At 38.8% G+C, this 72,089-nt stretch overlaps 1 protein-coding gene and 1 pseudogene across 1 annotated transcript; one reads left to right on the top strand and one right to left on the bottom strand.

The window, feature by feature from the left end:
• LOC139730363 (neuropeptide S receptor-like) overlaps positions 1–993 on the top strand; it is a 13,410-nt pseudogene extending 12,417 nt beyond the window's left edge.
• A 13,425-nt stretch (positions 994–14,418) lies between these two features.
• Positions 14,419–54,756, bottom strand: LOC139730356 (oxytocin receptor-like). The gene is made up of 5 exons (XM_071641221.1): positions 54,681–54,756; positions 47,869–47,942; positions 16,816–17,812; positions 15,742–15,931; positions 14,419–14,747 (listed from the first exon to the last, which is right to left on the bottom strand). The coding sequence occupies exons 3-5, from the start codon at positions 17,674–17,676 to the stop codon at positions 14,419–14,421; spliced, it is 1,380 nt and encodes a 459-aa protein (XP_071497322.1). The 5' UTR covers positions 17,677–17,812; positions 47,869–47,942; positions 54,681–54,756.
• Between the last annotated feature and the right edge of the window lie 17,333 nt (positions 54,757–72,089).

Raw genomic sequence — 72,089 nt, 5'->3', positions numbered from 1 at the left:
GCTGAAAAGTCACTTTAGATTACGCTGGGACGCAACGTATGAAAATAAATGAATAAATAAAATGGCGCCCCCATATTATGGGTGCATGTATGAAGTAGCTCTTTAAGTCCATGAATTGAGCTGACGTAAAAATAGCCCAGAACGCGTAGTGAAAAACTCAGACGACGCAAGCTATAAATAGATCAACTTGACGCGCATTTTTGCTCATGCTCAGAACATGGTGGGGTTTTTTTTCCTCTGAACGTCCCCGTCGCAAAAATCTAAAGCTCCCTAGTATACTAATGCATCAACAAAAGATGTGCGTTATTTGTTTCATGAAATGATGTAGCAGATGAAGCAGATGGTAAATTACCATCAACTCTAAATCCAGTCGAAAGAATTTCAATATAGTAGGTATTTCAATTTTGCGTCAACCATCAACGTGCGTAGATAAAACGATGAAATCTCGTCCGGTCACCATTGCGACTTGAAAGTGCTATTGACCGGTCAGTATATTTCGCTAATGACCGGTCATATCATCTGATAAGAATCTGCTGCATCACTTTATGATATATAAAAAAGATTATGTCCTATCACTTCGCTATTCTGATCACTGAACCTCCTCTACTTACCTGCCCACCTTTGGGGGAAAAAAACTTGTAACTTGTTTCCGAACAAACAAACAAAAGTAAACAAACAAAAAAGCAATAGCCAATCGCAGAGACCTTTCTCAATTTCTTCTTGACAGGCGAATACGCGTTGTAAACTGGCTGGCCGGTAAGCTTCCGTGCTGCACGCGGCGGGAGGACCCGAAGATCAAGCGCGCGTACATGTACGCCACAGCCACGACGCACACCACCGAATACAACTCGGACGGATTGACGGGTTCGACGCGCGGACGGAACGCCATGAGTATGAGCGTGAAAGTTGTTGACGTTTCGTCCCGGGATGACAGCAAGAACTCAACGGGACCCATGTGAAGTCAGGCAAAAAGGAGAAAAAGAGAAAGTTGGAGCGGAGTGAATTTTAATCTCCTAAAAATCCGCATTATTTTTGAGAGACATTTACAGACGTTCGTGACGAACAAAAGAAAAAGGTGGAGACAAAGGAAGGGAAGAACAAAAATATTTGCATCGTCTACAAGAATTGCGCACAGTGTAGCAGTGTCGTAGGAATATTTTCGACGTATTAAGAGGTTAAATGCGCATGAGAGGGTTACTCAGCGCAATCAAAGACGAACGTAGAAACTGGGATAACTATTTATGTCACTATACTCGACTGATTGTCCAATATCCATAATGTCCATACTGAACGGTACTCGCTATTTCTTTTTTTTTTCTGAATGGGTTGATTGGTTTATTCGCTGAAACAAGCTTCACAACGCCTGACAAGGATTTGCCCTGGACATTGATCAGTATTGCTCGAGAGAGGGCGGTGTTTATGACGTTAGAGCAGAACCGCCTATCGCCGGGTGGGCGGAATTTTCGATGTCGTGCTGGTATTTTTTTTTTCCAGGATTGTTCTGTGCTTACAATTGTGAAAATATCAGTATTCACTGAGTATCCACACTTTTGAAACATTTATGTGAAGCTACTGAGATGTAAATACTATGAATATAATAGGGATGTACGATATAAGAACAAAATGCTTAGATGCAGCGGTTGATGTGTAAAAGTGGAAGTTTTTTTTTTTATTCAGTTATGATAAAAGAAAATGTTTTGACGTTCTCTGTGAAGGCTTTACGTTGTTGTTGTTTTTTTTTTATTCATTCATATCGTGGTCATTACTCTTTAGGTGTTGTACATAATTATTCATTCTTGGTCAGTATGTGGCAAAATTCATTTCCGGTGGCGATCTTTGCCATTTAGTTTTGATTAGCGCCAGCATGACTTAAATTTGACAGAAATAGCCAGAAATAGATGGAAAAAAATCAAAGAAGATTTAAAGTAATCATTAATTTCTCGCTGCTAGGCACAAGGAACATAGGCACAAGGAGCATATGAGCTACATATTAAACCTTGCTACCCATATTTCAAACAAGGAATAATTGTGGTGTCAGTCGGAATGACTTGAGGTCCGTGAAAAAAACAACAACAACAGCACAAAATTCACAACACATCAAGATTGATATCGGGAGGAGCTGAAAACGTCGAATGGATTTTTTTATTATTTCATGATATGGAAAGTCAACAGGCCGCTGGTGAAGAGATTTAATAGGTGGGACTCATAAATCTACTAATGCCCGCTCTCATATAGTACTGGATTTTGGTCTTTATTCTATGTGTGTCGTCATCATTACTTCTATGACCTTTTACCGATGAAGGACTCGCCACGACGAAAGGATCCAAAAGTCGCTGACGGCTGAGCCGAGAAAATCGAGTTCGAAGTCAGATTATTAAAATCGGTCAAAACCTTCGACTTTCTGTTTTTAACATGAGTTTGTAGTCTAATGTTTCGTTTATCATCTGCCGAAATTTCGAAGCTAAATGATCAAGGAAAAGGCAAGAAATGTAGCATTTTTCTGGGCCTTGATTTTCTGATTTTCAACGGAACAGAAATGTGTCTTAAGTTTGGGATTTAGCGCCGCAATTAGACTCCGCCCCTAGCAATGAGGGAGTGATCTTATTGGTCAGTGCATGGCATCCTGATTACTGATTGGTCGTGCGCAGACCACTGACGCTAAGCTTGAATGAACATCACAAGGTTTCTAGGAACAAACCTTCAATTGTCAATAGATGAAAACTGTCTTACCTTAAAAATTCGAGTCGGTTTTCATGAAACGCTGATTTCTTAGACCACTCGACATGCCCTCATAAAATCATTGATATCTCCGCAACCGAGTACTTTTATGAGTCATGTTTTGTGATTATGAAATTAAAGTGGAAGAGTAAGGAAATAATGTCATGTCATTTTCAGAAAATCGACCTCCTGCGACTTTCGGATCCTTTTGTTTTATCGGGTCACATATAAAATGTCAGTGCTTGATAAAAATGGTTATCCAACGTTAGAGGGCTACCATTTCATAATTGTCATCTATGGTTGTTGGCTGTGAGTAAAGGAGAACTCTTCTTCTTTCCATCGGTACTTAATTGTGTTGACGAGTGTCATGCAGGTCTGAGCACATTACTTTAAAGACAACAATGACAAAGTCGACGTTTTCCAAGTTGGAGTATGATCATGAAGAAACATTGAATGTCCTTCTGACATGGATGAGATCTTCCAATGAGAGTGGTCAAATTAACAGGGCAGTCTGCATGACTGCAGGTTTGAGTTCAGGGTTTCCTCTTTACCTTTAGTTCATGCTTTCGTTATGTACCACCTTGATTTTTGTAATGGATTGCTTTGTGGATTGCCCGTCAAACAGATACAGACATTACAATCAATCCAAAACTCTGCTACAGGAGTAGTATCGAAAATCAAGAAACGTGAACAAATTTCACCAGTTTTAAAAAGCTTACACTGGCTTCCAGTCAAAAGTCGGATTCAGTCGGATATTGCTACTAGCATTTGAATGTTTCTATATGTTTGCTCCACATTATTTAGAGAGCTACTTCAAATCTACACATTAGAGAGGAACCTTCGTTCAAAAAGTAAATATCTATTTGTTATTCCGAACAGAAGAACCAAATTTTACGAAGAACGAATATTTGCTTTTAATCCCCTACCTTTTGGAATAATCTCCCCCAGAATATAATACAAATCACTAATATAAATACATTTAAGTCTGCTTTGAACGCATTTTTTTACAGTGTAAACAAACATGAAACTCGGTACCATCACTGTAATTGGAATTGTATGTTTTTTGTATCATCTTTCAATTTTTTGAGCGTATAGGGACATTATGCACTATGTGTTATGCGCTATATAAGCACTGTCAATTATTATTATTATCATTATTATTATTATTATTATTATTATTATTATTATTATTATTATTATTATTATTGTTATTATTATTATTACTATTACTACTACTACTACTACTACCACTATTACCTTTTAATGGTTCATAGCCTTCAACACGGCATCCAGCCTGTCCGATAACCTGGTCACTCCAACAGAAACCAACCCACACAGTCCATGTTTTTGTTTTTTGTCTTTTGTCCATTCATATACAAGATATGATCTGTCGCTGTGAGCTGTTGCTTTAATTTCTGATTTTTAAGACCCTGTTTGGTCTCATTTCAGGATTTTGTCCGTATTTTTGGAATGAAGAGATGACAATTTGCAATATTTGGTTTTCCTTTGATTTTCCAATGGTTAAATATCTCCTTCTCCGAATCTCATGTTGAGTCATTTAAAGGCATTATTTACCATCTGCGGATGAAACAAAACCCAGCTTTAGTGCTTCAAAATAGTTCTAAAATGTGAGTCAGGGATAGCAACAACCAATGTAAAAATTTAAGTATTGTTGAATACACAACATGTGAACAGTAGCTATAATAAAAATGTTTCTAGACTAAACCATCTACGATAACCTTATGGTTTATTTAGAAAAAAAATACTGATATCTCCTTATATTCAAGGCTTTATTGCGAGTTTTTTTTTTTTTATAATGATAGGATTTTTGTGATACTACTGACCTACACTTATGTATCAAATATGGTATGTAGAACATTTTTTAAATCATTGCTCCCAATGGTAAACAGTACCTTTGATGTAAATTATGATGATTATAAAAGGAAAGCGCTTCTAAGCTGATTTTTATGAAATTGTTTTGAAGTATGCTGAGTTTTCATACATTTTCGACACATGTTTTTGACCGAAAGAAGGAATAAATTTGGTTGGAAAGATGAAATGATAAATTGGAAATATTTCTGTTTCATAATCCTTTTCGTTATCAATGTTTAATGTGATATATATTTACTTCTTAGGTGTACTAGAAAAGGTGCAGGTATGTAATCTAAATTCATTTATAAAAGGGTATCGTTGTGCCAGGGTGTTTACACAGAATGCAGTGCCAGTGATAATGGGTCTGTACTGGCATCCATCCTGCATAAGGACATAACAGTGTCGTATTTGAAGTGTAATTGTGAACATTGTGCGTCTTGTTGCCTTTGGTATGATTTTCTCCTTAGATATCATCGTGCTTATTTTGTTAATTTAGAGAGGGTTACAAAACGTCAGAGGTTCAAAAATAGCCACGTCATTAATGTTATCCACGAAGAGTGGACAGATGTCCGTTTTTTTAACGAAGTTTACCCTAAGAGGTTTGACAGAGTTACGTCAAGGTTTGTCCAATATTTGCTCAAATTTTGCCAGAGTTTTACGAAGATTTGTCAGAGGTTGACCTACCAACAAGAGACTCGTTGTCGACAGCGAATAGTACTCAAAGCAAATTCCAAGCTTAGAAAACTTAGTTGTTCCCAACGGGGTAATCCCATTAGACCAACACCCATGAGTCATACAGCCCACCATTTCGACATTAAAAGAAGGTCCAGGATTCACACAGCCCACGAGTCATGCAGCCCATGAGTTCGACACTTACAGGTAAAAACAGCCCACGAGTTCGACATTAAAGCAAGGAGCTTGATAATTTTGTCAGTCTCATGGGCCTTGTTTGTATAGTGTCGAACTCATGGGCTGGAGAACCTCGTGGGCTGTATGACTCATGGGTTGTATGACTCGTGGGAGGTATGATTCGTGGGTGTCGTTCTCGTGACGTGCACCCGTTACCAACATGACTATTAAGGTGGGGATGAAAGGTTACTGCAATTATATGTGTTTGAAAATCAGGTCGCCCATCTTATGACGAGCAACAATACCCATAGTGTGTAATACAAAACTGGTGCGGTGGGTGATATTATTCAATGTCAGGATCAAAGGCTGTAATCACATTTTCTTTACATATTCATTTCTTTTTTATACGACTGAATGTTTGCAATTATACATGCATAACGTAGGATGCATATGAATGAGTTGCCGATATCAAAGTGACACTGTGGAACACAGAAATTATGCATGTTGCAATCAGATATCTTTGAAGAAAATCGTAAAGGACACCGTGTGTTTCACTTCGTTCAAGCTAAGGCCGTCCATTTTAATGTTCGTGTCTGTCGTTACAATAGTCAGGAGTGTAATGCGTGTTGTCGGCTGTCATGTAAATTTGCTTTCCTGTCTTTTGGTGACTTACATGCTTATCGGTTGAATTTGGAATTAGCAATGAAAAAAATATAACTCTGGTAGCTGAAACATTACTGCAAAATTGGTCTCCTCATTCGCTGTTGGATCGCTCCTCTCAAATACATCAAATGCAACTGTCACACTCTCAAGCCAACACAATTTATTTCCAAACTCATATAAAAACGAAGAAGATCTTTTTCTTTGTTGAGTGCATGTTTGAATTTATTCGCTTGATCACGTGCGTGATGTATCTGACCCACGGCGGCCCGTTGTCATGAAATAATGATACATGAGTCAGAGTGCAAGATACGCTGAACGAATAAAAAGTTATAACATATAGCAACTCACCGTAATCATTATGTACAACTGAGGGTCCTCCACAAACTACATCAAGAAGGACGTCGTTATAAGTAGTGGGGGTTATTACTCTGAGCATGATTGAACAACTCGTGTAAAATATCTAGGCCATGTACTGCATAAAAGCGAAAGCACGGCATTAACATTTTAAGTATAGAAAAGTGATTGATTCCTTTCTTGTTCAGTTGAGCGTCGTTTTAAAGCCGGAACTGGTATGATTCACTTTCTTGCATACCTGCAGCTGGATTGATAACACAATTAGAAAAACGAACAGTATCTATAGTCTTGACGTCTTTTCCTATAATATTGGAATGGATGATACCAAGTTTGCTGCACGAAATACAAGCAGAATAGTTTTCTGATGCAAATTGTTGTGCTAGTTATATATGTGACCGTGCATCTCAAAACGAACATAAAGTCGCACACACTGATATTGCGTGAGGACTGAAAATAAGTGAAATGGGTCAACCTAGCTGAACTTGACGTTTTCATATTTTCTGAAAGAGCGGGTCTTCTTTTACATTATGCTAAAATTTGGTATCATAAAACGGGCGGGAAAGTGTGTTTTCTAGCAGTTTATCTCGAACATTTTTGGTAGAATAGTGTGATTAGGTGTGTCTTTAGAATCCCTTTTTCATTTCTGAAAAACCTTGTCCACACTCTTCACTTTCAACTCTAATAACTTTTGAAAGGATAGTGCTACTGCTTTGAAAGTTGGCATTGATTATGGGCAGAATGTGTTAATGAGGCATGTTTAATTTCAGTTTAATCTGATAATCTCTTCATTGTTGTCACTCTGGTGGTTTACTTCCTGTTTTTTGTCCCATTCATCGCACAACCAGCAGGGTTTGGTAAAGATTAAGCGCTTGAATAGACACTGTACTTCAGAGCCTCTTTTCTCAGTTCACACTTTTCCTGACTGTGTGCTTTCTTTCCAATATTTAGATAGGTTAGGAGAGTCCATTTGATTTGAGTTATACATCATTTTAAAGCTTAAAGTCTGCTCTTTCAGAATATGGTGTTAACTAAAAATTCATATCTGGCGACTTTTTGTTTGTTTTGAGGTGCAGTGTCACATATTTCCGCCACAAAGATACTCGCTAAGCACCCAAGAGGCTATCTGAGCTTCATAGCCTAATGATCACTGCCACAGAACAATGATTGCAGAAAAGTTTGATTTAAAAGTAAACTTGACAAAAAAGAAGGATGAAAACGTATATTACTTATGCAGGAAGTATGGCTATTAATAGCTATTGATTTGAAATCACAAGCAAACCGGACACGATTAGCAATCCAACTACATTTGTTATACATTCAGTTCTTTTTGCCAAAATCGCCAATGTCGCCCTTGTCATACAGTGAAACACTTAACATAAACATTGCAAAGCAACGCTGTTTTGTTCTTTATATTGTTTTATTTGCTTTGCTTTGCTTTGCTTTTGACTTCGTTTCCCATGGTGAACGTCACAAATATACCACATTTATTGTCGGCAACCTTAGCAAGAAAAATATCAATGTGTTTGCAATCACTTGAGATGGTTCTTATGAAATTGATTAGCTATTTCATTATAATCTTACTTTGTTCTTTCCCTTAATGAAATAGTGTTCAAGTGAATTCCACAATTTCGGTGTATCCTGACATTCATTGAGAGGTTCCACAACTTCTTGCGAGTATAAACAGTGCAAAAGGTAATAGCTATCATTCATGGTGTGGAGTATAATCAGATGTGCGTTATTCTACAGTTGTTGCACTAAATAACAGTTCGTGACAATGATATTCATTGAATAAAATGAATCCATACGTGTCCTGGATCCATTTCTCTGTCAGATATCAATAGCAGTAGTATAATGACTTGGTATAATTATAGGCTCGAACAAAGCAGTCACAGTGACTACAATTAGTATCTCACGCGGTTCATTTGTGCGACGACAGTGTATAATATGAACGGATCCTATTTAGGGTGAATGTTCTGCGCAAACGAGTATCCGAAATGAAATCTGGAATGAAACTGAAAACACGTTGAATACAGACGACGTCACTCACAAATTCAAATCTTGAAAGGAGCATTTTTATGTATCGCAAATGTTACTTTATAATTTTGCCGACAATTACAGGTATCGTATTGAAATTTGTTGCTATTAATCTAATTTATTTAAAACAAAAACAAAGAGGAAAATGGACCCATCACAACCATAATCCCTTTACCGTGTTGCCTAAGTGGCAGGCGAATAGATTATACTTAGGGTTTGATAATAACATCATGTGTAGGAATAAATTGGAATTTGATAAAGACACTTACTCGAATTTCAGTAGAGAAAACGTCTGACAATAAAGTGAACAAAACTTTGCTCCTCGTTGGGTTTGTCATACTGGCAGATCGTTACATAATTGTTCCCGATTTTGAAGATTTTGACGAATTTATAGTGTAGTCTTCTTCTCAACTCCTGCCTTTTAACGCTAAATTATGGTGGATCCACCCACCCCACCCCCTTACGTTTTATAATGACGGTTCCTCATAATTATGATGTATTGGGATAAAAGTAAAATGTGTTACGCCACAAGAAAGTCACATTCACTGCAACACTATAGAAACATATCGTTGAAGCTTTGAGCTAGATTACATAAGCGCTGATTTTAAAAGAATGCTATTTCTCTTGTCTTGGTCACGTGATTTTGACGTCAAGGCATGATGATTTTCTGGCACTGTGCGCGACATGGAACATGGATTCTAGAAATCATGAAGAACTTAATTCGGTACTAGTAATATCTTCGGTTTTTTTAATGTCTCCCTCGACAGCACACACACACACACACACACACACACACACACACACACACACACACACACACACAAATCGAAATCGAAACATCACAGATCCGGGAAACTCATTATTACAATTGGTTCGATTGCGCAAAAGATGACGAATCTAGGAAGGCAAAGTAAAGGTTTTGAGACCACGACAAAACAAAACAAAACAAAAAATCAAAATCTACACTTAGATGACTAAGAGTGATATTCAAGCTTTCAAAGCACCCGTCGTCCTGTTTTTACGGTTACAGTATGTTTCAGCAAAGTATTTGGGACAAAATATCCTCTAGATCTAATTCTCAGAGTGGAGCGCCCCTTCATGATTACATCGTGTCGTGCCGTCCAGTGCATGGTTGATAGAGTATTATGATATTGTGCTTGGATTTCTCGTGGTGAAATTGTTGACCAGGTCAGTGATATCAATAGAGAAAGATACTGTAGGGATATATGTATATACATTGACGATACTTGCAAATGGCAAAAAGAAAAAAAAAGAGAGATTCTACCTTACCGGCAGACCCACCCAATTGTAAGATAATGCAGAGATCTGTTGAACCACCAATCAACAAGCAAACAAAGAAAAAAATAAGGAGTGGCTTGGCAGTGTAGAATGTGTAGATGCTAGTTTGTGAAGTGGCCTGTCCAGGTCATAAGTATAGCATCGTTACCCGTGTTTACATGCTTTTATTTACAGACAAAGAATGAAACAAGCATTACATTACGAGAATGGCCAGTCATCTGTCTGGCACAGGTTTGCAGGGAAACAAAACACCCGTTATGCCTTGAACGTACATTGGAATATCGATACCCGGACGCAGACAAACTATTCCGGATGGACGACACGCAGTATGCCACATGTAGCGCTTTGCAAGGTGTTTTAACGACTCTCGACAGATACACACGCGCATACTCACACATACACACACACACACACACACGTCTGCATATCAACTGCCTATAAAACAGTTTGCATTGTCATCAGTGATTGATGTTACAAGCCTCTTCAATAGGAAAATACATTTGCTACAGCTTGTATGACTAGCGTAGCTAACATGAGTTATCCGGTAATAACCGTATTTACATTTTGTACAGGTTATAAACAAGGTACAGTCAAATGCATTCAAGAGTTTCTACCTGAAAAAGCGCAACAATGCGGCTTATAATTCATATGCAAAATATATAGCATACTCTTTTTTCAAATTTATGTAGGCTACTAACAAGATGATCGTGGCAAATTATAAAAACAAATATCAAGAGCACCCGCCCTGTTGGAAAGAACACAGTGTCCCACAGTGTGAGAAACCACAATGTTAACACAGTGTGAACACAGCGTAAACACAGTGTGAAATCTCTTCAACCTGTTAGATTCGAGCGTTTTAACAGTGTGCAACACAATGTGAGTCATCAATTCACAGTGTGAAACGAAACATTAGTATGTGAACACTCAGTGTAAACCACACCGGGTGTGAAATTATCTTCACACTGTTAGATTCGAGCATTTTCACATAGTCGACTATGTGAACACACTGTGGACACATGCACTGTGGAAAACTGTGTTCTTTCCAGTAGGGATATGATTCTCTCTCCCCCCCCCCCCCTCACAAATGGTCATCCTCCGCACCGCGTGCGCGTCCCCGATTTTTCGGGAAAAGGGGTATATGTGTAGGGACTCATATCTGAGGGAAATATCCTGAAATTAAATCATTGAAAATGGGGGGTCTTTTTGTATTTTTCCCGAAATATTCTTAATCAGGGGTAGTCTTCGAACATTTCCTGAATAATCCTGAAAAAGTACGCGAATACGATTAGTTTCAAAGGGTCTAGGGCAATTACCCTCTGGGCAATTACCCCGGACCCTTTCCCTGGCCCTAATCCTAATCCTGAACCTAATCCTAAACCTAACCCAAACTCCTAGCCCTAAACCTAAACCTAACCCTAATCTTTACTTTAACCTTACCACTAACCAGTATTTAGCCGGTGTCAATTGCCCTGGGAGGGAGGGGGGGGGGAAGGTAATTGCCCTGATAAGATATCAAAACCTCCAGAAAACAAAAATCGCAGGACATTTTGCCACATGCGCTGCGCGTGCGTCAATCTGCTTGCGCGTACAATAGCAGGCTTCCCCTGTAAAAGCCCGTGATAATAAAATCTAAAGCCATTTCCATCCCTAAAGGGGAAATCTCTAAGAATTGTATTTATGGAATAAGCAGTTGTGTATGGCTGACCGTCTGACCGGGGGGGGGGGGGCGGGTCAGGAGCATCTCAACAATACGGCATATCTTTCTTTTAAAACCCGTTGAGGACGGTTTGATTTTGCTACAGCACGCATTTCCCATAGACATCTGCCCGAGTATACTCGGGACTCGTCCTCAACAGGTGAAAAATAGTCGCTTATGAATCTGTCAATTGCTTCGCTTTTGTTGTGCGTTCATTCGGGAGCCTTAGATCTGCGACGCGAAGGTTAATCTCGTGTCGTCTCAATTTTCACGACGACGGGTCTGGGCCATTTTAGGACCCGCTCATTTTCACGGCGCACAGAATTACTTTGTGCCATGATGACGAACGACATAACCGGGGGCGCTATTTTCCGTTGTATATGCTGCGTCTTCGCAAAACCAAAGCAACTTTACAACACGACGCAGGGAGAGAGGAGGACGATTAACGCAAAATGCTATAAAGCTCCCTATATTCGTCTCATCGACGCTTCATCATTACTGCATTCTCGCAGCTAGTGTCAAGTCGAGCGAGAGGACAGGTTATCGCTGAGTATTCTTATTAAAATGATGGTATAATTGTATTCGTTCAGATGAGGATTCACCTTTTAACTTTTTGCGAGATGTTTAGGAATGGAATGTTAAAACGCATACAATTCTAAGAGGAATTCGAAGGTTATTTGATGAGAATCGGGTTGGAAATGGCAGAGATATCCGGAAAAAAAAAGGTAAAATAAAGCGATTCTAATAAAAGTGGGTCTCACCTTTTATTGGGATCGCTTTGTTTCGGATATCTCAGCCATTTCAAAACAAATCTTCATCAAATAAACGTTGAATTCCCCTCAGAATTATATGTTCTTTCTTATTTCATAAGGAGTTACTCATTATCTTAAAAAGTGTTATTAATATAAAAAAAAGAAACATGAAGCACCACCTCCACTAAAACTGCACAATCCCTCTGATCGTAATAACTGATCCCCGGAATCGTTCACTCCAAGCAACTGCACATGCATGGACACTCTGATTTCATCTATGGTTTATCAAAATGTTGCAGCCAATACGCTTGATATATCACTTCAAATATGAAATTCCTATTTCCCAGATTATCTTGGATAGTTAAATATGCCAGAGTCTCCATGGAGCACCAATCAATTTCAAGCAGAAAACAAAAGAAATGACGGTGGGTCGAAACATTTTCCTTCTCCCATTTTATAGCTTCGATCTTTTTCTCTCAGTCACATAGAAGGAGACACTGCATGCTGACGAAAGAGCAAAAACTACTAGGACAAGACAAGCAAATGATCGAACTGATTATTGGAAAATAAATAAACTGTAGAGTCCGATTCTGTTTGTAGTTGCATATATCCACTTCAGCGACCCGACAGTAATTAATTTGTGCGGAAGAGTATTGTGACGCAATTGCAGTAGTTGTATAATTGTTGCGTTGTAATGACGTAATTGCAATTTCGTTTACATAGCAGTGCACGCCTGAAATGGGACAGAATGCGCGCAGAATGCTAGGCAGAAATTTTTGATTATATCGATGTATTTCACTGTAGCCATATTGCCGCGTATTGTCATCATCATAATCATTGAACTGCTTCCAGACATTGGTTGAAAATATGACCACATATTATTACTGAACAAGATTGTACAAGTGAGTAGATAGTCTCCTCAGGCGAGTTAGCAGAAATTACGTCATGTCATTAAAGCAATATCTTACGAGCAGACAACTAAGTGGAATGCTGGATACCGTTTCTATCGATCATTAGCAGTGCGATCGCACACGTTTTCATATTGTGCAGTTATTGTGCTCTGTACAATTAATGATTTGTGTAATGCGAAAACTGCTGATCAAGCTGTACCGTTTTTGTTCTCTCTCACGTAGTCGAATCCTTTCTGAACGATGAGCATATCAGAATTTTTTTTTGTCATGTTAATGCATTTCTATAATAAACGAGGAAATCTAATGTTTCGCATTTGTTTTGGCTACAGCTTATCATTTACCAGCATTCAAATAATTCATTAACCGATTTTAATTAGTTGTTGGCAGAGGTGTCGGTTATAAATCCTGAAAGCGGTCGATTCTGTAGATGCGCCACTTCTCGTATGCAAATTCACCACTGTTAAATGTTGGACGAGTAAATATCAGACATTTAATTCAGTGACAATGTTGAAGAAAGTCCTGATTCTAATGTTATCATTCACTAGGATATAACACACCTTTGCGTTCTACAACTGACTAAAAAAATCCTTCGACAAGATCAGTAAATCTTCCCTCTGACTTCTCTTACGTATTAGCTCTATAATGGGAGTGACACACTACACCATGTACAAGTACAGTTCTATGAGCTGATTTTAGAAACGTCAGCACTTTGGTCAATAATTTCATAACGAATATGCACCTAATTCATTTCTTCCGTGCGTGTGTGTATGCGCGCGCAAGTGAAAGTTTGAGGTTAGTTAATACATTGTTAGAGGTTAATTAATACATTGACAACACAGTAAACAGAAAAATGCGTGAGCCTTACTTTCTTGGACAAAACACGTATGATACAATAACATGAAAAAGCCTCTTTGAAAACGATCAAGTCCTCTTCAAAGTTCATTGCGAATCTTTGCCAACTAGTTTAGCAGCTACACTGTATTTCCGAAAGCAAGTTCTTTCTGAACAGACATACGTAATTTGTTCTTCTAAAATACAGTTCCAAAGTTTTTGAAATTTACATCAAGTTAGCAAATGTTGATAACGGATCACCTTAGATGCATTTGCGTAGATAGTCCATCATACGTTAACGCTTCACTGCATTCCACAACTTCATTAGAATGTTCGTGATCGAAGTCCGTTGTTGCCTTATAGTCCCTCCGAGATTTGGCGATTTCTCATGAAGTAAAATAATACATAATTGTCACACCCGTTTCCTAACTGATTAGGGTTAAATGTCCCTCGTGTGTCCGGCAGGTGCGGCGTAGTTACAGGAGTAGCCGCTGCCTCTGTCGCGCGCAGCGTCCACTGTCGAGTAGAGCGTCTTGGAACCCATCGGGGATGTGGTCGACACGTAACGACTTGAGTTGTCATCGGCGGGGGAGCGGTCCCGACCGTTCTTGGACTTTCCGAAGCGGCCCGATGTGGCCTGAACGAGCTTGAAACAGCCAAAGGTCTGCAGTGTCTCTCGCTTGACGTTTCCGCTGAACGCCAGGTAGATCCACGGGTTGGTGCAGCTGTTCAGGTTGGCCAGGAGCATGATGATTGTGAAAGCAGCACCTGAGAAACACGGAAAGTGTTAAACAGTTGAAGTTGCCAACATCATTGAACAAAATGTCTTGATAATTCACGGTGTACTTTTATGTTACTTGACATAATTTTTCAGGATGAAATGACTGTTTGTGTTAGTGTGTGGAGGTGGTGCTTGCAGTAGTGGCACTGTGGAATAATGGATAATGGAATCCTTAAATGGATAACACTCCTGACTCTCAATCGGATGGCCCGAGTTTGATTCCCGCCCAGTTCTTACGTCCTTTGTCAAGATGTTTTTACCCACCATGTCCCTCTCGACCCAGGTTTCTAAATGGGTACCTAGCAACGTTGGGGTTATAATACTGGCAGGTCCTTCTGTTAGAGCAGTGGCTGTCCTGGATAAAGAAGACACTATCATTATCATCATGCGGACTTTCGCTAGGTTTTTATGACTTTGTAAAGACGAGATTGGTAAGCGATGGCGAACATCTAACTATACACTGTACAGCAAAATGCGTTCTCGTCATCACTGATAATAAATTGGTGATAGTCTGGAGATATTCGTGATGACAGTGTTTCATTTATATCTTCAACATTAAATTTGTGGTGGTATTGTTCGGGACTTAAAGACTTTGTTAAGGGAAGGAGGTCATGGTTGTTGAGCTGGGCTCAACGTGGGCTTCCAAATGATTTTCTCTTTTTTTTCTGTTCGATTTATCAAATTCATACTTGAACTGAATGATAAAAATTACTCCAAAGAGAAAGAGCATCATCCGCAATTTCTAGGACTTTATAGTTTAGGTTACAAATTTATTCTCCGTTTCTCATAAACAACAAGGAAACAATGCGAGGTTTCAAACTAGTATTATATACAGGATACAGGATAAAAACAATTTTTGAACAGTCCATAAGAAAAAGAAAATTAAACATGTGACTCAGGATGAGAGTGAGAGGGTGTGGAAGGGAAAAGCAGTAGGTCATTGACCTTTTCGACTTGGCTGAGGAAATGGTGCTGCCTTACCTTGAAATGGAGCATATGGATCCCATGCGGCCCACAGCTGGGCCAGACCAAACGGTGTCCAGCAGGCAACGTAGACGGTTACGATGGCCAGCGTCATTTTGATGGTCTTCACCTTTGCCCTGCTGACCCGAGCTGCCGACCCGTGTTTGCGGCACAGTGGGTCAGGCCTATCATTGTTGGTCTTCGTCACCTAAACGGTTATTATCAAAGGCAAGAAAGCAAGAGAAGGAAATATTATCATCAGTGAAGGCATTTTTTTTTTATTCAGCTCAATCCAAATGAATTCTACTTTACTCTTCTGAAGCTCTCGTAAGAGGCAAAACACTCTGCCCCTCGGATAGGACATAAAAATAATGGAGGTCCCGTGTCTGAGAGAGTTACAACTCATACCCGTAAAAGATCCCGCTTCATTAATTCATCGCAAGCACCAGGTGAAGTGGTCCCCGGGCCGCCTAACATCCAACTGGACCCCATGGAAGACCAGCTATTGCAGCTGAATATGGGCTTTCCAGTCGTCCTCTCAGATGGAAATGGAACAAACAAAAACTAGACGTATACCACGACCATAAAGCGATGCTTTGCTACAATCTAAAAATCACCATCAAGTTCTGCTAGAAATTTTAGAACCTGCAAAAACGAATAACAATGCTTGTAAAATGTTTCATCGTTAACAGAAATTCTGATAACAAAGAATTTTGAAATATTCAAAATGAGACAAGGAGGGATGGGAAAGGGATGACGGGAAGAGCTGTATAGAAAGAGAGTGGGCAAAATTAATAAAAGTATCTGGATAGATGGAGGGACGGAGGAGTTTAGGGAGAACGGATGAGAGTGCAGATCAAATTACTAGAAATTTGCATAGTGGGAGTTTACCATCTGAATTTAGATTCTCAACACTCTACTCTTGTTAATTAAAGTTACGTTAAGCAAAATCGGCAATTTGTTTCCCCTCTGATACGCAAATGTTTAATCTATTTTGCAACTGTAACCGTCAGGTCTGTTTGAGCCGGTAATGTTGGCCTTTGAACTTTGACCCCGCCGAATATGTGGGAGGGGTGAGGAGGAAAAACTGACCTTTACTTCTGACCCGTCGTGATCGCCGTCTTCTTCATCAACGTTGGTGGTGACGACGTGGGATGAGTTGCTGATAGCGTTGTTGTTCTTTTTTAGCTCGCTGTTGGGCGTCCCTCCTATGTTCCTCCAGACGGTGTACGACACCAGGCCGTAGGTGCCCGCCAAAATCATGCTGGGGACTATGTACACAGCAGTGATGAAGAAGGTGATGTAGATGCGAGGGCCCCATTTGGAGCGGAACTGGGCGTAGCACTGGAAGCCCGAGCCAAGCGGCACGTTCCTAAAGATGATCATCTGAGGTATCGTGAAGACAAACGATATACCGTAGGCAATCGCAATCATGATGCGCATGCGCTGGGTGTAGTCTCCTCGCAGACCCAGTAGTGGATGGCAGATGGCGATGTAGCGGTCAATGGCGGTCATCACGAGGATGTAGGTGGATAGATACATGGGGAAAACCTGCCCGTACTTAACCAGCCGACACATGAAGTCCGGCGCGTAGAAGAGATACGTGATATCCCATAGCAGCTGGGGAAAAATACTCAGCACTGCCGTGAGTAGGTCAGCGATGCACAGGTGCAGAATAAAGAAATGCATGCGAGAGAGCTTCTTCCGACGACGCCAGAGCGAGTGGACGACGATGGAGTTGCCGAAGAGGGCGACAAGCAGGATCAATGAGCTCGAGAAGATTTCCCATATTGCCAGAATCTCGTCCCTGTCTGTTGGATCTGCAGTTGACGACGCGTTGGCGGAGTCGTTGAATCCCCATTCAGTATAATCAGCGCCCCCTTTCGGCGACGTATAAAAGGGCGTTGAATAAGTTGCTTCGAGAGCATGGCATCCTTCCCCGGTACATGACATCGTGTCAGTTCGATGCTACCTCTCACTGGCTGCTCGATAGCTTACACTCACTGTTGGTTCTGTCGTCTAATGGAATATGTCAGTCTGATAAGGATGAAGCTGAGGGTGTGTCAGGATAGATGAAACCACACAAATCCTGTAATGAAATAGCAAACAAGAACAGAAGGAAAAAAAAAACATGGTGAGTGGATTGTGGATTGTATCGTATCCATTCCGGCACGATAGTCACGTCTCTGCCAATGTACTTAATGGTCACAATCATTGAAGAAAGTTCCAGGGATGGGGATGGGGCTTGTCTTCAAAGAGCTCACGATCAAAAGATAAGCACGTTTTTACCCCAAAATCATTATGTACTTTCAAAGGTTAAAATACTACCGAAGTGATTAGATAAGAAATGAGTCAGATTTTTCTTTCTTGGTTTACACCTGCCCAGTTTGAATTCCGTGGTAAAGTTTGAAATATGTAACGTTTTCATGCCACGAGCATGTCGTGTTAGGAAATTCTAGTCAGACGAAAGGAAGGAGCTTATAAATTTATGATGAAACTGGCAGAAATCTTCTGGTCACCGTAACAAGCCCGAAAAAAAAAAAGAAATCTTTTATTCTCCACTTATATGATAAGACATCTTAAGTAAGAGGGTTATTTGCATAATCTGATGTATAATCCTACGTTGAGATGTTCACGAACATGCAGCGAGAAACTGATTTAATGATGCCTATACTGTACATCATGATCTCATCCTATACCGTGTACGTCAGAGATTGTGGACTAAAAAGCATGATATTGACCAATCGGGGAAACGGCACCATTTTGAAGAAACTGGCCATTAACGAACACATTATTTCTTTTGATGCCAGCAGCTTGCACAGTAGATCCAAGACCTTTGCGTGGTTCCATTATGTAAACGTAGAAACGTAACCCCCCAAAATACGCCATGTCTTCTCGCCTTTGGAACCTCTTGGAGAAAAACTGCCAACACGTTCGACAACAGCGAGGCGGCAGCAAGAAAATAGGCATGATGAACCGACGTAAAGCTAATACAACGAGTGACTGTTGGCTTATTTCGTATTCCCGATAGTCTCGGCCGGCGACGCTCGTCGCTACGAGGATTGGTTTGCCCAAGCGGCAATATCCTGCGCCTTGCTTCCTGCCGCCTGTCACCAGGTTGACCGCCTGTTTGCTTTGGCATAAACGCAATAATTCCCCAGTCCTGAGGGCGCTAGAGTGATAGATTGGCAGAAAAAACATAAACACTTTGACAATTGTTTCAGTCGCCTTGCCTGCTGGCAGCACGTCAGTAAAACGTGAACGATCAAAGCGAAGTGCTCGGCGCTTCCAGGCACCCGTTGGATCGCTTTGATCGCTTTGTTTTGTTTCTTGTGTAGCGATCACTACAATTACTTAATGCGTCACTTTGTGACTTAACTATAAACTTGGTCCATTAGTGTCTGAATAGTTTTCTATTCTATTACTCAAGGATCTATATATATGGACAACACAGGTGCATCGTTAAGTCTGAGCTATTAATGTACCATGATGTACAGTGTGTCTTACTCCGTGTACCCATCCAGATTACAACGTCCGTCATTTCCTATATGCCGATATACCTTCTCTCTCTCTCTAACTTTTCTCCTTATTACAGCGTTATCGTGACTTCATTTTTTTCATGAGTTAGTTTTGTTTCGCTTGTTAAAAATATCATATTTCCCAATTTACAGGCTGATTTTTTTTCTTTGAAATATGCCAACCGCAAAATAATGCGAAATCAATTCAAAGAATATATAATTATATATTTTTAATTGTCTTCATATCCGATATCACACATATACACAATAACCCCAACAAACTAGTAAGGATTGACGCTGAAGATTTCCGAAACATCATGTTTCTGATATTGCTATTAAAAAAACCAAAAAAAAAAAATAAGAGCTGATTCAAGCATTGCTTTCAAAAGACTATGTCAGATGTTCTCAACCAAAATCATACAATCAATAAAGAAAAATAAAGGTGTGCTGTATAGGAACGTTCAGCATAAGTTGTATATCGTTACAAGTACCATGCCCATGCGAGAGTTGTTAAACTCTTTTGTTTATTTTGCTTTGTTTGTTTGCATGTTTGTCTAAAACATACGTGGATTTGTTTAAGTGTACGGCGTGTTTCGTTAGCAAATTCTGTCCAAATTAGCAATGCACTTGAGCAAGCCACACTTGAGACAACGGAAGGGGGGTTGCAAAGGAAGAAGTTTAGATAAGTTGGAAAAATGGCATGATGTAAGCATGGAAAACTCAGCACGAAGACAACATAATCTCGAGATATGACATTTCGATAGATTAAAATAGATAACAATATCACACATTTTTAGATTGAGTACAGGATGTCAAGCATGTTTTGTGACATTTTCACGCACGTCTTGAAGCATGTACGTCGATAACACTAGGCGCGGTCAGACTGGCAAAAGATCGAGAAGTTTAAGATCGCGAAGTTTGGGCCATTCGTACGCGCGCAAGAAAGAGTGCGCCGTCCGATGGCTAGTGATTGTGATGTAACAATGCATATCTGTACATGACAATGGCCTCGCGCTTCGGAGACACCGCCCGCAAACAGATCGAGAAGTTTCGCGAGAAGTTTCGCGGGAAGTTTGCGGTCACACTGGCAAAACTTCGCGATCTTAAACTTCGCGATCTTTTGCCAGTCTGACCGCGCCTCGTATGTTCGGTTCACATCTTGAGTAGATGATTTTCTCAAACTGACCCACGTTCTCCTTTAGTGCATCTTCACTTCTCGTCTTCATAAGCTTCAACACGTCGGTTCCGACTCATTAGTGCGAGTTTCCACTATCTACATATACGAATGGTAGTTTATGCACCGAAATCTTTATTCTAACAATAAATCATGCTTTCCTGGCATTGCGTGTGGAAGAAAGGTCGATAAAACGACGGCAATTAAAGTCTTCTATAGACTATACATACATATATTATCCTCCTGTCTTCTGTCAGCGATTTTTCTTTGCGAAGCATTTAGAGATGGACTTCATTAATCAACACGGCATAAACAACGCCTCATTGTTACTACCTCCCCCCTCCCCCCCCCCCCCTTGATACGAAAAGTTTACCTTTCATGACTCTGACACAGCGGTGAAACGGGGAGGTCATTTTGATAAAGATTAGCGAAGAAGAGATTTTAGAGTAACACTTCACAGTATCATGCTTCCCCATATTTGTGGCAATGACATCCAGACGACATTCCGTACTCAAAAAAAAAAGAAAACAAGTGTATCATCTGGTGGTATAAATGTTTTACAACAACAACAACAATGAACATAGTTGTGGTTTGGTCTTTTTTTGTCTCTTTTTAACAGTAGCGATGCCAAGGCATGAAGGTGCGAAATATCAAAGAGTGCACGTCAACTCTTCCTTGTTCGTTATTTATTTTGTCGTCTATAAAACAAATAAGTTGTAATGTATGTGAGCTTGCTTCACTGCAGCAAGGAGCTTAAGCTCCTTGACTGTAGGCAAGTGCATTAGCTTGTTACATACCAGGCTTCTCTTCGAGGAAATTAGGTATTGTACGCTCTGTCATCAGAACGAACTTGGTGCTAATGCTGGGAGAGATTTGCTAATGCATTCTTGAAGTATTTCACACGAGTTTGGGTGCTCTTCCTGTACCTTGAACGCATTAAGATGAGTCAGTTAAAGACGCAGTAGCATACGGGGATTCACGGATGGCACGATATATTCGCTGCCCACCGGGGTACATTCGAAAACTACGTATCGCACCGGGTCAGCGAATAATCATTATCTACAACGAAGCGTACCCTCATCGGGAACGGTCGGCTCGAGTCGAGATTCTTCGGCTGTGTGTGTACTTACATAGAGATCAGTGATAAGGCTTTACACAATTCGTTTGCGAGATTCTCGAATACATATCCGAGCCGGGCCAGCCTTATAACACTCTGTGGTATCCCCACGCCATCTAATCTTTAAGAACATGCAACACTGTCTGAGCGCGGGAGCATTATAGGAGGCGAAGTGATTTGTGGCGACGCATTTACAACATTACGGCTGTCAATTACAGTCACGTCTCTTCCGGCTCAGTAGCCACTTAGTCCAACCGTGAAACACATTCCCGTCTTTATCACTTATCCCGCTACCTGTGTTAGAAGAATGGTGGAATTTCAAAGACACAATTTTGTAAAGTTCCTTAAATGCCATTTATAACTTTTATTGATTCAGTGTTTTTCTTCGCACGATGCAAGATATGACATGACTCAGGCAGTAAGAATGTAATCTCCAAAAGCTTTCAGGAAGGCCTCTTAGCAAAGATATTCCATATTTTTCCGTCTTTTACGTTTTGTTTTGTTTTGTTTTGTTTTGTTTTGTTTTTTGGTGGGGGCATCATTTGAAGAGTTTGACGCAAAAGGAGTTAACTCCATTCTTGTTCATTTGAGATATTTGCGATCAATTCTGCTAAAAAAAGAGAGAATATAATATAAGAAATTATGGAAATATTCTAAATCATGTCTTCAAGAATTTTCCTTGTTATCCTAGACGTGAGGTAACACTGTAGAAAAGGTTCAGTGTGCTCTATCTGGTGATGGAATTAATTTAAAATGTTACAAAAATGGTGCTCAATCCGTTTTGTTATCAAACTCTTCATTTGGTGACACACGTCAATAGGTCCTATGTCATGGATGTGGCACACACACACACAAACACACACACATACACACACACACTCCTACCTGCCTGTCCACACGCTTAGATAAACCGGTTACACTTGTTAAGTGGTTGTATATTGACCTTGAGTTGCAATGAGGAACCCACTTGTTTCGTTGTTGTTGTTATTTTTTCTCTGAACGCGCTCAGATACGCTTTGAAATGCTTAAAAACAGTCAAACCTGTCTAGAGCGGTCACCCATGGCAAACGGGGAAAAGAGACGGTATAGACAGGTGACCGCTGTAGACAGGTTCTTTAACATGCCGTTTATTTTCTGTCGGAGGGAGTAGTTTTTGTTGCCGTTTATGGCAAGTGGCCGTTTACGGCAGGTGGCCGCTAAGACAGGTTTCACTGTGCGTATTTATCAATTTTTAGTTCTACCTCTCTACCTCAACCAAGTTCTTCTTTCCCTTGGTACTTTTTATATACTAGTCTGCTATACAGAGCTATTTTCTGTCTTTTATTATGGACAAATAGGATACATGCATCATTATTATATATCATTTCTCCGTTGCTCTCCACAATCATTTTTCCCTTTTCTTTCCTGGAATTCATTTCCTCTTTATAACATGTGCCACCTACTCTTTTCGTGTGTGTGACCACGTCTGACTGTTTTTCCATCTTTGTTTGTCTGTCTGTCTGTCCCTTTCTCTCTCTCATTCCTTACTCTATCTATCTCATTGTATCTACATTCTTCTTCTTTGCCTTTGTTCCTCTCACGTTCGTCGTTAATTTTCCTCTCCATAACTCCCGTGCAAACAGGCCATGCAAGACGAGAAGCCTTCTCACAAGTTTTTGTCGGTCACAGCCACGCAGTATGCTACCTTGCGCGCGTCTGTGTACTTTTGCCGGTTGATCTTTCTACCGGATCCCCGTCCACGGGGGATCGGGTTCTGGGGTTAAGCGATGCCGGGGCACGCCTAATCCGCCTTGGCTGCCTGCCGAGTGCTGAAGTATGGCACGGACTTAATTTTTGCCATGTTACCCCATGCCATATGCAAGAGTCTTGCGTGGATGCAAGGATGAAGGTATTGTCATTCTCTGCCGTGTGTGTTTAACCCTTGAGGACATGGTCGGTTTTCATTTCTTAGTAGCGGACAAAGCAGAGGTAAATGAAGCCGTCCATCTTTCCCTAGCATTCGCCCCTCCCCGTACAAACACCGAAGGTCCCAGCGAAGACAGCATTGATAAACTTTATACCTGTACTTCATGACTGTTTTCCTAGTTCACAGCTGTTCCCCTCACAGATAATACTTTGGAGTCCAGCCCTTATTTCAATTTGTAAATGTGGTGTCGTATTTCTTGAATATCATATTTTATATTTTCTACGATGTCACATGTACAAGATATAGAAGGAGATATAGTCTTGTGTGTGAAAAGTGCTTAATGTCTTTCGCAGTTTTTGACCGATTAAAAATCCACTACAAGCAAGTAGTGGTTGTGATTCCCGAGGAAGAATGTTTGTACTTGTACAATGAAAAAAGGAGCAAATAAAGAACCTACCAAATTTTTAGATTTACGAATTTAAAGGAGTCATTTTGATCTGTTTCATCCACACAGCTCTCCTTTCTCAAAGGAATTTCGTGCTGAAAAATAGGCCGATCACTGACTTTATCATGTTAATTTTCACACTTGACAGAATGCCGAGGGAAAGTTTACCTGATAAATGTACCTGATAATGTCGAATTGTGGAATTCTCCCTATCGAATGTAGCCGGTATCAAGCGATATCACCTCTCGATACCGATATCTGATCGATCGTTTTTAGGACGTATACTTCCGGTTTTGCGGTTCCGGAAAATCGTACCGAAGATCCTTCGTAGTGCAGGATCTTTGATTGTACATTCCTTTCTGGAAATGTCCTGAACAAAATACGCGAGTTTGACTTCAGGTCGAAGTGGTCTTTTAGTCACTGTGCACCCCCCCCCCCCCCCCGGACTCCTCGAAACTTACTTGAATTTGTTTTGTTCAAGTCTCACGCAACTTTCGAGACCAAATTTGCAACTTCCCCGCATACTTGTGCGAAGTCACGCCCATTTTTGTAGCGGAATGTCGTCCCAAAACTGGCACAATTTTGTGCTTTTGTGTACATTTCCTATAGAAAACAGGTGCTCCGTCATGTAAGTCAATTTCTAATAGAAAAACAAAGAAAAAGCAAAAGTTGAAAAAGTTGAAAAACAAAGAAATACATAAGAAATTATGAAAAACAATAGAATACATTAAATTTCACCTAGAACAGCCACTTTTCGTTCCTGTTAACATCTTGATTATGTTTTGGTATGTCATGAGGATCCCGAAAATGTAAGTTTCGAGGAGTCCTGGGGGGGATGCACGGTGACCCCCCCCCCCCCCCCCCCTTAGGTACCCGACTATTTCCCGCGAAGCAGATTTTTCACGCTCTCCGCTGAACTTTGTCTGCTGGTCTGTTGGGAACTTTAATGTAAAGTTACAGATTAGAAAATTAACTCTATTATTCGCGAGATTATAAGACAGAATTTGATACGATCTATGAATATTAGGTAGTACTTCGGCGTTCAATGCGCACAAAAGCGTACATTTACACATCGCGCGTTCATAACCGGAAGTTTAAATCCAAAGAATTGAAGGTAACAAAATTAGAGCGCCACATGCGTTCAGATTCGGGGAACTATATGCGATAGGGAGAATTATCTCTTGTTTCAGCGATTACGTCCCAATGATTTAACACAAAAAGAAGATACAAAACTGTATTACTTTTTGAAGTGATTGAACTTTTATCTTCAAAAATCACTGGTGGTTAATTTCTACCCGTAGTATTGCCTTCATTTTTTTTTACATACATGTATTTGGGAAAAATTTTCCTTCATCTTCATAACATTTTTTTTTTGAAGGGGGTCTATCCCCAGACTGATTATAGTTTCGTTTCTGTGGTATGTTTTCAGGGAATGAAAGATTATGCATATCGCTACTATAAGGGAGCTCAGAGATGTAAAAATGACCACCAAAAAAGACAATCAATGCACACGCACACAAACACACACTCTTGTATACATACATGCTTGTAGGCCTACAAAATATTATAGAAATATCGTTAATAATCACAGTAAATTCTCACGCGGCTGCACTGTACCGCGCCATAAAAATTTCTCCTCTTCGGGAACGGTCGCAGCACGACACTCGCTTCCCGATATACTGATATCCCGGTTTCTACATTACGTACCGTTCGTTGCTTTTTTAAACAGCTGCTAATTGCCAATTGTAGATATGCGCTAGTGTTTCCATGTTCTTTTAGGACTCCAAGTCCATTTCCCTGACAAGCATACATGAATGGCAAATCCTCCCCCGTATATGACGGTTTTCTGTGTGAAAGTGCCGGGTCGGCCTGATGCGACGCTGGAGTATTATCTGCGATGTTTTTACCTGATTGACTACCATGTGGTATTCTAACAGAGTGTAACAATAATGTCTCTAAAGGAAAACGCGTTTTGTGTCAAAAGATCTTCGTAACAGTACACCCAATTCAGGGGCGAATCCAGGAATTCCGTAAAGGGAAGGCGCCTTTAGACAATTAAAAGGGGGGGGGGTGCACGCCCCCCCCCCATTTTTTTTTCTGGATCTGCAACTGCAATGTGGTCCATTTTATTTCACTAGAGCTACAGCGGCTTCTATGGACAGCGGTATGGATTGTTTGTGAAGCAAGATTTCGTTTTTTTTTTCTTTTTTTGCTAAGCAACTAGATTTATAAAGTAACCACAAACAGACTTAAATTCCCAATTATAGGAATAATGACAGGTCGTAAACATTAGCCTAGGCTAGGCAGATGGCATTCATTTTCAGAGGTATTAGAAACCTAACTATTTTTGTTTTCACGTCACCCTTCCCGTTCTGCATGTCTTGCTGAGAAACAGCGCGAAAAAAAAATCAAACACACAAATCACACAGAAGTAGACATGAGTAAAGAGCCGCATTAAACTTGAATACAACAACAAAACCTATGAACTTGAATTTTCCTAATATTTCCTTGTTTTCGCCTACTTTGAGTCTCAAAACAGTTTCGAAGAGAATACGCCGCAAGCATCGTCACAAGGACTCGCGAAGAGGTGATTTTGGCATTTACCAAGGAAAACCTAGTAAGCTCGGAAACAGATAAGGTGGCAGTGTTAAAAAAAAATCCCCTCAACAAGCTCACTGCAGATTTGCTCTCGTCGGCATCTTCGTGCCTGTTAAAGTGATTCCCACTCGAGAGAGAAGATTTCACTTTTCAGGATGGGGAATATAGGCGCGTGCTTCCATTCCGGATGAGTATTCGGTCTCCTTCGCACACAAGTGAGTGTCGAAGAGGTCCAGATGGTACAGACGTGCCTCACAACAATGGCGATATCCGTGGAGATCCCCTCCTTCTGCCGAGAAGTGGCAGTTGAAAAAGGAGAAAGGGAAAAATTCACAGTTGGCATATCGTATTTATACGGCAGGAGCAAACAGGGATATAAAGGGGTGCGTTTGCGTTGAAATTTAGGGTCAGCAAGCGCGGTAATTTTAGCCTACATAAGTATCTCTCTTCCAACATCTCTCGCGTGCTCCCCCCCCCCCCCCTCTGTCTGTCTGTCTCTCTCTCTCTCTCTCTCTCTCTCTCGCTTTCTCCGGCTGCTGCTCCCATATCCCTCCTTTTCCCATCTTTCTGTCTCTCCCGGAAGACTCTAAAGCGTTTTCTTTTCTGTAAAAGAAAAAAAAAAGGAGAAGATAAAGCCAAAATTCAATAAAAAAGTTGGATCATCCCAACAAATAGAACGCGATGTTCATGTGCTGTTCAAACATGTTCACGTGCTCGAGGCGTCCAATGCATAAGATGAAATGAAATTTATGAGTCAGTCAAGTTTGAACTTTCATAAACTCCTATACCTGCCAGATAAATGTCACATTTAACGCCCCCTCTAGTAGGACAATGACTTAAGACGGACCGATACATTTTCCTGACAATGTACACTGCTACCGTGTAGTATAGGAAAGCATTTGAAAGTAGAGCGCAGTTTCCTCATGTCGCCATAATTTTCGACTGAAGATGAAATTTGTTCTTAAATCTGGCTTGATAATTTCCCATCACCTGCACATTCTTAGCATCTGAAAAAAAGTTAAAGTTAAACGAAACTATTGATACCTAACACGGCACCTCCCCGTATAAATGCGATAGATTCGTATTTTTGAGCGTGTGCATTTTGGTATTATTTGAAACAACATTGTATAAAATTGCAAGAAAAAAAGTTGCAAATGTTGTCGTAAGAGAGGGACTGTGGTCACGCCCACATACTCATAGACTGTATAAAACTTGTGAGTTGTGTGACTCGTGGGCTGTACCAATCATGAGCAGTATGACCAGCGGGCTGTTGACTCGTTATGGGCTGTATTGAATTGAATTGAATTGATGAGGTTTATTGTTCCTGAAATTGGCAGCCCAGAGGCTGAAGTACATTCAGTTTACAGAGTGCATGTACAGTGTATAAAGATAAAAATCACAGTACCTCACAAATAATAAGGTGCTTACAATAAACATATTGAAAAATTATACATTAAATCGTGGATGCTGTCGAGCTCGCGCCATGCACCCATCATAGTGTAACTTTAAGGAAATTTTAACTTTAAGGGTCCTCCTATAATTACTGACTAACTTCTGTATGAAAATGAGAATGATCTATTTTGATTTGTTTTTAATTGAGTTAAAACGCATTAAGAGTAAAATGGTCACTTTTCAAATGTTACGAGAGCAATTGGGGAATGCGTCAAAGGAGATTTTGACGAATTTTGTTTCTCGTGTATGTTTCCATGTTGTGCTTGCAGCTTGTTCATTCATCTACCTTTGGATCCCCTCACATCTATGTTGACACTTGTCATTTATTTTTCTTTTCTTTTCTCGTACTGTTGACTGTGCACAATTTTTTAGAGAAAAGTTACTGTGTCCAATCCTCCTAAATTGCCAAAGCCAGTCATTTAATTTCAATTTCCAATTTCAATTTCAATTTCACTTTATTCTCATATATCCTGTTGAAAAATACATCCAAATATTACAAAATCAAACGATACATGATATCCAGCTATGAAGCATAATAGAACATTGCAAACATTTGTGAAACTATACACCACAAAACCAACAAAAAAATTGCCAGACATGGATATTTAGTTTAGGGCAGATTCTAACAGAGCAGACCTTATAGGGACATTCCAGACGACTTTCATAATTGCACATCATGTAGTACATAAATCGACAACTCCATTGTATAGATTTGTGGAATATATTGTGGTTCTTGATCAGAGAAACAATACGTTGAAAAACCTTAAATAAATTACACTGAACAAGGATGATGACATTGGAGGTTCACATCTTTCAGAAATGTAGCAGTGCAATTGCATTACAATACCGCTTGCTTGCAAGTTCACCTGTGTATAATTTATGCATGCCTTCTTCTTTTGTTGTGCTTCCTTGAGCCCCAAATCATGCATTTACTTACAGGGACTCTGCCATGTTATCATCCTTGCTCATTGCAATTTGTTCTAATTTTTGAAAATATTCTTATTCTTCATCCCAATCATCACAAATTTTGAAACTCTGTCCTCAGTATAACTAATTTATAGCTGTTCAAATGTAAAAATCTGAAAATCATCCGGAGGTCTCCTTTAAGCTTTAAAATCATGTATAATTCAATTCAAATGGACTTCCCTAACCTATCTGAACATGGGAAAGAAATCACGCACTGTTGAAAAGTGTCAACTGAGAAGTACAGGATCTATTCATGCACTTTATCTTTACCAAACCGTGCTAGCTGTGCAATGAATGGGAGAAAAAACGGGATCTAAACCACAGGAGCAACAAAATGAACATGATGAATTAGGGATTATCAGATTAACCTAAAATTGAGCGTGCTCTAGTATCACATTCTGTCCATAATTGATGCCAACTTTCAAAACAGTACAGCATAATCCTTTCAAAAGTTATTATAGTTGAAAGTGAAGAGTGTGTATATTAGAAAAAAGGATTTTCAAGAAATGATAAGAGGCTTATAAAACATACCTGACCTCAATACTTTAAAAAAAAAAAGGTTGTAGAAAAACTGCTCAAACACACTTTTCCCATTCATTTCATGATCCCAAACTGAGGAACAGTGTACATGTAGAAGAAGAATAGATGTTTCAGAAAATATGAAAAACTCAATATTGACTTGGTTGACCTGTTTCACCATTATTGAGTCATAACGTAAAATTAAGGAGTGCGACTTTTTGTTGGTTTTCTGATGCACGGACACATATAGTGGTCAATTATGAAAGTTGGAATCAGAGAATAAATGCCAAAAAAAAAATATGATGGAACCTACTAAAAAGCAAAATGAGTGTAGCAGAAATTGAAATTGACACCAAATATTGTAACCAACATATATTATGGTTGAGTGAAGCAAGAAATGCTAACATGCACTGTTGCCATGGCATAAATCTGTATGTTTGGGGGTTTTGGGGTGGTTTTTTTTTAGCAATTTGTCGTTTCTTGCACTTCGTGTGTTACTCTATTCACAGACCCCCCAAAATGACTCTTGTGACATTTGAAAAGTGACTATATCTGTATTTAACGTGGACTCACTCATGCATGACACGAGTGATCATTCTTATTTTCACACAGAAGATTGTCAAAAAGGTACCCTACTAAATGATTTTCTTTAATTTTGATTAGAGTTGACTTACTCTGTTGACTATGTGATATACAAATATATACCGGTATAGGTATATAATAATATATATATATATATATATATATATATATATATATATATATACATATATATATATATATATACATATATATATATATACATATAATATATAATTAGAAGTTACAACGTATTCAGCTTTGTCCGTCTCTCCCCTCATATTTATTATGAAGAGCTTAAATGCAAAAGCGGATACGTCCATTCTTCTATATAAAGTCTGAGGTTTATGAGATAGAATCTTCTGAAAAAGGAAAAAATGTTCAAATACATTTGATCTTCTAAAATGTTTCTTGATTATTATATAACGAGTGTAGTACAATGATATTCATATAAATAGTTATATATATATATAAGTACATATATATATATGTATATATATATGTATATATATATGTATATATGTGACAGTGCACCTCAAAACGAACATAAAGTCGCACACACTGATTTTGCGTGAGAACTGAAAATAAGTGAAATGGGTCAACCTAGCCGAACTTGACTTTTTCATATTTTCTGAAAGAGTGGGTCTTCTTTTACATTATGCTAAAATTTGGTATCATAAAACGGGCAGGAAAGTGTGTTTTTTAGCAGTTTTTGTCGACCATTATTGGTAGAATAGTGTGATTAGGTGTGTCTTTAGAATTCCTTTTTCATTTCTGAAAAACCTTGTCCACACTCTTCACTTTCAACTCTAATAACTTTTGTAAAGATAGTGTTGCTGCTTTGAAAGTTAGCATTAATTATGGACAGAATGTGTTAATGAGGCATGCTTAATTTCAGTTTAATCTGATAATCCCTTCATTGTTGTTACTCTGGTGGTTTACTTCCTGTTTTTTGTCCCATTCATCGCACAGCCAGCACGGTTTGATAAAGATTAAGCGCTTGAATAGACACTGTACTTCAGAGCCTCTTTTCTCAGTACACACTTTTCCTGAGTTTGTGCTTTCTTTCCAATATTTAGATAGGTTAGGAGAGTCCATTTGATTTGAGTTATACATCATTTTAAAGCTTAAAGTCTGCTCTTTCAGAATATGGTCTTAACTAAAAATTCATGTCTGGCGACTTTTTGTTTGTTTTGAGGTGCAGGGTCACATATATATGCTCTCATCTTCTCGCACAGTATCTAATAACGTATATATATATAAATATATATATATATATATATATATATATATATATATATATATATATATATTCATATGTGTTTCTCTATAATACATGTGGTACGATGACGAATGTATAATCTTCAAATTACAACGGCGTTCATGTGTTTTTGCATTCAAACTCTCCTTGCTCAAACTTAATTATGTGTGCATATGCATCTGCATCATTTTTGTTCTCTCTTATTCTGTTTCTCACACATGTGAGCCCTAAAGAATATCGCTCAGGTGAATAAGCAAAAGACCCACAATCTGCCAATCATCTTGGGTTTGTTAGTTCATGGCATGAGACTCGTGGCGCTTTTCTTTTTGTTTTCTTTCAGACTTTTCAAGCCTCAATCACAAAGAACTATTCAATCAAAAATACACAGGGCGAAACAACAAGCAGAACAATGTCTCAAAACTCAATCTTCTCTGCTATACAACGTTGTTTTGTATTGTCGAATTTTCGTTGGTACAGAGCATGTTATTACACAATATTTTCCAGTAGGAATAGGTCTTCAAACGCTATTTTGATTTCATGATTTTCTTTTTACATTTCTTTGATATTCCACACCGCTACAAGCACATAACGTCCTTTAAATCACGTCATAACTAAGAAGAATCACACTTTTGCCACTCTGACCGCTCCTATAGCGGGCTCAGCATGTCTCCTTATTACATGTATTTACCTAGACGTCATAATTTATCGTCAGAACCGCGTTGCGCTCTTTTAATAGACATGTGCACGTGTGTGTATGGTGTTTCCTTATTATTTACCTAGGCGTCATAATTTGTCGTTGCGCTTTTTTAGACATGTGCGCGTGTGTGTGTTTGCGTGTGTGTGCGTACTTTCGCGACCGGCAGCTTTCACGTGCTTTGCTACGCATCATTACACACTCTTTAAAGAAGGAATTTATAGGAAATAATATCATATAAATTGACTGTTTTCCACCATTTAATGTTATTTTGATTAATTTCTGACATAAAACATGCAATAGAGTTGTCTCTGCTTTGAATATAAGAATCTTTATTTTTACCAAATTTGAGCACTGGAAAAAGTACCATGCGGCTACGAAAAGTGCCAAATCTGCGACGTCACTAAATGTGTATGCAACCCAGTGGGATTTACGTATCTATAGGCAAACTGTGTGCACTTTTCAGGAAATTGGTGTGTAATTTGTTGTCAATCTAGAATAAATCGTCCGCCAAAACTATATATTCACGTCGTGGATTTTTTTGTTTTTTCGTGTTCATAGGAATCATTTTTACATCCATAAATTTACGGAAACCAAAGTTTTAAAAGCACAAAACTTATCGTCAGCTTAAGATTCACGATTGCCGTGATCAGCTGTTCCTTCGTACAGCCACAATTTGCTGTTATTATTGACACAACAAATTGATCATTGTGGGGGAATTGCGTGTAGCTGAGGTAATCTTACATACTCATGAAGGATGATAACTAAGTCAAAGAGCTGTAATTGATTGGAAATCATTTTTACACCCATAAATTTACCGAAATACGACGTTTAAAAAGCACAAAACCTACCGTAATCAGCTCAAGATTCGCGATTGCCGTGATCAGGTGTACGCACAACAGTACCAGCAGAATCGGCAGTGAAGAGGTATTCCTTGATGCCGTGATTTCAGCTTGATTCTTCTTCGAAATGGCATGATGAATGTTTGTTAGATAAATGTGACCTTCTTTTTCTCTTGTGTGTTGGTTTAAATTCTAATTTTTACCTCAACTTGCTAAAAAAACAGTCTAACAAAGCGGGAAACTGCAACATTTCCGTGCTGAGCAGCAGTCACGATACACGTGTTGCATACAAGCATGCACCGCTGCTGCAGCGATCCCCATAGTATAACACGTAGGTTGCTTGTAAACAAGGGGGTCCTCGGCGCAGTTGACCAATCGTGAACACGTCTTTCGATCACGTGTCTTGGTAAGCAACAAGGCTGTTTACGCGTCTGGGAGACGATTTGCATAAACTTACGCATGTTTCAGACGAATCTATGAATGAAAGCGAGTAGCATGACATCATTCCATGACCATATTTGGAATAAGCAGAGGTAGAGCTTTCTGTAGGTACCAAATGTGTCAGGGTTCAACGCAGAGTATCTAAGACACGATCGGCAAAAGAACAGTCATTTTCGCCGTAAGGCGATTTGGTCTTTAGACGTAAGATTTTGGCCAACTTTTGAGATTGACATCCCACTTTTCTCTTCAAAATTCCACATTTTGTAGGTAATATCTCGAAATGTTGTTGATATCAATCAGAAACTAGAAAATTTCCCCTACAACGTGATACCAAAATGTCAATTTGGTCCCTGAGGTAGGTCATTTTTGACCTTTTTCGGACTGTAGCGCGAAATCACATTTGCCGAGAAGTTTCGGGTTATGCCAGAGCGGGTCTAATATAGCCGTACGGCAAATCAGCTCATACACATTTGGTGACGTCGCTCAAATCCGATGTTTCTTGCAGCGAACGGAGCTACGTGGTCATGGAAATTGGGTGTTTTTTCAATCTCAAAAACAGTTTGGGGGTAAAGTTACATCGTTTAAAAGATATCCAGTTTTGTTAACTAGCTTTTTAGCTTTCGTAGATATCAAACTTGTCATATTTCTAGATTCTCTATGAATTTCTGCTTGAAATAAGGGTGACAAGTTGTTCGTTATGTAAAGGAAGCAAGCTCGCGCAGACAAGTGATAAAAAGTTCCACGTTTCCTTAATGAAAATTGACCGATGTACTTTAGGCTCGTAAAAAAACAAGAAAAGAAAAATGCCGCCATTTCGCCCATTAGTGTATGATCTCTAACCCGGATCAGTTGTTCATGCAAGACAGGACGTTGAATCCTACTCCCATGCTTATTGATTATGCTGCGCTTCGCATTTGTTTTTCCTATTAAATGCATTTAAAGATCGATATTCAAAACGAACAACCCATAGCATATCAATAACGTTATTTCTTCATTCAACGCATCAATCGATACTCGCTCAGCTTAGCGATGTAAAAGAAAAATAAAAGAAGACGACCGTGCATGAGTTGCCAACATGTTTGCCCTTCTCTGTCGTTAAAATACAAGACGTTCTCTTGGAAGATATTTACATGGTTCTGTTGGTTCTACTTTGTAGCCGTTGAGACAGACGGCGGGTGTCGCATTTTCTATCTCGTTATAATTCGATTGATTTCTTCCTACCCACTGATTTGGAATGAAATGTGAAACTCCCACAGAAAGAACACAGCCAAATGGTCCTGTCTTTTTTCAATGAACTTCCACGTGTCTTCATCACTGACATGTTTTCCATGGTATTGAGTGAGGGAAGGGGGAAACTCCGTGAGTTTATGTAATGAATTTCTGTACTTTGTATCGCAGAAACTTGAATAAGTTATTTCTGTGGTTCCATGACATTTGCTCATGCAACATTTTGCTCCCATTAAACATCTGCACGCTAAGCTAAACATAAAGTCTACCCACAAATATAACTGTTACCCTAATTCTTATCCTATTTCAAACTAAACCTAAAACTCTTTCACCAACTTATCCCTAACCTTAAGTCCTTGAAGAAAATAAGACCGGAGTAATTGTCGCAGGAGCAAATGTCGCGTCACCCATACATCTATACTTGTATCACTCTTGTAATGTGCATGGGACAAGGGTTTTTGTTTGTTTGTTTGTTTTTTGCCTGATAAACGGGCAAAAGACAACTGAACAGCTGAACATGGCAAAAAGAAAAAGATGGAGATATTGGACTGAAATCACCAGGCTGGTGATCACAAAAAAAAAAATCCCAACAAAACAGACATACATTCATAAGAAAAAGAAACCAGGACGTTTTATGCGCAAAACATGCATGGATTATAAGCACTGCTGAACACACCACTGAGTCTACCAGGGAAATTTGCAATGGTACAATAAAATAAATGCAACTGCGATTTACTCAGGCATAAAAATTTGGTTTAATAAACCAAAAAAATCACTCAGCAAACCCAAACAGATCGCAATTGATGAATTTATCATATCAACTTCAGTTTTTTTAAAGCTCCAACGGACTCACCTGTCGAAAATTTAAAAGGCTAATTCCTGCGCAGCCTAATTTTCATACCCTTTACAAAAGTGAGCAGTGCTCATTCAAGCATGAATTATTTGTAAACCCTTTGGTGTCATATGAAAGTTTAGTCCATAAGCTATCCATACATACAAACCTTTTCCCCCATAATTATATATTTCTTATTCGGCAGCCATTTCAAAAGTGTATAGTTTTATTTGAGACACCCTATATATATATATTAATATACTTTGTAACTTCTGCTTATCATTTTATGAAATTTCAATTAATCTGTCATATTCAACTCACCGCTCCTATTTCACACCAGCTATATTCATAGCGTACATCATTATCTAAAGATAGCATGCGTGAGTTTATCTCACCAATATTCAAGCAGCTTGCATTTACAATGAAGGTGCAAAACGTCATTTGTAACATGTGCAAACAAGTAAAACAAAACCAAAAGCAACTTGGGGTTGAGATGGCAGGGACTGGACGTCCTGACGAGAAATTTGAGAGGTGAGGCAGGATCCAATCGTGATCTGTGTTTCGATTTAAAGTTTGACATTAAAGTCAAAGGTAAAACAACCCGATGAGGTTGATGTTTATTTAGGATGTCATATAAAGGCGAAACAGATACCAACCAACTCATCCATCCTCATTAATGTTTATGTGAGAGTTTATGTCGACAGTCACTGTAAGACAGCTCTCCTTTGCTCTTATTTTCTTCTTTTTTTTTTTCCTATTGGAAACGCAAATTTGGTGCTGACCACTTGCGTTGCCATTAGCAATTAAAATCTCAAAAGCTCTCGCCGGATTTAAAATCTGCTATATCTGTCAATGCACTTCGCTCTGTCAAAGCCATTCCACTCTCCCTGTCGCTTATATGAATAAGAACGCTGCACCCAAGGGCTCAAAATCAGGATACTTTATAAGTTGCAGATGATGGTGATGGAGTGTGTGAATGTATTTGTATATACGTATGGACTTCGGGGTCAAGAGGACCATTACTAGAAAATTCAATTCATATGATAATGTCGAAGGCCAATAGTCTATATGTATGCTTCCATTGCAGTATCAACGATTAAAAAAAATATATATTTTTTTTTTCGAATGTCCCACAACCAAAAACAAACAAACAGACAAAACGATCAGACACTCTGCAGCGGTAACTATAATTTGTAGTGAATCTTTCAAAATGAAGTTTTCATGGTATGAAACAGAAGCCCATTACCTATACGTCTTGAAAAACGAACCCCACAAACACATCCGATTTGCTTCTGTTGGTCTGCGTCTTTGTGAAGCATGTCAGACGTCAATTCCCTTCAAGTTTTGTTCAAGGAAACGCGTTGTTCATTGTGTTCACCCCTCATAAATGCGAAGTTGTTTATTGTGTTCTTCCACAAAAAAACATATATATATCCTTTTTTTGTCCAAAAGTTGACTGCTTGCTTGTTTTAATTTTCAACAAGCGAAATGAATAATGATTTGCGATCAGGCTCTTAACTTCTCCGTGCACATGGCACGGAGTCTGAGTACAAATTTAGGAGAGATTGCGTCATTTCTTCCTCCTTAATGTCATCCTGCTTGCCCTGTCAGTTGAGAACGAAATATGTTTTTATTCATATGGATGCCAAAAGCATCCGAGTTTACAAACGTGGTCAAAAAAAAGGACTCGTGACAATTTTTTACAGAGATCCGCATTTTTCAGTGACCATTGAACCATATTTAAAGGCATGATTTACCATTATTGCAGATGGAACCAAAACCCAGCATTAGTGCTTCAAAATAGTTCTAAAATTTGAGATAAGGATAGAAACAACCAATGTAAAAATTTGAACCAGTATAATTGATGTTAAGTATCGTTACATATACAAAATGTAAACAATACTTACAATAAAAAAAAGTTTTCAGACTAAACCGTCTACAGTTATGGTGTGATGAGAAAAATAGTGATATCTCCTTATATTTTAGGCTTATCAGTGATTATGGTAGGAGGTTTTGTGATATAACTGACGTACATATATGCATCAAAAGTGATATCTTGAACATTTGTTTAAATCACTGCTCCCAAAGGTAAACAGAACCTTTAATGGGTTTTCTGCAAGATGTAAGCTATCATAAGTTATAGCTTCATACCCTGAAATAGCGTTTAGATTTTTGAAAGTTTACAATGCGGAAAATCCGATTTTATCTTTTCGGGAAATTCGGGTAGTCGTGTCTACACCTTTTTAAGTCAACCGGCTGTAGCAGTGTTGCTTACCTGACACTTTTTTTTTACAGCCACATAATTGTTCACAACAATATCCTGGTACAACGTGAAATAATTGGTTCTAGAAAAGAGAAGCACATTTTAGAATGCACCCCCTCATGGGTCTCCCCCCCCCCCCCCACCATGCGCGAAGTGAAAAGCCTTCACCTCCCACAGTGTAATTGGACAGACAGAACAATAATGAGACCGTTTATTTTCAAAGAAAAGTATGAACAACGAGTTTAAAAAAAATGGCAATGACGCAATACTGAGTCATTTTTCTTCGAGTAAAAAAAAGAAGAAGACAAAGACGCACTAGGTTTCTCAATTCTCATTACCAGCATAGCTTATGAGTCCTTGCCCATCGCTACAGGCCAGTTCGTATAGTTAGCGAAGGTTCAAACTGATCTCGATCTTTAAACCATTGAAACAAAACAGCCCTAGATATAGATATCGCCCACTTATACGTTATACAATTTAATTTTATGTTGGCCACCCCCCTTGGATGTTCAAAAATGACTTTTCACTACAACTTAAAGAAACTGTCTTAAAGGCACTTTTATTATACCTCTGTTTCTCACTGTGTCGTGAATGGACCTTTGTCTGCCGATGCGTAGAATGAAACTCCGAATTGACTTGTTCTAGTGACTTCTCTGAGCCCAAAGGCATTATGACCAGAGACACTTAGCATCGGATGTCGTCGGAAAAAAAGTGCAGTGTCAAAGTTCAAAATGTCTATTCTGTCAGCTTCCTGTGCCATCCCCGAGCATGATTTAGCAGTTTCAACATGTATTATGGATTCATATGAGTCCTTGTTGGTTCCCCTCAACTCCTTCCGCCTCCCATCCCCCTCCCCCGCCCCCTTCCTATCTCCCTCTTTCTCCAAAATCAAAGTATGACTAACATCCAACGCCACGTACACTTTTGCATAGCATCTTTCAGTTTATTTTTCTGTGTAAGTTCTTCTAACAGAGATTCCTTAACTTGTCCCGCTGCATGGCTATAATTTTTTTTTTCGTTGTTGTTTCCGCCCCATTACAATTATCATTTTTATTGTAAAATTCAATTCCTTTAAAGTTTGACAGTACTTGATTGTACTGTGAATTGCGGGGCTAATCGCTCGTGACAGGCACCTGACATTTTATTTCCTTTCGTAAATTCATTTCATTCTAGTATCATCCGAATCCCGCTCAGTTGTAATCATCCTAACTCGAAGAAAGAAAGCCAATTTATTGAGAACGTACTTTAAAGTGTTTCGGTCCGACCAAATGAACAAGACGGCATGAAAGGATGCGCTGGATGGGGGGGGGGGGGGGGGGTAGGGGGTTGTCGCTATTCGGTTCGATTTGATGCTTTCGCATCGCCGAGGGAACTCAAAACGCGAAGATATTAGACGGTTGAATCACATTTAATTGAACAAGACGCGAGGGTTGATAAACGATTTCGCTTACCCTGCAGAATATCAGCTTCGCATTCGCCCATCCGTCGTCTATGATGGAATAAAAACCGACAAAAAATATTTTCATATTCAATGTTACTATGGCGACATTTTTTTTTCCTGACAGAAAAGAGCGGGAAGTAGTTCAGACAAACTAGAAATGATAATGATACGGAACGAATGGATATACAATATAAGATTTCAACCGCTGTGTGGAGTGCCTCAAAAGTGCCGCTGTAAAGATCGTACGACGTGAGGCCTTTAGACGTAGACCCATTTAATCATTTCATCATCAACAGGTATTTAATTTCGTCTCCACCGTTTAAGGAGATATTCTTCCGTCCATATCAGATTCACAACATTAACTACGCGGCCTAATGGCGGAGTGAAATGCCTTTCATTTCATTCCTTTCATTTCAGGGGTATCCGTTTCTGTGTCTAACGATAAAACGTGAATTCCAAGAACATGAAGAATTTTAAAGAACATTCCGAATGCTCTGAAAGAATGTGTGGTATGGTAAATGATATAAAGACGCCACTATTTCGTAACACCCCAAAAAACCAAAAATTGACAGTCTTATATTATCATCATTTATTATATTCGGCTTTCAATCACAAATAATCAATATTACATAGTACAAAATCACAACATACAGTCGTGGAGAGTTATGGGTGCACCAGGTTGGGCAGCCGGGTCTTGAAAGAGCCAACTAAATGACTTGGTCCCTCAGGCCATCCTCACAATTATTTAGCGGATATATGTGCCATCCACATACTCCAATTAAACTATTCAACGCTATTACAATATTGAGGGGAAGGGCACAAGCTTAAAAAAATAAACACCTGCAAACACCGTCTATATCTTTCTAAAAAGTGAAGATTTCCTGGCAGATCAGTGGAAAACGTTGTGAACGATGACGGTTTATTTTTTCCTATTCTTGACTTGCGACTTCAGGATTATGCGTGCCCAAACAGAACACATTGCACATGAGCTGCAGCGGGTTTCCTGGGCTAACCAGCAGTGAGATTTTTCCTTTTTTTTCCAACCGAAATTTGCAATTCAATGATTAGAGCTACAAAAGGATGAAAACGAGAGAATGTCATTAGAGAGAAAGAGTGAATGAGAGAGGAAGAGAGAGAGATAAAGAGAGAGAGAGAGAGAGAGAGAGAGGGAGAGATAGAGAGAGAGGAGGGAGGATAAGAGGGATCGAGTTTGATGAACCGCGAATGTACTTACTTCCCTTTAATGTGCATCGCGTTGTCAATCACCCACACTGGATAAACTCCCAAATTACCCACTTGTTCTTTTCAATCGAGACTGCTCCGCGCTTGATGCTTCGCTAGGTATCGCTTTACGAGTTAATGGTCCCGGCCTAATTAGGGACCGTCCCGTCAGATTCTATAGGTATTGCCCTGATCTGTCCCGTGAAATGGATGTCAAGTATCGCCCCCAAAAGGACTCGTGTCACGGTGCCATGTTCGCAGTAATGAAAAACCTTGTTCTTATGTTGCTTTTCTGTGAAAAAAAATCGTCACTCATAGGCTCTGGGCCGAAAACCGATAAAGCAGAGGAGTAGATAGACAAAGCACAGATGAATGAAGAGAAAAAAATACTAGATCTACCAGTATGAAAGGATTATGTAATGCATATTCAAGTTGACTTGTACTGATTCATGATACCCTCATCATTTCTTACATGTATGGCCTAATGATACTTGAAGTATATGAGCCATATATTTCAGACAATTTTTTTAACTGTTTTTCTTCAGAGTACTTGAATACGCCAACAAAACTTTCCAAAATCATGATTCTCTTAATCTTTGTATCATCTGCCACTCATTGCTAAAGTATACTGATATTTGACTACCAAAAGGCATTGGAATTAATGCGCCTTCCCTAGCCTGAGCACATAACTTGCGTGTTTCTCTGTGATGTCTTTATTAAACCTATATTAGTAACATGAAGACATGGAGGTAATGAACTTTTACTGCTGAAATCTTATGTTTCGGAGTTTTAGTCTTAGGCATTTTGATGATTTTTCAGAATAATGATGAAGACTGATCATTCGATATGTCTTGCATTGCAGTATCATGCATGATACTGCATGGAGTCTCAACAGTCTTTGATGCATGCAACACAATTTCCAACAGGTACACACGAATATTGATGTCTAATTACATTGTAGAAAGAGATAAGCCTTGAGCATGCATATAACAGGGAGTTATAGCTTGTGAAATATTCTGATGGTCGATGGCCTTTCTTTGCGACCCTAAGGAACAGTAGCTCACAATATTGTATTGAGCCTAAGGTTTTCCCAAAGGCTCATTAAATGTCTGTTCATCAATAAGTGGTTGTTGTTGTTTTTTCATATCCTCAATGCAAAATGAAGCTGCATGGGATTTGCGTCCAGGCACAGACTAGCTTCCTGTAGTTAATTTGAGGACATTGGCTTGTGCAACGTAATGTACTTTGTCCATGACAAATCATTCCTCAGTACAAATTTCTTTTCTTTCTTCATATTTCGTTTTTACGTTCTCTTTCGAGGTGCATTTTGAGGAATGCGACGAAACCACACATGCCGCATCTTGCAGGAATTGCCTCTCCGCGTGGCGCCCCTAATTAAGCTTCCATAAGGCAGGCACCACGTGGAGGGGAAAATTTTGCTAAAAGCAAAGGATTTAGTCTTTAGACAGGTTTGGAGAGACGAGAGTGATTATCAAACAGCCCCCTACGTTAACATGTCCCAGGCACTTGCAACAGACCAGGGAATGCTTGGATGTCTTGCAAAAGCTTTTCCCACCACGCAGATGTTGTGAATAGTTTGGAACACCCTCTAACACATTAATGATATCGAACTTACAAGCAACACTGACAAAGCCTATTATATATGAACATTTACGCTCATTTTGGAACTTCTGATAGTCTTAAAATTATCCGCTGTTGAACTTCGATCATTTATAATTTGTCTCCAGACTAAATCCCGAGCAATCAAGCAGACACGCGCCATGAAACTGAAAGAAAACCTGAAAGAAAAAAAAACCGAATATTTCTCGGAGTATCGTTCTATATCTTATATAATAGCTTGCATGATATTTCAACAGTCTAAATACACGTAGGTGCTTGTTCAAGATGTTAAGATGAAATTGAGTCAAGGCGATGACTTCCTTCTGTATGCTGCCATCGTACAACGGCCAATTCTTGAACTTTACAGTTCCGGTTTAGTCTCTGCTTTCTTTTTTATGCGACGTATTCACGTCCTCAGTTTTCATTAGTCATACCATCATGTCGACCGTTATGTACACGTCGTCTGCTCTGCTATGTATTTTCGTAAGCAATTCGCATTTCGTTATAATGGAGCAAAATTCTTTTGTTTTTCTTTGTCAGTGGCGTTCGAAAATTACTTCGTTGTAATGAAAATTTCGCCTTAACCGTGTTCGTTATCAATGAATTTTGTACTATGGACTTTAACGATGATAATACAGTACTCTCCGTGTAATCGGTATCGCTTAAAACGGGTACTCCGTTTGATTGGGTAGTAATGTCAAAATCAGTTCCAATGCACATTAAAATTACCTGATAATCGGGTTGCCTCTCCGCATAAATGGGTAAACAATTTTCTTCTTATCTAATTTCTACCCATATTTTATCGCAGATATAACACTTAAAGAAATCATGAATGTCAAATTTTCCACGGCTAATCGCATTCTCTGCTTAATTTGCAAAGAAGACTGATCATTTGGGGAGTGACTAAACATGAAAACACATGTACCAGTAACCGACTTGCCACACGTAAACGAAAATTACACAAGTATAGCTGGCACTCACAACTGCACAGATAGACAGGAGTTGAACACACTTGCGCTCCTCCCTTGCTCTGCAACAACATTCACAATGCAAGAAGTTTGCAACGAAAATCAGGCCATTCACCAGCTCCATAACTTTGCTTTTCCCCAGTCACTTCTCGAAAAGTAACCCGACCCTCCACCTGACTAGTGCAGGCAAAGAGACGTGTTCATTTAGGAAAACGCCTGCGTGTCAGAGTCTATAGTCAAACGACAAAGTTTTCTGAAGACATATTTGTCACTAAAAGGAGTGTAAATTATTGCTCGTGACTGAGCAAGTGTAAGGTATGTATATTGAGCCGTGCAAGCACGCGTGCTAAACATACAGTGTAGGTGTTTGGTGCAGTGTACAATGCATGCACATACACATTGTGTGTGTCAATTGTGAATGATAAGTGTTCTTCTGTTAATAGGGTACTCCGCTTAATCGGGTAAGAAACGCTATGCCCGAGCCTACCCGATTATGCGGAGAATACTGTATTGGGACACGAGTTTTTGCCTCGTTACAACCGTGTTCGATGTAGCGGGAGTGCACTGTATGTGCAAAATAATGGTTATAGAGGTGCATTAGATCTCTCCGAATCAGAGGCTGTGATATCAACCATATGACCACGCCCTGCATCGCTCGGAAATCACGTCTGAAAAGCTATCGGTGATGTTCATTGTGACAAGGCGGGTTACGGAAAACGTACATCATAAAGCGGCGGTGGAAACCCGCTCCAATTTATGTTTCGTGCTATGGCTTTCGTGCCAGCCACCCCTCCCAAGAAACTTTTAGACAGAAATGAGAGAAAAGGAGAGCGAGATGTCTCTTACTGCCTCATTGCTTTGGATATCTTGAGATTAGTGTTGAAAGTCTATAGGGATTTGTGTCAACTATTTTCTTATGCCGAGAAAAAAAAAATGCATTTTTGTCATATTGATTCCGGTCAAAGTCGTATTGCATTTGCAATTCTAGCCACCAATATCAAAGACACGTCAAGATAGAGTAAGTATCGATGGTTGTATAACCAAGCGATAACATAAATTTCTGGGAAAGCAATATAAACAGCAGAGCTGGATATTATTAAGAGGTTCGCTTTTCATAAATTGCCAATACGATCCAAGACAATATGTTTTGAAGATGCGGATATGTTTCGGGTTCGTCTATATAGAAAATTATCCCTTGAAAAAATCTGGTGGTAGATACTTCAAGCTAAATGATGCCATTTGCATAATTGAAATATTGCACGGATATTGTCCTCTACTACCCCTGCCCAAGATAATGCTTGTGCAAAAGGAAGCTTCAACAACTCTATAAATGTTTCTGCCTATTTCTATGCATAGACGTTATCCAGCTTATTGTCTTTATTCCGTTTCTTTTCTATCCTATAAAGAAGTACTATTCTAAAGATTAGAAATTCAGTGAGTCATTGTTTTATCCAAAAAATAGTGGGGAAAAAGAAAACAAAAACCAACAAACAATCCAACAAAGGACTCCTGAAGCGTTTCCTGTGTGTAATGAGGTTTGGAAAATAATTGTCTTGTAGCCCAAGGGAGTTTCGGGTTTCGAATAGGGTTAGAGGTAATCCTTACTTCCATTAGCTCTTTTCACAAGCTCTAGACTATTCTTGTTACAAATTCGACTACCAGAGCAAAGATAATCTGAAAGCGTGAAAGTCAGGAACGGTCTCTCAGGCGTATGCAACACATTAAGCATCGTGTTACAAGAAATGCTTAAATTTCACGGCTTCACTCCGATGTGCCTTCCTCTCAGAGTTAGAGTGTCGTTGATATTGGGAGGTGCTGCAGGTAGAGGTTGCACAACCTTTCTTTAGTGACGTAAACTCTTATAGATGACTATTTGTTCGGGGTGGTGACACTTCATCAATTTCCTCACATCAGCGGAATGACGTTATACCCGTCAATATTTCGTTTACACTTCCCATTAAGTCCTGGAAATGATTACTTGAATAAATATTATGTATTGACACTATAGAGAGAACATTTGTCATGTTGTCAAGATCTACGTTGAATGGCTGCAGGAGTTGGAAGTTTTCTCGTCAGTGTGAAATTTAGAAGACAATTCAAGACATCGTGAATGGCGCCGCTTCAAGTTTCATTGCGAACTCTTATTGTCATGATTATTAAGCTTTTCAAACCACATTATGACGATATATATGATGCGTTATTATATTGTGTCTGTTTGGTTGTTAGTTACATTTTCGCAACACGAGTGGGTTAGGACGAGTGTGTTTGTTGTTTTACTAAAAAAAGATATAATCCATCCTGTCTTCTGGGAGTGAAAGCTAGTCCAACAGATACCACCGTGTTCTGTTGCACTTAAAGGGACGATGAACCGTACACGAGGAGGTAGAGAGTTAACTGAGCCACGTATCGCCATGTTCGCTGAGACACGTGAGTCCTAGAGCAAGGCATCCCTCCCCCCCCCCCCCCCCCATCCTCTTCACATGAAACAAGGGCAGACAATCAAGGATGCGAGCAACCACGTGATCACCCGCCGTCTCCATGGAAACTAAGAGGACATTGACTGTTCTTGTTGCTTTTAGAATGAAGTCACAAGAAACATATTGTGGTACCCCTTCTCTCGTTGCACCTCCACCACACTCTCAGACACAAACACAAACACACGCGCGCGCACGCACGCAGGCACACACAAATACACACACACACACAAATACGCATACATTCACTCACTCACTCACATATATAAGGGGGGCAAATTATAGTTGACTACATAACAGATAACATTCATATATTCCCACTGTCTGAATGATCTTTCCCATGCGTGACATGAGCCCGCTATCGTTGATTTATCTTGGGGTATTCCCGAGTGCGATTGATAACATTCGACCGCTACCAGGGATTAGCATGAGTTGGTAGCTTCTTTTCTATGGGATTGCTTCTAATTATTCTGGTGGCTTCACGATATTTATGATTTATGCCTCTGCTGAAAAGACGACAAACATAGCTGAGCGCTTTCTCTTTTATACGTTGTAGAAAGAATTCATTGTCTTTCGACAATTGTGAATGCCTATGGGCAAGAACGTTGACAAAATGCAATTACTCGCATAAATGCTAATTGTCGTGCGTGGCAGCCTCGCAGACACATTTTTAAAAGTGTTTTGTTGGAGAAATTTCACTCCTGCTGTTGATTTTCTCTTGCTTGGTCGCTCCACGCTCTCGCCCACATCCGTAATGACGCAAATATCTTCTTTTGACGCTTCACAAATGAGCTCAGCTTTTAAACTCTGTAAATATCACAAGGACAGCGAGGAGGTTTGTGAGATCTCGTTTTGTTTCTTCGCTCTTACAACAATCTTTGAAGACAGTCGTCGTTATTCAGTTACATTTTATTTTGATTGAGCTTTCTGTGTTACACGTCAGTCGATTAGTCAGTCGAATAGTCTTTGTTTTGCCAGTGCACCTGACACCATTCAACACTCATATGAAACTTCAATCATGCATGAAACTGACACTCCTGGCCCGTCGTTATCATGTTGTGATGATGTAAAATTTCTTTAATTATTAGTGTCCTTCTCTGATTTTCAACAACGTTTACTTATTTTCTTCCTTTTTTATCGATGCTTACATCGATTACATGAGACGCATGTTAACTACATATCGCTGTTGCGAAGTATTATGGTTCACTGTAACAAAAGAAACATTCTTTGGTAAAATATGTTTGAACGAAACCACGACAAAACAAAAACGAGGGAGCATGCTTTGGGAAGACCGGAGATGTGGCGCCATAATTCATGATAACATCCACGCCTTTAGACAGTTGTTAGATCAAGGAACGCACACAGGCGTGTGCTACACTCGTCTAGACTGAATCACAACACTACATGTAGGTACATAATTCGTTCCTGATGTGGACATTGAGTTAAGAAAAAAGAAGGCAAAATTAAAAGGGAATGTGGTTAAATGGGTAAACTGGAAAAAGGTTTTACCCAAGTCAATACCTATCTTCTTTATTACGTACGACATTATCTCTGTAAATCTCCCCATTCAAAATAGTAACGTGGCTTTAAAAAGAAAATCAAAGATATCCTCTTTAGACACTACTCTACCACAGATCCCTGCCATTAGTATTATCCTAACGTTGATGGGTAGCCATTTATACGCCTGGATAGAGTGGGACATCGTGGGTAAGAGCATGCTCCTCATGAGATGTAGGCACTTGAAGGGATTCGAACTCGGGAACTCTGATGAAAACTTCTAAGTCTCACTTTACACTAAGTCTTCTATATAAAGTTCACACATGGGAAAATTAGTGTAATAGAAGAGGAAGAAGGTTTGTTGGGTGTTTTTTTTTTCGTCACTCCTCCCCTCCTCCCTTGTTTCCGTCCTTTGGACTTAAGGATATTTGTTTGGCGTTCAACAAGACAAGTGTTAGATAGCGCACGTCCTCATTTTCAACTTTGCATTATTGAGAAATCGTCATTGATAATATCACCTGTCCTTTGGTTAAATGGTAAAACGGGTGTGGATCCTCACATGTTAGTGGTAAAACGACATAAAGAACTTACGTAACTAGGGAACAGATGTTATGAAACATACAAAAAAATGCTGAACTTCTGCGTACACATGTATTGCCTGGACTAGGTTGAAATCGCGTTGTTTCAAACGTACGAACTGTGACTTTCGAAGATATGTCCTGCTGATACCGGAAGATGAATAGGGGTGCGCTATCCCCGTATAATGGATCAGGGCGATCGGTTGCAAGGTCGGAAAACCTTTACACTCCAAACTACAGCGTTCTTATGTTTCTTAACTTATATTATTTCCGTGTGTGTTGGGGGGGGGGGGGGGGGGAGGAGCAGGTAAGGTCTACAGGCCACTTCCTGTATGCCCGTGCCTCCGGTATGCTCTATACAGTCGTAATGTGGTGAGAATCTCGATTCACCAGAAGTTAATAAAATGTGAAATGTAAAACATTTCATTTGTTTCATTTTCTTTTCATAAGAGATGGGGCATGATCACGAGTCTACGTGATACCTGCACTGTTTCAAGGGATTATCATTTTACCTTCAAGGAGCCATGTAAAGAAACAAGAGGCCTTGGGCGGGATCGAGGCAAGTGCCAGGCAAAGTGATGATCTCCTGCAAAGAAAATTGGATTAAAAAAAATATAAATAACAAGCAATTGCATGTTTCAGATGACGTCCATCAAATGTGGAATACAATAACACAAGAAAAGTATAAGTTATATATTAAAATCGAGCTGGCGAGACGCTGAGAAAATCACTGCAATTTAGCCGCCACATGCAGGTTGTCACAAAAGAGTGAAATGAATAGCGTGGATGTCATGCATGCAAATAAAATGGAGTGGGGCAATTATTGTCTTCGTCTAATTTAGAATTGCCTTGTTTATCGTTTGCCAAATACACACACACACACACACACACACACACACACACACACACACACACACACACACATGCGAAATATTGGTTTAGATGAGGATTCAGCCTTTAACTTTTTGTGAAATACGTAGAAACTGCAATGTACTTTATAAAATGTTAAAGAACATAATTTTAAAAGGAATTCAAAGTTTTATTTGATGAAAATCGGTTTTAAAATGGCTGCGATATAAAAAAAGTAAAAATCTCAGCCATTATTCAAAACCGATTATCATCAAATAAACTTTTAGAATTGTATGTTCTTTCATATTTCATAAGGTTTCTCGTTATTTCCACACACAAAAAAAAAAATCTTCAAAAAAGTTGGGCACCTGACGCCCCATCTCAACTGACCATATACCAACCCTTTGATACCGGGTAACCCCTTGCTCATCTTGCATTTAAATTTGATGCAAAGAAGACATGTCGTTGTATCTGTGATTTTCTTTTTTTAAAAGGGCAAGTCAGTATACTCTTGACTTGTGTGTGGGTCATTGGTGGACTTGTAAGGTTGTGGCCTAGTGTTATGTGTATTACGGCTGTAAACAAATGCAGTGTTTCTCGAAAATATTTGAAAATGTTTGTAATTCCGATTTCATTTCCTTTATTGTAATGTGCGTTTGACCTAACCTATTCCTTTATATCAAATGGGAGTAGAATCTGTCTTAAATCATTATTATGAGAGCACGTCTACAGTCTCAAAGAAAGATATTTTTCATGTCACACAAATTTACTCAGCATCGGCTGTCACCTTTATGTGGGTTTATAATAGCGCCATGGTGGAGTTTATTGGGTGAATTTCAAGCTGACTTGGGTAGCTGTTTCTCTCGTTATTTGTTCGTCGTTCCGAAGTTTAGTTATTCCGAAACAAACAAAATCCGTATACCAAGATGTTCGTTAATCCGAAAATTAAGTATAGGGTTTGTAAATCAAAGCATTGGTGGTATTATTCCTAACCTTCTTTGTTAAGAAATTTTAAAAAGAAAGTCGTTATTGGTGAAGGATCCTTTAATCCCAAAATTAAAAAGAAATATGGGTTTTCGTAACTCCGAAAGTTCGTTAATTCGAAAAAAAAAAACGCGTTATGACGAACTTTCGGAATTACGATCCTATTTCTCTTTCGTATTATCGAACCTTCGAAATAACGAACCTACTATTAAACGTTTCCCCTTCTTCCCCGGGTTACAGGGAGCAGGTGTCGCCCGCGTTCATGTAAAATCCCCAAAACTGCAGGAATATTTTTGTTACCAACTTACAGACATATCTCTTTGGTTCTTTGAGAGAAAAAAAAAAGATGCTTTCCGCATATAAAAAGGTACACACACAAACACACATAATACACATATATATATATATATATATATATATATATATATATATATATATATATATATATATATATGTTACCGTGCACCACAAAACGAACAAAAAGTCGCACACAGTGATTTTGTGTAAGGACTGAAAATAGGTGGAATGGGTCAACCTAACCAATGTTGAGTTTTTCATATTTTCTGAAAAAGCAAGTCTTTTTCTATATTATATTAATGTTTGGGATCATAAAACAAACAGGAACTTGTGTTTTCAGCAGTTTGTTTCTCATAGAACCCTCTTCCCATTTCTCAAAAACCCTGTCCATACACTTCACTTTCAACTCTAATAACTTTACAGAGAATAATGCTGCTGCGTTGAAAGTTGGTATTAATCATGAACAGAATGTGCTAATGAAGCATGCTCAATTTAAGCTTAATTTGATAATCCTTTCATTGTTGTTGCTCCGGTGGTCAACATCCTGTTTTTTGTTCAATTCATCCCACAGCTGGCATAGCTTGGTAAAGATTAAGCACTTGAATACACCCTGTACTTCAGAGCCTGTTTTCTCAGTTCACACTTTCCAGAGTGTGTCCTTTCTTTTCAATATTTAGATAGGTTAGGAGAGTTCATTTGAATTGGGTTATACATCATTTTAAAGCTTAGAGTCTGCTCTTTCAGAATCTACTCTTAACTAGAAATCCATGTCTGGCGACTTTTTGTTTGTTTTGTGATGCATGGTCACATACATATATACATGTATATATATATACATACATATACATACATGTATATTATATATATATATATATATATATATACATACTTTTTCTATCTGCACTCCTTTGCCATTTCCCGTTGTTGTTGTTTTTTGTTTCATTTATTGAACAGATGTCCGTTTGTCCCTTACAAATCAGTTAAAAGGTTCAATCAGCACAGCATGTTGTGCATTCTTATTTGTTTATATTGCCATAGTTATTTCGAGCTATGGATTTCGCACTTATTTGAATATGAAAATGATAGTAGAACTTTGATTAAGCATAACAGAAAAGTTTTAGAGAGTGAAAGATACGGCGAAGAAGAGGGGAAAAGACACAACGAAAATGAAATAATGGTGAATATCGCAAGACCGACTAAATTTCAAGCACGTTCCCCCGGCGCGCTCGAAATTTACTTACTACAAAGCGTTTTCCCAATCATAACTGTCTGCTGCTGGGCTAAGACTGGTACTACTACTCTTATTTACTCTGACAAGATTAATGATGCATTTGATTCGATTTGATTCATTGCTTCATTGATATCCATACATTTCAAGATTCATAGTTGAACGTAAAATTGCATATAAAAAAGATGACAAACTAGCAATTTTGTTCGTAAGACTTTTGGCTTTTTCATCATCTTCAATGGTATAGTAGCGCGCGCGCTCGATCACAAGCAGAATTTATAGTACCCACAATCCGCCTTCCAAAGGCATTTCCTGCCCCCCCCCCCCCCCCCCCCCCCCCGTACCTGTTTGACAGCTGAAAATGTGTATGCTCACACTAGTCAGTGGGTTCCACCGTAAGTGTTGTTGGTGGATTAGTTAGGTTTTGCGTGGTGCTTTTTTTTTCCACCTTACGCACTGTCCCCATCAAGATGTACACGTTGACAGGGCAGTACAACATGATTCTCATCTTCAGATTGTTTAAAGCGCCAGGCCTTTTATCCAATCAATTTTTGCGAGAGAGGAATTGTGTCACGGCGGAGAACACCCCCTCGAGTCCCAAACGAGCCGGGCAGTTCGGGAATGACGTCACACCACGTGACATGACCGACAGAAAGAACCCCCGACTCGAATTCTGCGCAGTTATAACTGCATGCGGTAGAGAAATGACGCAGGATTTCAACATCTTTGAAATATATTTTTCTTTGTGGAATCGTAAGGGTTAACTTATAGGCGCACGGGCATGTCACATTAGGCTACATGGGTGTAGTTGGTTCCTTGTATAATGATCTTGTGAAATGAAATCAAGAAAAGAATAGTAATTCACAAACAGATGTAAGCCTGCTAGAATACTGTTCTTACGTGTCGTAGCGGTCTTAGAAACAAGGGATCCACTGTACCACACTAGTGTCGCCAACTCCATCCCCACCCCACCCATCCAGGCCTCCACACCATTTTCCCCCTCAGCAATGTACAGTAGTTTACAGTATTCCCGGCAACCGCGGGATATCAGGCCATCAAATCAAAGTAGATGTGGTCTTTCAATACAGTCCGTCACACCAGAGTCATCATGTTTTAAGCCTATCCATTCGCTTTGGACAACTTATGGTAATGGAAAAGAAAAAAATCTATGGAGATTTGAGAATCTCATACAGTGGACAAGGTGTTATTCAAGAAGAGTCTGGATTGTGCAAGTCAAATTTACCATTTTAATCTTCCTTCTCCGGAATACAATGAAAGTGCTGGCGAGGTATAGGGTGAAGAGATTATAGAAGAGAGAGTTGAAAACTAAACCGAGATTAGAACATGAAAAGTGTGGAAATGTGTGAAAAGAGAAGGGGTGGGATAGGGCGGGGAAGAATGGGAAACGTAGAATAGAGAAGCTTTCAAATAGAATACATTATATGCGTTGGGGAATATGCGTCACAGCAGCTTGGGTGCATCGAATTATCAAACTTCATTAAAATGAATGGCTCAGTCAACACTATAATTGCGGGGCGGATCCAGCGCGGGGGGAACGTATGAACTTAAACCAATCCATTTCATTGAGGCTGAAAATTGACGGATAGCATCTGTAACGCATCCTGCAAAGCATGCATTCCCCCTCCTTTTTTTTTTGTGAATGGTTCTGTAATCTTAGAGACATCGCTGCAACTGAGAGAGGTAACGGATAAGTTTGTGTGTATATTATTATAGCGCTGTAGGTCTTTCCCTTTTAAATGCCGCTACACATTTTGCTGAAAACGTATGATAATTAGTGTGTCATCACAAAAAACAAGGTAATGTGTCTTCCAGGTATAAAGAAATGCTTTCCGATTTACGGCTGAACAAACTGAAGTCAACCTTCCTCCACGCACCAACTGCAGCGGAGTGACATAATCCCATATCATCTAAAGGTCATACGCCTTTGGTTAAGTCAAGATATCTATTTAACCCACATAATTTTGCCCACTTTCTTCGAATCGAACCAGAATGTCAACGCTCTGAGGTACTTTCCATGGCAATGGAAATAACTACTCGTAGTATCCCCATTCCGCGATTTGCGAAGTCTACTATAGATTGTCCGCCACAAGATTAGCTTTATATAATGTTTCAGCTCGCTGCTCATACTACTTGTGGTCATCGAATGGAAAAAGGAATAATATGACCTTAAGACGGCGTAGGATTTTTGTTGAGTGCGTATCACAATAATAATATCATTTTGTATTTAGATTGTGACATGCAGTTAAGTGAATACAATGTACCCTTTCGACAAAGGGTGATTGCTCTCCGCAATTAAAGCGATGACCTAAAAACAAACGAACAAACAAACAAACAAAAGACAAAAGATATGTTTGATGCTTTGCATTTGTACTGACATTCTTTGATGGGGTTGCATGAGGACAATAAGAAAAAATGAGAACATGAGAGTATGTCGAAGTCAAAACCAAGAATCCACTGTGAAAAAAAAATCTAAAAGCTGTGTCAGCAAAAAGAAAAACAAGAAACAAGATAACTAGCCAGTATTATAGAGGGCAAACTGTCTTAAATTGAACTAGAATAACAATTGTTTAAAAAAAGGGAAAACAATGTGTGGCCCAGTTATGAGAATTAAAGGACATATGCAGTGCTAATGCATGTCGACTGTTCTGACTTTGAAACCCTCAATATCACTTATCTTATCAGTTCTGATGTGCTATACTTAACAGAATTTCCATAATTCAGCACAAGAACTGATCGCCAGTCGCTCGTAAGTCGTTCGTAACATTACGAACAACTTTATGAAACACCCCCCGTACGTATAAGAGTATACGTACGCCACATGTTATGCACAAGAAAGGCCGGCTGGCAGCCCGAACTAGAAGTTTACAGGATTGACAGCGCGTATAGTAGCGCGTGACGCACTTGTAACAACTGATTGAGTGCGCACTGCTAGTGTAAACATTGTGACGTCAGGCCGTGCATGTTAGTAAGAAAATAATGCACGCCCACGTTACTCATTTCAGCGCTTCCAATTGGCTACTTTCTTGAACCCATTTTATAAATCAATTTATCTAAATATGAGCCATATCAAAATATTTCATGATATTTCTACCGATTATGGATTTTCTTCAGATTATTTAGATATAATAATATTTAATTGCACACCCATAAAAAATTGTAAGTCAAGATTCCGTCGCTCAGACCATCTGCCAATCTCTACAAAAAAAAAGACATTCAAAAACATCTTTTCCTAGACTGTGCATATCTTGAATATTCCCGTGTTACCTATATGATTAGCAAAATACATTGCATGGAATCGAGCAATTTATGGACACCTCATGTAGAATGTAAGTAAAGCTTTGCGCGATTTTTTTTTTCTGTTCTTTTTTAGGTGTCCAAATCTTCAGCTGCTGGTCAAACCTTTTCTGACACCACTTACAATCAATACTCTTAGGCCATCTGTGCTACACAAACTTGGTCTTGCTTGCTTTATTACCACTTGAGAATCCAAAACTTTGGAGATTTAGCGGATTTTTCACGCGCTGCTAAGAACTACTTCAATATTTGCATATAGAGATCAATGCTCAATCAGCTAAAAGTCAAGAGTAGAAATGGTCATCTGGACAGTAAGCCTAAAAACATGATGAAATCATTATCTCTCTATCTCTCGTTCTTCTTTAATGCAAATTAGGCGAAAACAATAACTCATTTTGTCATGTCATATCAAAAGATAGATATTTCTTATTGTTTTACTGAGATTTCATTCATCCGACGTACATTCTTTGTATATTCATAAGTCAGATAGCTTAACGTTTGTTGATAGGGCATTTCCAAATAAACTGGGAATCTGTCAGGATATATTTTACAGAAAACCATTGAGCAGACGTGATGCCACATTGCCATATGGAAAAGTCTACTGCTCAGAATAAAATCATAAATACACAAGGGGATCACGTTCATGTTTGCCTCGAAAATGATCTTTCTTAAAAACTGACAGATACTTGGATTTTCATCTTTTAAATCCTGGATTACAAAACGCTTCTCTTCATTTTCCATTTTTGTGTTTATAGGAGCCAATCAATAAATTCCACCCCAGTCATCCAGAGTTCAAAACTCAAAGGGTTCGTTTTGACAAGTTGGATGTCACTATAGCCCGGGGATGGTGTATGGATTCCAGTCACTGTTGATTCGAAGGCAAAGGTTAAAACCTTTGCGAGAGTGATCCTTTCAACATAGCTCCTCCGTTAGGACGTTTTCCGCGATTCCACTTCTTTATTATTTGACGACGTCGAATGCTGCAACGACGCGATATGGTTGGACGAGAAAGACGTTTACTGAAACTTGTGATCAAGCAAATTATCCTAATGAAACCGAAGCGATCTGCGTTCATATCAGTATACCAAACATTCAAGACATAGCGTGGATAACCCCGCCTTAAGGCCGACTTGTCATCACTTATATCTCTCTCTCCGCGTCAACAACTGACACGATTCGCAAGCGGCGTGAGATGTTGTGTCGCCACTCTGACACTGTTCTAGCTTTTTTCCCCCTAACACTGCGACAATACCAACGGTGTATGACTCTAGTACATACACACAAACACATACACACACACACACACTTTCATGCACACACGCGCACACACATACACACAATAGCAATACATATACATGTTGTCTGTCAAGCAAGAGTGTCATCTGAGATGTCTTCAAACATTGAGTTGATAAATTAAAAAGGCACAAGGAACTGATACGTATGATGGTACTCTTGCTTTCATCCAGAAATCCGCTCATTCCATTTCTATCACCTCCCCACGATGCATACATCCTGTTCAGCCGTATGACATAATTATATCTACCACTATTACACATCATAATTTCTGATTTTGTCTTGCTGCCGCACCACTTTTACAATTAGTCCTTCAAGCATTACCGTCTCTACTATCATTGCAACCAGTGCTATTCCTGTACCTGCCTCTACGTTTGATACAGAGATTTATACCGTCATAATTGTGAATTATTACTATTATGCCACTATTATATCTCACGGTAATCAAATGCTGGATAAACTGCAGTCTTTGCTATCGCAGGGAAGTATAAAAATTTACACAAACACTGTGCATTTTTCTCTACTCATGGTGATGATGATGATGACGATGATGACGATGATGATGATGATGACAATGATGATAATGATGATGATGATGAGGAGGAGGAGGAGGAGCCGGATGATGATGATGATGACAATGATGATAATGATGATGATGATGAGGAGGAGGAGCCGGATGATGATGATGATGATGATGATAATGATGATGATGATGAGGAGCCGGAAGAGGAGGATGATGACGATAATGATGATAATGAGGAGAAGGAGGAGGAGGATTATGATGATGATCATGATGATCATGATGATGATGATGATGAGGAGGAGGAGGAGCCGGAGGAGGAGGAGGAGGAGGATGATAATGATGAGGATAATGATGATGATGACGATGATAATGAAGAGGAGGAGGATTATAACGATGATGATAATGATGACGATCATGATGATGATAATGAAGAGGAGGATTATAACGATGATGATAATGATGATGATGAGGAGGATGACGATGATGACAATGATGACGATGATGATGATGACAATGAAGATAATGATGATGATGACAATGATGATAACGGTGATGATGATAATGAGGAGGAGGAGGAGGAGCCGGAGGAGCCGGAGGATGATGATAATGATGATGATGATGATAATGATGATAATGAGGAGGATTATTATGACGATGATGATGATGATGACGATCATGATGACGATCATGATGATGATGAGGAGGAGGAGGAAGAGGAGAAGGAGGAGAAGGATGATGATGATGATGAAGATGATGATGGAGGTAATTTTCGTAACACTATCTCAGAACGTTTTTGCAAGGAGGATATTAACACCTCCATCACCAGGTTATTGGTATCAGTATTACAGTATTCTAAAAGTAATGTCGACTCTGCCGCTGCTGTTCGCACCAGCCTCACTATTTCAATGTCTATCCGTCAATGCTCCTGTTTTCATCTAACTTTATGAACTCTATCATAATGTTTGGATATTGTTGTGGTTGTGGTTTTTTTCAGGGAGATTTATTAAATGAATGACCAACATCACCTCTGTTTTCCCCAGTTCAATTTCAGTTATCAGACACAACAGTCGAGTGTGCTTTTATCTTTGTTGGAAGACAGAGAATACAGGAAACATTAGTAATGAATAGACCACTCGCAAATTAATGTCCCCGGGAACTCTTCTATATATTAGTAAAGGTTTTTACCTTCCTGAAGCATTTCCCTGGTAATGCCGGAAATTGATATGCATTCGTTCTATTCTCCAAGGTCTTCACTTTTCTAACACTTTCCTACAATTTTTTTCACCATCTGCCTTGCTCAAAGTTAGTAACAACCATCATGTTGCAACTAATAATTTGTTATATACGGAGAGACAATCAGTTCCTTTCCAATCATATTCAGTGATCATAAGACCTAAAGCCAAGGAAGATAAAGGCATGAATAGGAACTCTGGAGAAAGGACGAAATCTAGCGTTGTTCTGCCATGTTCTTCTTCTTGCCATCGCAAAGACCCCTTGAAATTCGCGATGGGCGTGATGAGTGACAATTTATATATGACCTCCACTCGGGCCACCGATATGATAGCCATTCACAACTCAACGAGTGGGTACTCGAGAGCTGTAAGCAAAGCCAGGGGAGGGTATTACATGCAGCTCATAAAGCCGAGAACTTGTCGTAAGAACATCCTTCCCCCCGCGAGCTATCAAACAGATTCTCAGACGAGCATGACGAGTTAGAAAAAGCAGCAAAAAAAAAGCAAAAACAAAAACAGAAGAGCCCAATAAACAGGGGTAGAGACGTCTCTCTTCTTCTGTCCGCCCAGAGCAACTGTACAGAATATTAAACATCGTACTTGGGATGTACAACTTTCGAGAATCGCTAGCTTAGCTCGTCGTTACCTACGCGTTTCTTGCAATCCCCATCGGCCTAATGCCCAACCCGCATGCGTGCAATAACTGAACTTCAAATAGACGCTCGAGGATAACTGATCGTGAAGTGTTCCATAAGTCAACATTTTCGAGTTTCATGAGAAAATGTTCTCGAGTATTTCACAATTCTGCCGCGCTAACAGGTTGTTAGATACACTTTTGTTCATATCAACGTATAGATTATTATTATCATTCAAACAAAGTCCCAATCAAATCTACATCGAATTTATATACATCAAATACGTGTATAAATCAAGAAACAAACTGGTAATGTATTTTTGACCAATAAACATGAGTTCTAAGGATGATTCCTACGCCTTCTTCAGGATTCTTGACAGGACTCCTGAAGAAGGCGTAGGACGCCGAAAATTTCAGTCGAATAAACTCATGCTCTATTGGCCAAAAATGCATTACCAATTTGCTTCTTCATGTCTTCGTTGAGCCAATAAGTAAAATCTCAGCATGTATTACATGTATATATATATATATATATATATATATATATATATATATATATATATATATATATATATATAGATATATATATATATGGTGTATATATATATATATATATATATATATATATATATATAACATATCATCAAAATACAATTCCAGGCACTTGGAGTGCTGAAACAACAACCAAATCTTACAAAAAGGCCATATTGGACTGACATTATTCTGAAAAAGAAATTAAAGTAAAGACAAAATAAACTGATCGCCAGTATCGAAAGCAACAAAAAGGCAACTAATGAAATTGACCAACCATCATGATTATAAAACTGTAACCGAATGGATTGCTGTTAAATTTGTCCGGTTCTTGGCTTCACAGAATTTAACCATTCCGTTGCCTCATTTCCAAAATGTAGTAATATTATTATTGATATTATTATTATTATCATCATTATTATTGTTATTATTATCATCATCATCATCATCATCATCATCATTCTGTCTTCTTGCACTTGGGGCCTTTCAATTGCTTTATCAACGATAATGTATTTCCTTTACCTTGCCTGTCTCCACGGCAAAAAACAAAAAAAAAATGTTTGGTGTATATTGATTTCAATTGAATAATGTTTGTAACATTGGGCACAAAACAATTTCTGGCCTTAAACACCAGTGTTTACTGCTTTGTTGATACGGTGATATCATGTGCATTCCTAGAAGGAAAACAAGATAAATCTGTAGCATATCTACGAACAGCCTGAAATACACTACTGTTACTTATTGTATATATGAAATATTTATCTAAACAAAAGTAAACATAGGACATGAAGTAGTAAATAAGCATACACCAAAATCAATACATAAAAAAAAATAAAAAGGTTCAGGTACATGATTGCATGATAATGGAAATAAGCAATGTCAAGGAAAAGTGAAGTTAACAATGGTTATGTATATGTATCATTATGTCATGCTACTTGTAAGTTAGCAAGTTTAGACGTCTCAATTCATGAACAAAACTCCTTTTTCTATAAGGCATCTATTTCTAAAGACTGACCATGCGAGTGTGCGTGCGACTTGGTTAATTCGTACTCCGCTCGAAATGGATACAAGATACTACATTAAGTATTTCCGGAAGTAATGTGCGATTCTCATGTCGTTCTAACAAGCCTTCAGGGCCCTATTCACTTTAGCTTCTACGTCACATTAACTGGGGACACGTGACCTTTGAGTCGTGACTGTGTTATCCAGGAGTGAAACAAACCCCATGTCGGCGTAAGGGGTGCGATTCTTAGATTCGATAATCCCCTGTCTTTTGTGAATGTTTAACCTTTATTCGTGATCCCGAGGCTCCTGTATCTGCGACATCCGAGCTCGTGTCCAACTCAAGAAGGGGCAGCCCTAGATTCTGTTTTTTCTCCCTTTCTTGTATTTTTTTTCCTTCTGTTCAAGCAGCAACCCGCATTCAACAACATGTGCTCAGTCGGGAGGGGAGCCACATTGGAAACATTATCGATTACACGTCGAAGGGTGCTCAAAAATCGGACAATCTTGAGTGCCCGATCAATTTTGAATGGAGTAGCCCGTTACGCCCTATTGGATCGATCAGGTAAAGTCAAGCTTTGGGACAAGAACGAATACAACAGTGGGAAAGCAAAAAAGGGGAATTCGAATTCAGCATAGTTACAATTTGAGAATTATCGGAATTGAGGGAAGCGAATTGCTTCCTTTTGTTTCATCGTTGTTACAGGTCAAGTAATGCCTTCAGCTGTCATTCGTCATTTTAAATCTAGAAAGCATTTTAGTACTAAGAGGCGACAATTTGGCGGGCCTCAATTAGCGTAAATTTTGACGATGACACACAAACGCATCCAAGAGAAAAAACAACCAACCCTGGTGGACACCTAATAACGATCAAGGGTAGGTGCTGAGTGGGAGAAACCAAGTGTGGATTATTGCCACTTGGTCTACTATTAGATGGTCTGCTGCCCAGTACGTCTAACACCACTACGGCTGAACTCACTTGTTCTACTATCAATTCTGTCTAATGCCCAGTTGGTCTACTTCTCACGTGGTCTAATGCCCAGTTTGGCTACTTATCTTTTCGTCTAATGAACAGATAGTCTAATTGCAGTTTTGTCTCCTAGGAGTCTTTCCCATTTTGTCTAATAAACTGTGGGTATTAGACGAAGTGGGCACTGCCCATCTGGAAGTAGACCAACTGGTATAGTGAGGCTAAGTGGCAATTGGACTAAATGGTCATTAAACGAACTGGTTTCAGAGGAAACAGGATTAGACCATGTGGGTTGAGACTAAATGGCTACTAGAAGAAGTGGGAGAAGACCGAGTGATAGATCACCCAAAGTGTCATGCTGATGCCTTTATGCAGTTTCGTTGATTTTGTGTGGTGGCGAGTTAATCCAAGTCTGATTATGAATTTTACTTTCAAATCTTGCAACAACGGTCCGTCCGACCACAAGTTTATTTTTGTGGGGGATTATACTAGACAAAAAGAAAAATGTGAACACAAAGAGGTATTTGGCTATTAAAAAAATCCATCCTAAACAAGTATCCGATGAACATAGTCCAAATTGAGCTAATTTAACGGTCAAATGTGCCTCTGTTATAATCCGAAATCAATGTCTGTCTACATGGTAAAAATACCTCATCTTATACCGGTAGTGTAAGTAGGCTAATTCCTCAAGTAAAAACATGATTTAATGTCTTATCATCGCACGGCGATGTCAATAAAAGGACAAAAAAATGAGATCGAATCACTATTCTACTCGAAGACTTTTAGTAAATTTATCCACATTTGAATGTAACTTGAAAACGTTGAAGCATTGACTCGTGGAAATGGGTCTAAGCGTAGGCGCTAAAGAGGAGTCCTTGCGTAGGTGTATATAGGAAACTTGCGCCGTCCTTCCGCGTACGTATTCGACTAAACCACCAGGTATATGTGCCTTCAAGTGTTTGGTGTGTCACGACATTGCAGCAAATCTTAGGTTGTCAAATAACTCCAAAAATAGTGGGAGGAGATCGCAGCTGATAGTCATTTCAGTCATTTCAGTCAAAGTATAAAAAAAAGGAAACAAAAAACAAACATAGTGATAGTCGGATGCTCTTTGAATGCCGTCTGATTATAATCTTTGTATATGATGTTTTATCAGAACCTCAATGATCTCCCCCGTACTTGAAGCGTTCTATCAGATCTCGACTATGTACCAAGGTACTCGAGTAAAGGTGCCAACAATAATGTTAGTTGATGTTATCACCCTCGTTCTCTCTCTCGCACTCTCTTTCTTGTTCTTTTTTGTTCTGTGTTCAACATACTTTCAACCTGATATCCGGCAACCTTATGTTCCGAGTATTGACAACGTGTCATAAAACAAATAATAGATAAGAAATGCAGCGGATTGTCTTTCTGCTTGTCCTGAAGCAGGTAATTGTGGCTTTCCAATCACAGTCACGACAGTTTTGTGTTATTAAGACCATAGCGTCATGTTTGAATACGATACGCATAAAATGAAAAGGAACTAAACACTAACCTGCCACTATGGCTGAATCTGCGAATTGCAAAGAACTTTTCTAACACGAGAGGTAGGTGTAAAGTCAAATCGCCTGTTGACAAATTGTTGCTAATTGTTAGTCTATTAGGGTCGGGGTAGTGATCGCTCCTACTCCACATAACTGACGGATGCGAACAGAAATCGATTTTGTGGCTGAAATTTAGCATCAGCGTCTTTTCGCAACTTTTCGTTCTATTTTCCTTTTTGTCCCTCAAGATTTAAGTGTTCAATAGCTAACCTGTTAGGCCACCGGGCGTGCTATCGTCTTGTTTGTGATTATCATCAAGATGTGTTGATGCTTGAACAAGCCATCCTAATGGCATCGAAGAGGTTTACACGGCCACTTCACGAGCCGGTATCTAAAGCCCCGTCTCTAACGATACCATCTAGCCAATGCTAGTGGAGTACCCCCGGCAAAGATGTAGAGTGAAGGCAGTGGTTTACGTAAGTCGCGGCAAAGAAAACAGAGACACATTTTAGCGACGCTGTTACAAAACCTTCAAATAATAAGCATCTTACCTTTGTGTTCTGTGCAAACTGCTGGCAAGAAGGGCATGCTTCCCTAAGGGTCCAGTGAAAGCTTGGGTAACGCATGTCACTGGCAACGTTATATTCTCTGCTGTCATTCCATGTCACGCTATAGTCATGCTAGTAGCCAAGGGTAACTTAGTCTCACTTCAATTCGTTCGTGCACATTATTATCCAGATTCGTCTTGATTGATTTTGTTTTGTTTTGTTTTGTTTTGTTTTTTGCATTATACCCTTTTACCATTTGTTTAATTCTTACATTCTTCCCACAACAAAGTGCAATTCTGGGACACGTTCAAGTTGACTTTGATAAATACTATGTTGCAAAATTACACTAAAATAAGCTGGTTGTGGAATGTTGAAATTTACACTTAAATACATGATAATGTGATGACATTTTAGTAGCAACAACGTATTTATCAAATCAGAAAGGCAAATGACGTCATTCAATAAGAATATTTTTTTTTTCCTTTTGGACGGACACTTGAATCTTCACTAGATTTGATAATTATTAACATGAAATCAAAAGAAAACAGTTCGTATCTTCCGGGGAGATTATGAATTTTTTTTCCGAAACAAGTAGTATTGATAGTAGTGGTATTTCTAGGGGGAAATGCAATTGTTAAATCAGTGACCATGCACGTTTTTTAAGATGATTTTTGTGCACATGTCACTCGGAGCGTTGTGCGTTTTAGGATATCATCACTCGAGTATAGGTTGCATGATGTGATCACCACAAATATCGTTATCTTGTGAAAACACGTCAGTTTTCGGCATTTCACAGCTATTTAACATTTATTTTAAGTGCTATTGTGATGACGTTTCTACCATATTATGAATCATTTCATTTGACTCTGTTGATTGAAGGCGACAAAAAATGGCGTGTAATACAACAAGCATATTATCTTATAACATTTCATCCATCTGAATAATGATCGGGTATCATTTATGTTAAATCCATGGGCTTTGATGAGAAATCCACCACTAACATTACATTTCCTGTATCTTTCGAGAGTGCTTGTGTGTGTGTGTGTGTGCGTATGTGTGTGTGTGTGTGTGTGTGTGAGTGTGTGTGTGTTGTGTGTGTGTAACAGCATATGATTATGTCAGTGTGTGTGTAACAGTATACAAGTTATTTACGATAGGCTCACAATGCCGGCATACAGCGACTAAGCATTAGAATGACCCGATGGCTTGTTTCTTATTCCATTAAAAATGAAACTTCGATCCATTCTCACCCTCCTCCATAAAATGTGTACATTGAAAATGTATATTGATATATTCATATATTTATATATTCATCAAGGTGGTTCAAATAATGTCATGTATGTTTTACATTAAACACCCACACCAACAGTGTCTTACAAGAACGCGACATAAATTATATGTGAAATTTTGTGGTTAGTACTGAAATGCATTTGTTCTGTATAATGTCAAGCGATGATGACGCATTTTAGCAGCTTGAGTAAGAAAACACGTGCTCTCCACAGCATACAATGCGCCATATGATCCAGGCAATGAAAACTGATATACATTCGCCGACATTCATCACGCATGGTCGTTCTTCATTTGACATGACATGTCTTTTTTTTTTTCCTTCTTCTTCTTCTACATCTATTGTTTGGCCAGATCGAAGGAGATTGATGGAACGCCGCGAGCAATTATCATAGCGATCAGTCAGGAGGATTGGTGGGGGGGGGGGGGGGGGGGGGAGTCAACAAGTGGGGTCGTTCATGACGTTTGAAACGTAATGAGCGTAGGCGCATTGTTTTGCTCGCGGCGCCCATTTTAAACATGTGTACACACCGGCGCAGCGCGATGGACTGTGAACAAATGGTATCGATTTGTTGGGGGTAACTATGCCCTCATCGCCTGAGACTGGATGTGTTGAGCGACAAGTAAAAGGGGAGGGGGCTGACATTGGCAACGTGATCACGTAGAGACACAATGTTTGTACTTTTCGTCATCACCCTCCTCTTCCTGGCCCACGGCTAATATCAAGTATGTTGCAGCCAGTACTATCTCTCCCTTTCTCTCGGGTGAATGCATATCGAGATACTCATCTCACATTTTGCCTAATGTCGCCATAAATGTCACGACAAATGCGTTTCAATATATCCTTTCTCTCTCATCCTATTTTTAATCTCTCTGTATATTTCCTTATATCTGTGTCCCACTCTGTCGTAAACAGAAACCGTAACATAATGAAAAATGCAAACCTATCATACCTATAGGCCAGTGTAGTATTAATCGAAGAATTCCTTTTTGCCCAAGTGTGCGATAATCGAGAAACCACGAGATCCCTTAAGTTTTTTAATTCCAAAAGTTAAGATTTTTGTGTTTTTTATTTATATATTTGTCTAGATGACACCTCCCCCATGACAAAAATACCTTAACCTATTCCTTCTTCACATTATTTTATGCAATATTCAGATAACTTTATAGTCTAAGAATGAACTTTCCGGTACTACAGGCAGAAATGTTCTCAGTTAACATTTTGTGTGCTCTTCTTAAATTCATTATTTCCAGGCTACTTAATACACACTGAAATGATTCAATTCTAAGTTTACAATTGATTAGTTTTAATTTCTTATCAATTCCTTGCTTAAGTTTAAGTTTAGGGAGGATTTTTCTGAATGTTAACCAGAGATATTTAGAATTGTGTATGTGTTTGTCTTTTTTTAATGTTCGATATCATTATAGTACATAATAATTTTCTAAGGGAATTGTTGATTCATTTAAGTCGTAGTTGGTAGGCATAAGTATATTAAGGGAGGATAAAACGTGGGAAATAAGCAAATGCGAGGAAGGGATGGAGAAAAAATGAGGGAAAAAACCTAAACGTGACACTGAAAACGGGTGAAAAGTCAGCAACAAGAAACCATCAATTAGGGATGGACGTCGGGCAATGACTCTCAGACAAACTAGCGACGAGAATGAACTCCCCCTTTTTGTTTACCCTCGAACCGGGTTTAAACAGCACTCTGACTAAATTGATGCTCTCTCTATAAGCAGAATGGGAGGGAAAAGCCAACGGAGGCTGCCGCAGAGTGGACCTCCGCCTGGAAGTGGGTATTTCTGCCCAGAAGATCGTCCGTCAATCTTCACCAGAAAGAAACCATGTGCCATAATATTTGCCAAGGGACAACTCGTCACGATTGTTTAGGGACTACTTTTTTCTTCATCGTATTCATTTTCCCCCCGTAAACAACATCACGTGTACCTCCGATCGAAAAAGAAATAAGAAAACTCACCTATGAGGCTTGAATTACATTAATGTTTATACCTCATTTGATGAATCCTCGATTGGTAAAAGGCGTAGTCGGTAGTTTTCTTTAAACGGTACTGACCGGCAGTTCTGTCAGCAAGCGATTTGTCAAGATGCGCGTGTCTTGCGCATTGTGAAATTCTTCTTTTTCATTTTTATATAAGGTAACACAACTTGATTTCAAAAAAAAGTACATATGATGACGTATATAAAACAAATATTGACTGTTTCTTTTCGGGTTGCCGTAAAAAAAAAACCTACCTAGACGGTATTTTATTTAAATGGTGCTGACTGGCAGTTCTGTCTGCAGGCAATTTTTCAAGGTGCCCTATTCTTGCTCATTGTGAAATTCATCTTTTTCATTTCTATGAAAAGTAGCACAGCTACATTAAGAAAATAAGTTTGATGACGTGTATAAAACTAATATTGACTGTTTATTTCCGGGTCACCGTAAAGAAAAATGTTTAATAATTCGAGAGACGTAGCACTGTTGAGAAATAGCCCCTGGGCAAATAGTTTTAATCCTCGAGGCAGTTGATATTAACATTTGTATGATATGACATTTTATGCCTCCGCCACGAAGTGTCGGAGGCACAAAAGTCATCTTCGTTCCAATTCGACTGTACCTATGCAATTTCATGCCAGATAACTAGGTGTCAAACTTAATGTCATTTCAGGGATGGTAAAGTTTCGGTTCAGATGGGGCTTCAGCTTTCCAACTTCTTTTGAGATAATGAGAAACTTCTTATAAAATATGAAAGAGCATACAATGCTAAGATGAATTCAAAGTCGTTTTATCTTGTAAAAAAAATGGTTTTGAAATGGCTGAGATCATGGCTTCCATCAAATAAACTTTGAACCCCTTAGAACCCTATTGTCTTTAACATTTCATAAAGTGGTTTCTAAGTGGTTTTTAGTTAAAGTAGTCTTATATAGGCAAGTACTTACCTTCATTCCGGTTTTCCCTATTCCTATAGCTCTTTTTTTAACATACCCTGTAGTGCAGGATGATTGAGTTTGGGTTTGTTTTATTTTGACACGGTCACTCACATCAGCCACAGTCTTCTTCAGTGAGTTCGTGAAGCGGTAAAAACAAATCAAAGTAACATAATACAACATTTTATGCACAGTACATTGTAGTATAAATAATATAACATAAAAAACAAACAAGCATAACCATACACTGTAAAATCAACGCAATATTTTTTGATGATTAACAGATTGTGGTACACATTATTTCATTTTAACAGATATAAATAAAAAGATACTATTGTTCATACTGAAATTATTCCATAAGCTTAGTTACGCAGTAAAAAAAAAAGAAATATATGTACGTGCCTATTATATATATATATATATATATATATATATATATATATATATATATATATATATGTATATGTTATATTCGCGTGAAAAATAAAGCAGGATAACAAAAAAAAACTGGGACATTTAAACACGAAATTAAACAACAAAAAAGAACATGAAACTGTAAATATATTTGTTTGTTTATGTTTGTTTACATCTATTGCACAAATGAATGCAGCCAAAGAAATATTTTGTTTAACGTCACTTTAATAGTACACTGTTCCATATTTGTGCACCACGATTTGAAAACTTTTTTTTTTTTAAAAATTGGTGGTTGGTTTGGGTTCCTCTACCTGTAGGGTTGTCTTCCTCAAACCATACAAATATTGTCTATGAATAAACAATTCGTTAATATGTGAAGCCATGTTTTCATTTACAAATTTATTCGTAATACATAACAATTGTGCATTACGTCTATCTGACAGACGATCATCACTATCATTTACAATTTGTTTTGATCAGAACTGCTGACATAAAGTTTCACTTGGAAATTCCCAGTCAATGGTCCTGTTTACCTTTGGGAGCAGTGATTTTTAAAAAAAAAATCAACATATCACATTTGATGCATATATGTACGTCAGTTGTATCATAAAGCATCCTGTCATATAAAACTTTTGCAATGATATATAAGGAGATATCACTATTTTTCTCATTAAACCATAACTGTAGGCGGTTTAGTCTGAAAATATTGTTATTAAACTATAATGTTGACATTTTGTGTACTTAACAATACTTAACATCGATTATACTGGTTCAAATTTTTACATTGGTTGTTTCTATCTTTAACTTACATTTTAAAACTATTTTGAATCACTATTACTGGGCTTTTATTTCATCTGCAAATTTCAAATTATGCCTTTAACCCGCATAACCACTCTGAGTGCTCTATATTGTATTCTCTGTAGTTTTTCACAGTATGTTTTTGCCATATTCCACCATATGACACAACAATAATCCATCTGATTCAGAATAGTAGTTTTATAGAATATCATTGCCATCTAATGGTCGAAGTCTCTTCATCAAACACAACCTCTAATGCAGTTGTGTGTTGTTGTTTTTTTCTGCAAACTTTCAACATGTTTTGTCCAGGCTAAGTACTGGTGTACCTCTATTAAAGCATGCAGTTTTCCATCCGCATGGTTTCCAGTGTAAGAATAGACGGAAAATGAATGAATGAATGAATGAATGAATGAACGAACGAATGAACGAATGAATGAATGAAAAAATCAATGAGAGAATAAATCAATCAATCAATGAAAAGCCTGCCTGAAATTTCGTTCGCATCACTTATCTAATGGAGTAAAAAGGCAAAATATGAGTCTTTCGCGTTGAATGTGATTCTGTCTAGTACTGATTTGGTTTTTTTTAAAGCATATTGTATTCTATTACGCTAATGTATCCACTTTAATGATATGACTTGTGAAGAAGTCCTTCACATTAAGATTAACTTTAGATTGCTCTGCATCATATTGCTCTTTATCATTTCATTTCAATTCTTGCTGATGATCGATTATCTCGGAGCAAGTAATGGCTAACCGCTGCATGGTCTTGCAAATGTCAGCAATCAAATTTATGTAAAGGGAAAGGACGGAAATGAAATCATATTTCAAATGAGCATTTGACCAAGCTTTGTGCATCACAGCTAGCGTCCTGTGCACAATAACTTGATTACCTACCATTAAAAAGCCCTCCATCAAACGAGTACCTTTCCCGATTTTGGCGATAAATCAAGCAGGGACATATAGCTAATAACTACCTTATAAATCACTTCCCATCGATCTATTTAGCCCCACCAGCTCTATAAACCAACTGAATATTGAATGAAGATGGCAACAGGAGGCCTAGATACCAGAATCGTGATAGCAGGCTGTGTGAGGACTTTGCTGCCATAAACTCAAAATATCAATTCATGTTGCAATGAGTGATATACGGAAACCACATATCACTGTATAGAGGCATTTGCCGTTCGTGACGACACAATGTCATCTTTATGACGAGAGTTATCTTTGGTAGATATTAACAGAATTGGCATTCCCGAATAGACGATCATGAACGCATCGGTAAGATAAGTTGGCACACTGGCTGGGTTTGTGTGTGGGTGTGCATGTGTGTGTGCGTGTGTGTTTTCATTTGTCTTTGCTTATGGTTGATTTGCTGAAATTATGAATGATTTGTGTTTATTCTTTCTCACAGGCAAATGAAACGAAAGTGTATCAATAAAAACCAAAGAGCCACTTTCTGATGGTTCAGAAAATGCCATATACAGTTAATTCCTATCATAATTATTATGCTATCGCCACTTTATTCCTACACTGCAAAAAGTCCGGTGTTAAATAGTGAACACCGAGCTGGTGTTAAATTTTTCGGTGCTCATTTATGGTGTTAAATTAACACCTCCGGGTGTCATTTCCAAATATAAAACTGTTTTTTGAAGAGTTTCTTGGTAACTGCACTTCTTGTTGATTTTTGATTTAAACAAGACGATCAAGAATTTTTCATTAAAATACTAGATTTTTGAAAAAAATGTGAAAATAAATTTACACCACAGTAACACCAGCTGATATGGTCTCTTATTGAAGCTGGACGGGTGTTAAACCATTGATATTAACACAAACAAATATCAAATCAACATCAAGTGGTGTCATTTTTGAATTAACACCAGTACAGTGTCAAAATAACACCAGGTACAGTGTCAAATTAACACCACGAAGTGTCAGGTAAACACTTTTCAACACCATCACAGTGCATTTTCTACACCTGTGGGTGTGGTCCTCTATTGCAGTTTGATCGGTGTGAGATTTAACACCCATGGTGTTAAATCCAACACCGATGTTTTTACAGTGTAGGTGTAAAATGCGCATTTGCAGCGGCGCTTCCTTCTCGATATTGATAACACTTCTAGTACAATACCAAGACATGTCCAGTTTAGCTTCGATTAATAGACTACAATCAAACGAAGTAAATGCTATAAAAGTCTCATCAAATTCTGCCATGAAATCAAAAGATTATGGTAATCTTTTAGTTTAGCATGTTTTTACTGATCAATGAGAGAAGATACAACAGCATTATGGATCTATAGATGAAGTAATATAGTCCTCCCAACTCTTCTATTTCATTGTGATTAATATGATTAATGTAAACGTCCTGCTTCGATAATTTCAGTAACCCCAACCTCTTCCCTCATGAATGTCATTCTAACTAAAGGTCATTACGACTATTTGTATGATATGATCATTACGACACAATTGAATGCCGAGGTCACTATACCTTGCTCTGTTTTGTTTTGTTTTGTTTTGTTTTGTTTTGCTTTGTTTTGCTTTATTTTGTTTCGTTTCTATTTTTGAATCTATACTCCAGGAGAATAAATTTAGTAAAGATTTGTCTACAGGTCACTTCAAGACTTTGGAGGCGGTAACCATGGTAACTTCACCTTTTGGTCTCATTTGCATTGTTATGTACATGCGACTAATAATGAAAGATTAAATTCCATCACTTTCCTCTTCCATATTCGACTGTCACGACTGTGGGGATGTTTCTATCATGCTGCTTGTTTGATAATCTTTTATTCCTTATTGTAGTAGCCAAGTTGAGTATGGAGTGAGTGGGATTACAATCAACCTCTTGCTTTATTCTATTGTAACAGCGCGGTAGACAAAGGGTCTGTTGAGGAAGCGTCGACCCCATGGATACAGGTGCATGTTATTCGCGGAGGAGGGGGGGGGGGGGGGGAGGTAGTCCCTCAATCTATCTTGCCGAAAACACAGGTCTAAATGCACTGGAACATATCCAATCATTACCTACCGATCACATTTCATTCAGGCTCGAGATATCAGAATCGGAACGAGTTTGCATAGGTTTGTTGTTGTTGTTTTTTTCACTCATATGATTACAAAATGTGCAGTACAGTGACTTACGTCTGTATTTCTTTAAATTACCGTCCCATTTTCCTAACAACTGCGTTTTAAATTTCCGAAATGTAATGCCAAAGCGCGAGCAAATAGAAAAGAAATGGCCAAAAAAAAAGGAATCTCTCATTGACATTAGAATAGAACCTTGCTAAGAGCTTTGGAAAGGCGATGCCTTCAAAGTATGCTCGCTAAAAACGTAACAAAACCGTTCCATTTTCCAGTCTTCCCGCTAGGGCATTTTTCTCCCTTGTGGTTCGGGAAACGAAAGACACTGCGGGTCAGATTTTGCCTTGTGTTTTCTTGAAAGCTGTGGTAACTGTTGACCCAGTTTTTTTTTTTTTTTTTTTTTGTGATGTATAAGACTTGAGATGCCGACTGGGAGGTTACAAATCCGATCCTATTCTTACGTCACAAAAGAATGCTTACCTGTAATTACAGACCACCCTCGAGGTCGTCGTTCATTTCTCAAGAAACGTAGAAAAAAGAAAACTCGACAGTATATGTTGATGAAGAAAATTAACAATGGACTTAAAAGTTACTGTCAAAAGGTATTATTTGTAGCGGTTTGAGTGTGTGTTGAACAGGCAACTAACACACTAACAAATAAACATTGTTAAGAATATTTATTGGTCAGCTCACATCACATCGATTTTGATACCTGTAATCATTATTTTCAGTTTTTACGACAATGCATAATCACTTTAAAGTTCCGCAATTATGTATACTCTTCTCAGTTTCCTGTGTGTTCAGTCAGCTTCTGAAACCTTGTTCTCTGTTAGTAACGAAATTGAAATATCTATGTTCTCGTCGAAAAATGGAATAAGATTTGAAGTGAAATCGAAATTGAAATTAAATACCAAAAATCACCTAAATATCAAGCAGGGTTAAGGTTTGCATGTAATGAACTGCATCAGCAAACTAACAGTGTGTACACGTTTCCAACGTGAACGTGCTTAAAGGAAACCAAAACCCAAAGAGAAATGTGGATTGAGTGAAAGCAGCAACATTAGTAGAGTTAACACATCAGTGAAAGTTTGAGGAAAATCGGACAATCGATGCAAAAGTTATGATTTTTTAAAGTTTTGGTGTTGGAACCGCTGGATGAGGAGACTACTAGAAGTTATGATGTCATGTGTGGACAGCAATATAAAGAAAATATAAAGGGGATTCCATAAAATGCAACTTTCCTAGCGTAATGAAAGAGCACTTGACTATCACTTTCAGAAAGCAGGCGGAATGATTGCTTTC

Source organism: Diadema antillarum, unplaced genomic scaffold (assembly GCF_040938485.1).
Source record: "Diadema antillarum isolate AM-2024a unplaced genomic scaffold, OU_Dant_1.0 seq00000303_RagTag, whole genome shotgun sequence".
NCBI classification, from domain to species: domain Eukaryota; kingdom Metazoa; phylum Echinodermata; class Echinoidea; order Diadematoida; family Diadematidae; genus Diadema; species Diadema antillarum.
Note: the sequence above shows the minus strand (reverse complement) of the source record. Positions and strands in the feature narration are given on the sequence as shown.

What these genes read in the sequence shown, in the direction of transcription:
- LOC139730356 (XM_071641221.1), bottom strand. Translation starts at nt 17,676, where the DNA reads ATGTCATGTACCGGGGAAGGATGCCATGCTCTCGAAGCAACTTATTCA. An exon ending in ACGACGGGTCAGAAGTAAAG is followed by an intron (nt 15,932 to 16,815) that starts GTCAGTTTTTCC and finishes ATAACCGTTTAG; the next exon opens with GTGACGAAGACCAACAATGA. An exon ending in TCCATATGCTCCATTTCAAG is followed by an intron (nt 14,748 to 15,741) that starts GTAAGGCAGCAC and finishes CGTGTTTCTCAG; the next exon opens with GTGCTGCTTTCACAATCATC.